Source organism: Salvia hispanica, chromosome 1, assembly GCF_029641045.1.
Source record: "Salvia hispanica isolate PSC_SH4W2 chromosome 1, Shi_PSC_v1, whole genome shotgun sequence".
Classification (NCBI taxonomy): Eukaryota; Viridiplantae; Streptophyta; class Magnoliopsida; order Lamiales; family Lamiaceae; genus Salvia; species Salvia hispanica.
The window spans coordinates 61,169-128,178 of NC_142692.1; the positions used below are offsets into that span (position 1 = coordinate 61,169).

The 67,010-nt window shown below is 35.4% G+C and overlaps 14 protein-coding genes and 1 pseudogene across 26 annotated transcripts; 7 read left to right on the plus strand and 8 right to left on the minus strand.

The window, feature by feature from the left end:
- The first annotated feature begins 4,375 nt into the window (after positions 1–4,375).
- GA2OX6 (gibberellin 2-oxidase 6) lies at positions 4,376–6,686 on the plus strand. The gene is made up of 3 exons (XM_048081819.2): positions 4,376–4,787; positions 5,794–6,139; positions 6,208–6,686. The coding sequence occupies exons 1-3, from the start codon at positions 4,411–4,413 to the stop codon at positions 6,445–6,447; spliced, it is 963 nt and encodes a 320-aa protein (XP_047937776.1). The 5' UTR covers positions 4,376–4,410; the 3' UTR covers positions 6,448–6,686.
- Positions 6,687–11,046: 4,360 nt separating this feature from the next.
- LOC125224318 (putative pectinesterase 53) lies at positions 11,047–12,607 on the minus strand. The gene is made up of 4 exons (XM_048127702.2): positions 12,156–12,607; positions 11,863–12,066; positions 11,559–11,794; positions 11,047–11,353 (listed from the first exon to the last, which is right to left on the minus strand). The coding sequence occupies exons 1-4, from the start codon at positions 12,555–12,557 to the stop codon at positions 11,188–11,190; spliced, it is 1,008 nt and encodes a 335-aa protein (XP_047983659.1). The 5' UTR covers positions 12,558–12,607; the 3' UTR covers positions 11,047–11,187.
- A 944-nt stretch (positions 12,608–13,551) lies between these two features.
- LOC125221522 (transcription factor MYB108 pseudogene) lies at positions 13,552–14,533 on the minus strand (annotated as a pseudogene).
- Positions 14,534–16,790: 2,257 nt separating this feature from the next.
- Positions 16,791–19,457, plus strand: LOC125221776 (ADP-ribosylation factor 1). The gene is made up of 7 exons (XM_048124024.2): positions 16,791–16,917; positions 17,431–17,609; positions 18,046–18,116; positions 18,591–18,710; positions 18,795–18,913; positions 18,985–19,066; positions 19,156–19,457. Exons 2-7 carry the CDS (start codon positions 17,462–17,464, stop codon positions 19,159–19,161), a joined length of 546 nt encoding a protein of 181 aa, XP_047979981.1. The 5' UTR covers positions 16,791–16,917; positions 17,431–17,461; the 3' UTR covers positions 19,162–19,457.
- Positions 19,458–20,373: 916 nt separating this feature from the next.
- LOC125221779 (uncharacterized protein At5g01610-like) lies at positions 20,374–23,638 on the plus strand. The gene is made up of 2 exons (XM_089063163.1): positions 20,374–21,008; positions 23,298–23,638. The coding sequence occupies exon 1, from the start codon at positions 20,548–20,550 to the stop codon at positions 21,001–21,003; it is 456 nt and encodes a 151-aa protein (XP_088919289.1). The 5' UTR covers positions 20,374–20,547; the 3' UTR covers positions 21,004–21,008; positions 23,298–23,638.
- On the plus strand, positions 21,028–23,638 carry LOC148933007 (uncharacterized protein At5g01610-like). The gene is made up of 2 exons (XM_089063162.1): positions 21,028–21,814; positions 23,298–23,638. The coding sequence occupies exon 1, from the start codon at positions 21,329–21,331 to the stop codon at positions 21,806–21,808; it is 480 nt and encodes a 159-aa protein (XP_088919288.1). The 5' UTR covers positions 21,028–21,328; the 3' UTR covers positions 21,809–21,814; positions 23,298–23,638.
- A 168-nt stretch (positions 23,639–23,806) lies between these two features.
- On the minus strand, positions 23,807–24,485 carry LOC125221778 (protein SENESCENCE-ASSOCIATED GENE 21, mitochondrial-like). Its single transcript, XM_048124028.2, has 2 exons — positions 24,296–24,485; positions 23,807–24,229 (listed from the first exon to the last, which is right to left on the minus strand). Exons 1-2 carry the CDS (start codon positions 24,367–24,369, stop codon positions 24,028–24,030), a joined length of 276 nt encoding a protein of 91 aa, XP_047979985.1. The 5' UTR covers positions 24,370–24,485; the 3' UTR covers positions 23,807–24,027.
- A 551-nt stretch (positions 24,486–25,036) lies between these two features.
- Positions 25,037–27,909, plus strand: U1A (spliceosomal protein U1A). Its single transcript, XM_048124023.2, has 5 exons — positions 25,037–25,213; positions 25,315–25,487; positions 26,332–26,425; positions 27,062–27,150; positions 27,423–27,909. Exons 1-5 carry the CDS (start codon positions 25,090–25,092, stop codon positions 27,708–27,710), a joined length of 768 nt encoding a protein of 255 aa, XP_047979980.1. The 5' UTR covers positions 25,037–25,089; the 3' UTR covers positions 27,711–27,909.
- Positions 27,910–28,768: 859 nt separating this feature from the next.
- Positions 28,769–30,912, minus strand: LOC125221777 (large ribosomal subunit protein eL22z-like). 2 transcript variants are annotated; one of them, XM_048124026.2, is made up of 3 exons: positions 30,759–30,912; positions 30,376–30,624; positions 28,769–29,179 (listed from the first exon to the last, which is right to left on the minus strand). In XM_048124026.2, the coding sequence occupies exons 2-3, from the start codon at positions 30,609–30,611 to the stop codon at positions 29,035–29,037; spliced, it is 381 nt and encodes a 126-aa protein (XP_047979983.1). In that variant the 5' UTR covers positions 30,612–30,624; positions 30,759–30,912; the 3' UTR covers positions 28,769–29,034. The 2 variants fall into 2 exon arrangements, with proteins under 2 accessions (XP_047979983.1, XP_047979984.1); XM_048124027.2 differs by having other exon boundaries at positions 30,702–30,815.
- A 53-nt stretch (positions 30,913–30,965) lies between these two features.
- On the plus strand, positions 30,966–32,859 carry ATOEP16-4 (Mitochondrial import inner membrane translocase subunit Tim17/Tim22/Tim23 family protein). The gene is made up of 6 exons (XM_048120353.2): positions 30,966–31,160; positions 31,254–31,305; positions 31,610–31,641; positions 31,727–31,760; positions 31,953–32,020; positions 32,297–32,859. The coding sequence occupies exons 1-6, from the start codon at positions 31,089–31,091 to the stop codon at positions 32,429–32,431; spliced, it is 393 nt and encodes a 130-aa protein (XP_047976310.1). The 5' UTR covers positions 30,966–31,088; the 3' UTR covers positions 32,432–32,859.
- A 467-nt stretch (positions 32,860–33,326) lies between these two features.
- LOC125221521 (pectinesterase inhibitor-like) lies at positions 33,327–33,821 on the minus strand. Its single transcript, XM_048123638.2, has one exon. It carries the CDS (start codon positions 33,819–33,821, stop codon positions 33,327–33,329), a length of 495 nt encoding a protein of 164 aa, XP_047979595.1.
- A 754-nt stretch (positions 33,822–34,575) lies between these two features.
- LOC125223570 (zinc finger (CCCH type) helicase family protein) lies at positions 34,576–42,232 on the minus strand. 6 transcript variants are annotated; one of them, XM_048126772.2, is made up of 16 exons: positions 41,947–42,084; positions 41,265–41,383; positions 41,080–41,174; positions 40,695–40,872; positions 39,261–39,434; positions 38,988–39,135; positions 38,407–38,721; positions 38,105–38,251; positions 37,849–38,029; positions 37,224–37,504; positions 37,007–37,126; positions 36,772–36,907; positions 36,436–36,704; positions 36,162–36,356; positions 35,078–35,605; positions 34,576–34,963 (listed from the first exon to the last, which is right to left on the minus strand). In XM_048126772.2, the coding sequence occupies exons 3-16, from the start codon at positions 41,090–41,092 to the stop codon at positions 34,736–34,738; spliced, it is 2,913 nt and encodes a 970-aa protein (XP_047982729.2). In that variant the 5' UTR covers positions 41,093–41,174; positions 41,265–41,383; positions 41,947–42,084; the 3' UTR covers positions 34,576–34,735. The 6 variants fall into 6 exon arrangements, 5 of the variants coding, with proteins under 5 accessions (XP_047982729.2, XP_088918997.1, XP_047982728.2 ...); XM_089062871.1 differs by having other exon boundaries at positions 40,695–40,867; positions 41,080–41,383; XM_048126771.2 differs by lacking the exons at positions 41,080–41,174; positions 41,265–41,383 and having other exon boundaries at positions 41,947–42,229.
- A 1,082-nt stretch (positions 42,233–43,314) lies between these two features.
- LOC125222307 (serine/arginine-rich splicing factor SR30-like) lies at positions 43,315–47,960 on the plus strand. 7 transcript variants are annotated; one of them, XR_016134460.1, is made up of 15 exons: positions 43,315–43,419; positions 43,762–43,850; positions 44,040–44,105; positions 44,173–44,247; positions 44,334–44,436; positions 44,532–44,578; positions 44,683–44,740; positions 44,903–44,952; positions 45,101–45,175; positions 45,242–45,375; positions 45,466–45,561; positions 46,765–46,852; positions 46,938–47,123; positions 47,336–47,369; positions 47,527–47,628. XR_016134460.1 is itself a non-coding variant. In XM_089062488.1 (14 exons), exons 2-14 carry the CDS (start codon positions 43,767–43,769, stop codon positions 47,721–47,723), a joined length of 927 nt encoding a protein of 308 aa, XP_088918614.1. In that variant the 5' UTR covers positions 43,315–43,419; positions 43,762–43,766; the 3' UTR covers positions 47,724–47,960. The 7 variants fall into 7 exon arrangements, 2 of the variants coding, with proteins under 2 accessions (XP_088918614.1, XP_088918615.1); XR_016134463.1 differs by having other exon boundaries at positions 45,101–45,157; XR_016134462.1 differs by having other exon boundaries at positions 46,938–47,090; positions 47,527–47,616.
- A 731-nt stretch (positions 47,961–48,691) lies between these two features.
- Positions 48,692–50,355, minus strand: LOC148933008 (nucleolar-like protein). The gene is made up of 3 exons (XM_089062490.1): positions 49,966–50,355; positions 49,067–49,188; positions 48,692–48,987 (listed from the first exon to the last, which is right to left on the minus strand). The coding sequence occupies exons 1-3, from the start codon at positions 50,291–50,293 to the stop codon at positions 48,865–48,867; spliced, it is 573 nt and encodes a 190-aa protein (XP_088918616.1). The 5' UTR covers positions 50,294–50,355; the 3' UTR covers positions 48,692–48,864.
- A 671-nt stretch (positions 50,356–51,026) lies between these two features.
- Positions 51,027–56,879, minus strand: LOC125221519 (ABC transporter C family member 4-like). The gene is made up of 12 exons (XM_089062354.1): positions 56,726–56,879; positions 54,435–56,646; positions 54,028–54,348; positions 53,864–53,950; positions 53,177–53,785; positions 52,931–53,095; positions 52,554–52,848; positions 52,274–52,488; positions 51,898–52,203; positions 51,770–51,833; positions 51,462–51,701; positions 51,027–51,393 (listed from the first exon to the last, which is right to left on the minus strand). The coding sequence occupies exons 2-12, from the start codon at positions 56,493–56,495 to the stop codon at positions 51,293–51,295; spliced, it is 4,464 nt and encodes a 1,487-aa protein (XP_088918480.1). The 5' UTR covers positions 56,496–56,646; positions 56,726–56,879; the 3' UTR covers positions 51,027–51,292.
- Between the last annotated feature and the right edge of the window lie 10,131 nt (positions 56,880–67,010).

Sequence of the window (67,010 nt, forward strand, 5' to 3'; positions counted from 1 at the left end):
CTGTATGGATAACTGATTCCAAGTTTAAATTTAAATGGTACCGTGGAATTATGCAAGTAGGTTATTAAATTATTTAAATGTATTAAAATTACACATAATTCGTTCCATGTATGTATCACTTTTTTTAAGTTTGTTTTACGTTATTTTTGCATTTTTGAAAAAAATATCTCTACAGTGTTTATATATAAATTATATTTTCTCTTTTCATTATAAATTATATTTTCTTTCTAACACCCACTTGCAGCCAATAATCTTTCTGAACTCAGCCTTTGTTACCAAGATTCAAGTCTTATTATTAAGCAAAGAGTTAATCTCTTCTTTCATAGCCATAATCCACTGCTCCTTCTCTAGCCCATTCACGGCTTATGTATAAGAACTTGGCTCTGCAAGCTCGATTTGCTCAGCAACACATAGAACATCATCTCATAATCACTGAACCTTGAAGGTGCCTTTACATTGGTTCTTCTGGGCCTATCTCTGCCAATCTGGTAGTCTTGTGGTGGATGTTGATGCTGCTGAGTCTCAACATGCTCTCTCAAGCCAGCATCCACACTCTCAGCGGGCTCTTGACTTTCAATAGGACACGTCTCAGTATCTATTTGAAACTGATCAGTAGATTCATCAAGTTCTGTCACAGCCGCTGGAGTATCCCTCTCATCTGCAGACTTTCTCAGTAGAAGAGGCATTTTGTCTTCTATAAAGACTACATCCCTGCTTATCACAATCCTTTCCTTCCCTGGCTCAATGGACCACAACCTATCCCGAGAATAAAAGATAGTTTATTGATTATTAGGGATTGAAGAAGGGTTTTTCACACACAATTGTTGGATCTAAGGGATGAACTCGATCGAAGACTAAGCTATAAATTATTAGGAATTGAAGAAGGGTTTTTCACACACAAGATACCGAGAGTAAAAGAGAGTTTATTGATTGGTGATGTGTATTCTTGTTACAACTGAACTCACTCTAGAATAGCTACACATTTATACTCCTCTATACAAAGTGAATGATCGTTCACTCTCCTTCAGTTACAACCGTAAAGAACTAGACTACAAACGGCTAGCTCTTCCTAACTAACTCTCTGATACATATTATCTGCTGCATGCTTCCTTACCCTACGTTGCATGGACCTCCGGTGCTAAGTTCAGCCACAAATCACAACAATGTTGAAATAAAAATGCTCCACTTAAAGTTGGATGGAAGGTGTACAATAACTCTATAAGTAATAAAAATTCAAGAGCTCCGTCTTTTTCCATTGTATTTTCAGATAAGTTAACAAAGAAAGAAGACAACTTTCGTTCTTTTAGAATCTTTGTCACCACAATTGAGCAGTTTTTTATTGTCTCGAACCGAACTGATAATTTTCCAATCATTAAAATTAAAATATAAACAGACATCAATTATTGTAAAATTAGTACTACAAAATGCAGGAATTATAAAATAGGAAGTGCACGTTCGACTGTGCAATTAGGTCCCCCAGTTTTATAATAATTTTAATCCAAACCTACGTCACACACTAAAAGCGTAATTAATTTCTTAAAACATTGGATTAGACCCAAAGGCGTTCATCGAGCACTCCACGTGGCAGACAGTTAGTGAGTTCAAAATAATTGTAATAGGAGTAATACATAAAGCTGTTTTAAGAAATAGAGAAAAGATAACTATACATTGTATGTGAATATAATATCATTAAATTTTTAAATTTAATTAAAAATTAGTTTTGTTTTTATTGTATAGTAACAAGAAAGAAGTGGTGCAGAAATTTAATGTCAAATTGTAATATGGTTTTGAGCTTGCTTCGAATTAATTATACAATATTGAATAAGAAAATATTTTTTTCCTTAAATATATAAATATTTTAAATTATTTTCTTTTCAAAGTATTGCTATAAAATAATTAGTATGAAAATTTTTTAAATCAATTAATTGTTATAAATTAATTTTTAATGTAAAATCTTTTACATACAATTTTAAAAATTTATCATTTTAAATTTTTAATCATGATTCGTGGATTCGCCAAACAAACATTGAATTTTATGTTAAAAATCTCTATTTGAAACTAAACAGCCGGCCGTTATTGACTTATTGACGTGTTCTTCCTTAATTTATGGGAATAAATATTTAAGCAAAATGGAAAGAGTAGTGATAATAAATGTACATACATAATTAATTTCTTTCAATATTTTATACTGAGAAACTATTTATAATTATTAATTGATTTAAAATAAACTATATACTAATCAGTTTTCAATAATATAAAAAAATTGTATTTTTAAAAAAAATCATTTTTTAAATGAATACATATTATATCTGTATACTTTTGTAAAAGACAAATTAAATTAGCCATAAATTGTAGGAGTACTCACTACTTAATATATGAATAATACTCCTATTAATTACTTTTATTATATCACGCATAAATGTGCAGTAAATTATTTCCATGCTCATACGATGTATTTTGTAATGTGTAAGAATACATTGGATTAGTTTTATAAAGAAAAATAAGGATTATGGTTAAGGAGAAATACTTATACGAATAGCGGATTTCATTGCAGACGACGAAAGGAACATATAGTTGAGGGAGGACGCGAGAGTTGAAGAAGACCGGTGTGGGGGTAAGGGGAAGATGGTGGGGTGCGGTCAATTTCATTTTATAAAAATACTATACATTTATTCATAATATTTATTTATTTACACAATATAAAATGAATTAATTTAAATATAATTCTATAAAGGTACATGTAGTATAACCTTATACTAGTATTTGCCCTTTTAATCTTTATATTCATACAACTTTTTAGTTTTTGTTTTTAAATCTTAATTACGCTGGAAAATCCCAAGCTAGCTAGCTAGTTGATCATATTATAACTCAATAAGATTGAACATTAAATCACCCGTCGCACGTCAGCACATGCATGCCAGATGCCACGGTAATTATCACAGGATTGAATAGCTTTGCTCACTCACTTAGCTAACAACAATTCATCATACTACACTATAAAAATCTTTATTAGCGAGCACTTTGTAAAAATAAAAATAGTACTAATACAAGCAAACAAACAAATCGATTGACAAGATGATTATCTTTCAATATTTCCACAGTAAAGAAACAATTTTTCCTCAAACTAACACATGATGTGAAGATGTAAAAATATTCAAGCTAGATACCCTTTTTTCTACGTGGATTTCTATGTGCATAACTATATTCAATTAATATAGTAATTAACAATTAAATGCGGGCGTTGAGTTCCTCATGTGAACAAGATAAAACATATGAATTTGGTGTTATCTGTCCGGATCAAGAATTAAAATAGTAGGAAAGAAAAGTCAGAACATTCACAACTACGCGTTTAATGCTTGAATAGATTTACTATACAAATTAAATTATACATAGTAGAACTAAATTAATTAAAATAAAACGGTGACATCTACTATAATAATCTAATGATAGGCGACAGACGGCCGTTACAACTAAAACATCTGTGACACATTTTCACCTAATATTTGCCGCCCTTTTTCTCCCTTCGATCAGACATCATATTCGTTTTAAATTGTTTTTTAATTTTTTTGCTTTCCTCAGAATCATCCAAGAATTTAATTTATATGTGCTGATTATTTATCTCATTCTATCTTGTTGATTTCGTTGATGTCTTGATCTGTCGAGCCGCTTTCCAGTTAGTAGGCTGTCCTGCGTCTCTCATTATAGTAGTAATAAAATAAAAAATCACAAAAATTTATTCCTTCTCAAAGAACAAAGAATAATAACTATAAATCCAAATACTAGTCACAAGAGTCACAACTAATTTTCACCGAATCACAACATGCATCTCAAAATTCATACTGCAGTAGAGTATTTTTTTTGTATGTTAAAAAATTGCAATCCACTGTCGGAACTAAATGGATTTTACTGTTTGTAGCATCCGGACTGTATCCGACTCTCTCTCTATCACACTCAAACGCACAAAAACACATATTATTAGTCTCTAGTAGTACTAGTATTTTATTTCAGCTAAGAGTTTTTTAATGTCTGCAATGTCATTAAATGTCTCATTTTTTTTATACCAATAAATTTTTTATTTCATTTTTACTCTTTTCGGTAAGTGGACCCCACATTCTACGAACTCATTTAACTCGCATTTTATTATAAAATCAATATATAAAAGTAGTATGATCCACCTTCCACTAATTTTTTTCTCCATTTTCTTTTATAAAGTCAAATAATTTCTTATATCTCGCATCGGTCAAAATTGGGACATTTATCGACAGACGTAGGAAGTATAAAAAATATAAGGTTGGAGGTGGTCACCATCTTGCCTCCCTCTATTTAACCGCCAAACCCAACCCTACAAAAATCCCCTTCCAACTGCAATCAAATCTCTCTCTCTCTCTCTCACATCAAAATAAGCACAGTATGGTTCCATCTCCCGCTCCTCTGCGGACGAAGAAAACCAAGGCCGTGGGAGTTCCGGTGATTGATTTCAGCCAGGAAAGATCCAAACTCACCGAACTAATCTTGCGAGCTTGCCAAGACTTGGGATTTTTTCAGGTCGAAAACCATGGAATATCCGAAGAGATCATCTCAAGAGTCGACAGCGAGGGCAGGGATTTTTTCGCAAAAACTGCATGCGAGAAGCAACGGGCCGGGTCACCCTCGCCTTTCGGCTACGGCTGTAAGAACATCGGCTTCAACGGCGATAAAGGAGAGCTCGAATATCTCCTGCTCGAGGCCAATCCTGTGTCCATTTCCCGCAGATCCAATACAATCTCCTCCCGTCCTAACGCCTTCAGGTAAATAATTCTTCTGTTTTACCGGAGTACTATTAAGAAGTACTCCTAGTAGGAGTAGTACGTAAGTATTTTATAAATATACATCCTTTTTTTTTATTGCAATTCTATGAGTTAAAACTAGGTTCGTGTAATAATAGTATGTTGTTGTTACTACTTGTTAAGAAAATCATCACTGAGTTGCTTGCATGCACAAGAACATACTACTCCTATTAATTTATTTACAGTATATAAACTTTAATATATTGAGTAATGTGTAACAACCCTGCTTGTGATTAAAATATAAGTAAATTTTCTTTTTCTTTTTAAAAACTTTGAAAATCAAAGAACAATTTTTCGTACCTATAGTAAAAGCAAAATAGATTAGTTTCTACTTTCTAGAATCCCTTTAGGAAGACGGGAAATTTGGTGTCTTATTTCCTATGACCTATTGGATTTCAATGACGATAATTAATTCGTTGCGTTCAAACACGATGTTGTGACAACGACCACCCTGAAAATCAAGAAACAAGGATTTCCTTAGAATAGTCAGATGTTGGCATAAAGTGGAGTAGGATTTAAGATTTAGGCCGGTACGTAAAAAAAACTTGAAAGAAAACGACTTGTATGGAGAAATTTATAGTATTTGTATAGTTGGCCTCATAATGCATCACATCACATCAACCCAAAAAGTAAGGAATAATTTGCATCTACAAACAATAGACATATATTGGCTTTGCAATCGAATTGACTAGCAATTATATATTATGGTCCCACTTAATTAATTGTGTAAGATAGCATTACTAATAATTAAGTTGTATGGCAGCAGCATTTTGTGATTGAGCGAGCAAAAGGCATCACTTTTGCAGAGTCGTCAAACATCCACTCATGATATATAATTAAATGGAATGGATTCTAAAAGCCACAAACATGCATACTACTACTATAATATAAAGTCAACACATAAATCATATTTGCAGTAAAAAAAATCAAAATAATTATTAAATGGTTAAAATTATTGTTATTGCAGCGGCGCTGTGAATGATTACATAGAAGCAGTGAAAAAGATGTCATCTGAAATTCTAGAAATGGTGGCTGAAGGTCTGTGGGCCCAGGATAAATCTATTTTCAGTAAGCTTATTGAAGATGGAAGCAGCGATTCTTGCTTCAGGATCAATCACTATCCTTCGGTAGACCCGTTTGATGACACGTCTAAGAATCGGATCGGGTTTGGTGAGCATTCGGACCCTCAGATCCTCACCGTCTTGAGATCCAACAACGTAGCCGGCCTCCAAATCTTGTCCGGGGACGGCTTGTGGATTCCCGTCCCGCCCGATTCAGACAAATTATGCATTTTTGTAGGAGACGCATTTCAGGTTGGTTTTCATGAAATTTCAATATAATTACTAAATGATCAATTTATTTATCGTTCATATCAAAACAGGCTTTAACCAACGGAAGATTTACTAGTGTGAGACACAGAGCAGTGGCAAACTCAACGAAACCGAGGATGTCAATGATGTATTTTGCGGCTCCACCCCTTAGCGCGAGTATTTCTCCGATACCTGAACTCGTGTCCATCCAAAACCCGAGTCTCTATAGAGCATTCACATGGGGAGAGTTCAAAAGCACCGCATATTCTTTGAGATTAGCGGATAATCGCCTCCATCTCTTTACAAAATAACGCTCAATCACTAAGTATTTTTTCTATACTACAAATTTTTATTTTCATTGTATTATATATACTCCCTAATCCCTATACAGGTTAGTTATTATAGGTAGCTGGGTTGATGGCCAAAGTTTTGATTCAATTAGTGAGTGAGAATTCAAGTGCTTGTCATCCAAAATAAATAAACTTAAATTCCTCTTTCTATAATGTACTACTTACTAACTTGTTCCATGATTTAAGGAATTTAACTATAACTGTCATCCCTTTTTATTCAGTTCATTGATACTATGTCCCACAGTAATTATCACTTTTTTCCATTCCAGTCCGTCCCACAATAATTGTTACTTTATTTTTTACCATAAATGATAAGTAGGTCTCACATTCCACTAACTCACTTCACTCACATTTTATTATAAAACCAATATAAAAATGTGGGTCTCACATTCCACTGACTTTTCCAACCAATTTTTCTTTACATTTCTTATAACCGGTGCCCACAATAAAAGTGACAATTATTAGTATAAGATTACTCCATATGGACCTAGGTCAACCTCTCTCATATAGTACTCCTAGGAGTAGTAACAAAATATATTTGTGCCCATGGGCTATGGTGCAATTATTAGAGGCAAGAAATTCCTGTACGGTTATTCACATCTAATAATTAAGATTTATTAAAATTCGATTCAAATTTATAAATTTATGATTATAATCTATAATTTCAGCATGTATATATAGGTTTTCTTAAAGCCTTCATATTTGTTTTCTAATTGCTTGTAGAAATTAATTTAATATAATAATTTTTTTAATTTAATATAATAAATTTTAGGGATTAATAATTTAGACACAACTCCATATCTGGGGAAAAGTGTGACTTCACTTAATTAAAAGATTAATTCTAAATCAGGTGTGACAGTGGTGGGTCTTTATGTCTGTCTATATATATACACGTATAACTATACATGATTCAACGTTTACCATTGTTTATTGGAGGGAAATATTGGGCCATAAGTTTAGCCAAATTAACGAAGACATATTATGCATGGATTAGTGGTTAGGCATAAAAGTTGTCAACATGACAGCTACTGCGCGCATCATGCATGGAGTAATATAGTATACCTCCGTTCTACTATAAGTGAAGTGTTTTTATTCGGCCGTTATTTTTTAAAAATAAAATAAATAGTTTGAGTCAAGAAAAAATAAAGTAAGTAAAAGAATAATGTAGATACGATTATCTTCTATGTTATTCTTTTTCTTACTTTCTCTCCACTTTTAAATACTCCCTCCGTCCCACTTAAGATGACACGTTTTCCTTTTTAGTTTGTCCCAACTAAGATGACACATTTCCTTTTTTGGAAACTTTCTCTCTCCAATTAATACACTCAACCACTTTTTCTCACCCTAATTAAAATATTCATCTTTCTTTATCTCTCTACTTTAATACTTACACTCATCTTTTTTCTCTCCAATTAAACACTTTAACCAATAACTCCTAAAACCTCGTGCCGGCTAAGCAATGTGTCATCTTAGCCGGGACGGAGGGAGTACTATTTATTAATTATCATCTTTGCAAAGCAGTGGTAAAAAAAACGTCTCACTTAAAATGGGACATAGGGAGTAATTACTTTGTCATATGGACCCTTTTTTAAGAGGTCGACATGATTGTTCAACTACGATGATTAACATGATATATATAGAGGTAATTATTGCATTCAAAGTTAAAACCTATCAAACTACTTGGTGCGTCTAAATGACAACTTCACTTCATTTCATATTAAATATCTGCCAACTTCTGTTTAATTTCAGTTGTAATTATAAATATGTGTCAATTCTTAATTATATTACCTAGAACCCACATAATCTCTGCCATGTGCTTTGTTCCTATGATGCTGATTGCAATTGTAGACCACACCCCGAAAAGTCTAAAATAATTATGATTATTGGTGATGAATATAACAAGATATTATTTCTAGTTGTTTGTGAAGCAAATAATTCACATTTTATAGGCGTAATATACCTTGAGGGCGGTCTCTTAATTCACATTTTATAGGCGTAATATACCTTGAGGGCGGTCTCTTAAATTTTATTTGCCATGTAATACATATGTGTCAAGATGTGATATATTTGATTATGATGTCTTTGTCATACAACTAAGATATCAATATTATGCATATATAATTGATAAATGTGTTTAAATACCTGCAATATATCATCGATCGTTAAGTAAAAATGTAACAAAATTACATTTTAAATTTCAATTTTAAAAATATCTTTTTAATTTATCTTACTATTTACTTTAACAACTTCAAATTTTGTAAGTGAAGCATTAAGGGATACATGTTGTTCGAGATGGTGCGATTATCAAACGATGTAATTCAACACCACACTCAAAGCCGGAAAAGAAGAATTAACAATTGCGATGATATTCATAACACACAATTTTATTACTTAGATCAGGACGGAAATGACAAATGATGCAACCAAGAGGAAGACATTGTAGTTGGAACATAACAATAACATTGTCAGTATATCTGACCCCACAAGTTTCATTTCCTATATATATATATACTAATAAATGATAAAGCTCTGACCATTGATCAAGGTGAAATACTCTAGCAAATATAGTGAATGATAAATAAAAACATTTGAAACACATGTTTTTAATCTCAATAACATTAAGTGCCAATAAATACGCAAATAAATTAAAATATCAAATGAAAAAAAAATAATTGAAATAACAACAAATTGAAAAATTATAAACCAAAAGTATGATACTCCATGCGTCCTGTACTATTTAATAATAATCCCTTCGCTCTCATTTTTAATTTGAAAATTAATGCATCCACGATAGCAGACGTCCCGACGGACGTCGGCTCGTCTGTCGGTGACGTCCACGATTGCGACGGACATCCCAATTTTCGATTTTTTTTAAAACTCTATATATACGGCTCGTTGTACTTCATTTCATTTGGGATGTTTTATTTAGTGAACTATGTATTTTTTTAAATTTAAATATGCATGTTTTTTTTGAAATAAAATGGTTGCATTTTCTCCATACTCGTGTCGAAATTTTAATTCCATAATTATTAATTTGTGAATTTTTATTATTGTGCTTGTCCACCAGGATGTCCTAGGGGATGTCCGATATTGTGCAGTGGGACGTCCTAGTGATGTGGCAGTGCAATGAGATGTCCTTATGACGTGACATGAGGTGTTTTTGGGATGTCATTGGGCTTGTCCGGCGAGATGTCCGTCCCTATTGTGGATGCTCTCAACCATCGGCTGGTTCATAATTGAACGGACCAAATTTTCCGTCTCATGATGGTCAAAGTGTTCGGTATATACACTATTGGCATGTTTGATAAGGGTGATAGCTGATCGGTCTAATTTTTAAATAACTACATTATATTTATCGTCATACATAGACTAAATGAACTTTTAAGTTCAAAAAAATTAATTTTCTTCACCGAACTAATATGAATGAATGAATATGGGTCGAACCACAAGACAGCTTTCCTAACGTTCATCATACATTAATTAGAGAAATAAAAATAAATGCTAGTTGTCTTGAACAAATCATACCCACAACGAAGAAAAGTGATGACAGCTATTTACAGTATTGGCCAATGATTGTCGCTATAGGGCCTCATGACTTTAAATTGTTAGTTGGCCAATGATTAGCAACATTAATTTATTATAGTAATAATATGATACGGTTACTCCCAGATTATCTACAACTACAACTACCAAATGCTCATAGATTCTCTACAAGTACATTACAATTACTCCCAGATTATCTACAACTACAACTACCGGTTACAAAAAACTGGAGAGGCATATTTAATGTCAAATACAACCTCATGTTAAAATAACTTTCAAAGCATAATTATTACTGTACCAATAAATTGAAACACAAGAAAAACTCATACCCAATCAATACCCACTATAAATTGTTTACTAGCCTTGGCTATCAATATTATAAATATAATAATTTTTATGGCTATAAACTAAAAATATATATACACTGATACACCCCAATAAACACCCCCTATAAATTGTTTGGTAGCCTTGGCTATCAATATTATAAATAGAATTTTTATGGCTATAAACTAAAAATATACACCTATGGCCTGTTTGTTGGTTAAGAAAAGAGATTTATAGGAAAATTGGACTTAATTGGCCTTTTGTATTCAACCAGAAGATAAAGGGTTTATATATAGTTTCAAAAATTTCATTGAGTCTCGTTTCATCTCCAAATATATTCATGCAAATACTCCTAGTAATTTGGTAGCTATACCAAATCTTGAAGTTTTAGCCCATTTGAAAACAGATTACCAATTTCAGCAATTTGCTTTGAAACTAATTTCCAAGATTTCATTTCAATCAACAACAATATAATCAACCAAAAAAAAAAAAAATCTACACTCAAGCCCATGAGCATTTAACTTTGAGCTTAATTAAGTCTATAATTTTGAGAAACTGCCTTAACTTTGAATAATTAATATAATCCCATTCCGAGTTGGAAAATAGTGAAACCAATACCCCAAGTAAGCTACACATGTATATTTAATATACTACTAGTAGACTGTAATTTCATCAAAGCATAATTCGAAGCCGTTAAAGAGATATGCATATTAATTTAATTAGTACTGCACTCCATTGTGAAAAATTACTCAGAGACCATATATATGCAAATAAAACATGTTATAATTCATCAAGATGTTGTCAATAGAATCATGAAGTTTGGGAAGAAAAAAGTCAAATGAGATAGGCAGAAGGATTTATAAGCCAAGAGTCGCCATCAATATAGTAAGTGCCAATAAATGGCATGGCTTCGTCGTCTGTGAGCACTCTCGCCCACGCTACTCGACCCGTCACGTTTGCTCCTTCTCCGGTACATTTGTATTCACCATAATACACTTTCCTATATGGAGTAAAAGTTTAAGTTAGTAAAACATATTCACCATAGTACTTAGGGCACGGAAGAATATGAATAAATAAAACATTGTAAAAAGTCACATTTTAGGTTAGTTTATGTGGATAGATGAATTATGCGCGCACTATATCCTAATTAAAATAGCATACTAACTGAGTAGTGTAGTCAGTAGTGTAGCTATATGACGACTTACTGGTGGCGAGATGTGTTGCCCCAATCGCTCCATCCTTGGGGAAGAACGATTTTATCCAAAAATGTGTAAGAAAACACGACTCTCGAATAATCTCCCCACGCTCTTCCTAAATAGATCGATCCGGTCCCTGTTACCGTACAATTCTTGAACGAAAACCCGCTCGCCATTGATGAATCCGACCGCTTTTGAGCTGTGACCGACGCCACCTTCTTCGTCACCGAGTTCAGATAGCAATTCTGACAAAAAAATAGTATAACCTCATTTTTTTGTTGATTAATATGGAAAGGTAGGTAGTCCAAATTACCTCATAGAGTGATGTGCCGTAGCCGAAGATGAAGTCGACGGAGCCTTGAATGAAGCAGTTGCTGAAGTAGTGAAGGCCTTTGTGATCGTAGAGGGTGTCTTGACTACCGTAGAAGCTGCAGTTGTAGAACGCCGCCTTTGTCCCTGATATCCGCAGCGCCGCCGCCTGCTCGCCTCTCCTCCCCACCATGTGCGTCGCGCTGTTCTGATTTCATAACTGCTAATCAATACAGCTCCAAATATACTAGTATAGATCTAGGAATGAATAATGATTTTGAAAAATATGATGATCACCTCAAACTTGACGTTGATTGCAATAAAATAATCAGCATCAACGGCAACAGTAGCAGTTTGAAATGTCCGCACCGTTGATGCGGTGTCGTTTCCCGTGATCGTCGGAGGGTCGCTCGCATTTCCCACCAAAGTTACGAAACGCATCGTTTTAGGGATGCTCACCTTTTCCCTATAAACACCGGAATTTATGCGTATAACCACCCTACGAGTATTGTGAAGGGGAATGTTGCTGACTGCCTCATTGATGCTCATGAAATCGCCGCTCCCATCCTGGCTCACGGTTACTTGTGTTCTATTCGACTCCGCCAGCCGCAGCTTCCAGTCGGAGGAAAGTGTGTTCGGACATGAGAGGAAGATGGAGAAGAGATTAACGGTGAATAGGACATGAAATCTACGAGGCATGATTGTTTGTGGGATGAATCAAATTGCATGAACAAATAGTGGACAAAATGGCACTACAAATACTAGTGATACCGACACTTTTCACACTAATATAATGCCCCGTCGATTTTAGTACTTATTTGGTGGATTTATGATTTGATGGGATATATTCAGCTAATATTATTAATCTAATTTTAACTCTTTTTTTTGTTTTTTAGCATCAGTTTAACTCGTCTTCAATGGTACGTAGTCGCAAGAAGAGGCCAGTCATTTTAGTGAAAGGGGGGACTTGTGGTGGACATGGCAGTGAGAGGTCCCCAAAATTGTCCCCATTTGAATAGATTAGCCATTAGCAATAGCATATAAGGTTGAAGACAACTGAGATAGCAACAATTAATGAGTGCACCATATAATATACATATATAGCTGTGATCCATCACTCAACATCTTCTAGTGGTGGCTACATTCAAACCACATCTAAAGTCAACTTCTCATTTCTTGCATATGCTTCTAATATCCTTTTAATTTCTTATTTCTCTTCTTATTCATATCTACGCAGTATAGTATATATATACATGAGAACTCATTACATATATTATATATATGCATACATATTACATACCTTCTCTGCTGCATGAAGTGTTTTTGTTAGTAAATTTGATTTTACAAGAAGCCTTAACTAGTACTGTAGTACATATATATTTTCAATTCTAGCTTCTACTTATTTTAGGAGCCTTAAAGTAAATTATATGCATATTGTTGAATACATGCATATACCGGTTAGTTATGAATGATGCGAGAATAGGAGAAGATGAAACACGAGTAGAAACAGAAAAAACGATTTCCCAATTTCTGCCGTCCCTTAAATTTCAAAGCATAAGTATACTGTATATATAGCTCACAATACTTGAATTGGTTAGATACATGCCCAATAATACATCATCTATTTGATAATACACCATTACCGAACTAAGCAGGGAGGGGCTATCAAATTCAAGGCCATAATACAATACTACTACTGCCCAAAATCGAGCATGTAATCATGAAACCCGCAGTCACTATTACTATTACATAAATTATTCGTGACTGCAATTTGATCACATGAAATGCTATTCGACCAATAATCCATTCCAACACTTTCAGCACTGTAATTCATCATCACCCCGCTAACACTTGCAAGTTTATTATTATTATTATTATTATTATTATTATTATTATTATTATTATTATTATTATTGGCATGAATCCTTTCAGACAATTTTGGAAGCCATATGTCACGAACGAACTCCCTCAACTCCATGCTATTTGTGTCGTATTTCAGCTGCTTTGCAGGCTTTAAAACTTGACTTCTCCAGTAGTTCTTGATTTCATTATCAGTTCGACCGGGCAACAACTTAGCTATTTTCGACCACCTGCGATATCTTAATTAATTAAAGCGATTACAAAGGAGTACTATGTAATCTTAGACGCACCGATTTCCATAGAGGGACTGGAGCTTTATAATGCAAAGCTGCTCCTCAACTGTAATATTCCCTCGTCGAACATTTGGTTGCAAGTAGTTTTTCCATCTCAATCTGCAACTCTTGCCATTCCGCCTCAACCCTTTATTAATTATAAAAACCATGATAATATATATGATCGTCTCTCATTCACTTAAATCACAGGGGAAAATCAACAAAAGAATATATATGCAAAAAATAAACATGCAAGTTTCAGCATGCATGTGTGTACCTAGTATAAAAATAAATGTACTAGTAACATTTATCCAAATTAATATTCTACTTGATTGCATTAATTACATCATTTGAGTTTGTAGTTGCACGAATCGTACCTGAGTCTCGAGCAACAACATTCCAACGGCCTTGGCCATGAACTGCGATGTAGTTGATGAGTATGGAATCTTCATGCGAAGACCATGTACCCTTTTTGACGCTTAATATATCTTCTTTATTATTCATACCTGAGTTGCCATTTCTAGCTTCCAAGGTATCGCCCATCTATGTAAACAAAGATGATTTTGATCGAGGTTGCACGGATGTCTCGTCTCATCATGCACCTAGTATGCGTGCCATTTATACTAGTACTCCTACTAAATATTTGGATTTTGTATGATTAAAAATAGAAATGTCGCCATACTATGAAACAAATCGTATCAATACAAGTGAGGAATATTAATTTCTCCATTCAACATATATCACTTCATTTCTGGGGAATAATTTGACTTCTTTAGCTTTTGGTGGCTAACCCACTTATCGATCCATTTAACATAATTAATTCATTAAAATGGGATAGTTTGTTGACTAATATTCGATCACTGCATATATTATTTTTTAATCTACGGTTCTAACTGGATACTCAATACTTAATTATGTAAGAAATAATCATAAACTCCCAGTACGGAACAAGCAGGAATTTGGTCAAGAATACGCCGTGCACAAGTATATAATTATAAATATAACTAGTTTCAAATAATATACTAGTATTATATAATTTGCTTTGAAAAGTATTAGTATGATTTTTTATCGGTCGATCTTTCGATGAAAGGGTGCAAGTCAAAAAAGATTTCAGAGCCTACATCACATATAGTGATGTATTGTCATCCAAAGAGGAATAAGAACAAGTTTTATTGCATTAATATATATGCTTTTTCAACCTTCGGTAAAAAAGCTAGGTAATTTGCTTTTCATGGGATTTAAGAATCAAATTGATCAACTTAGGCTTTACACATAAAGTTCCAGGCATGAAATTTTGCTGGTGCAGTTTATTTATCCGGCCTAGTTTGCAGATCTTGATTATTGGATGCTTATTCAGAAAAAAAGGTGAAAATTATGAATTTGATATTAATACTTTTAACTTTTTTTTCTAGCTTGTGGTTCTTCTATATATATCAATTTTTATGGCGTAAAAATGTTTCCGTGGAAATATTTACCGCATGGGGAGTGGTTGATGTGACGAACACAGTAAGAGCCAATGAGGGACAAGTTATTTTTCTTATTTATATTGTCCATTTTTCGTATTTGGTGTGGAAAATCCTCTACCATTACAATAAGAGCCAATGAAATATTATAAAAATTTCTAATCTCAAAATTTCAAACTCATATATATAGTTCCACTAAAACAAATTTCTTGCATGTCTTAGAGAAATTCCATTTTTTTTAACTGAGTGGGGAGGTGGGCGGCATCATATAAACTACGGAGTAATTATAAGTGAATTGGTAATTACAGTATGAAACAATTTTTAACTGTAGCAGGGGATCGGAAAGGATTAACACAAGTTTTTCAACGGCTTTTTGTTATTCTTTCAAAAGTAAAAGATTTTTTTATTATACTTTGTGTTTTATTAATGTTGTTCACCCCAATCACTAGTCTATATTTCTCTTTTTGACTTATCTTTATCTCGTTTAAAGTCACTGATCTGTAAATATGTAATGAACCAAGGCTGATTCTATGCATTGTACCACTCATTTTTCTAATTACTCTAACTTCTTAATTTTTAAAATAACAATAATCATACGAATTAGAATGTTTCTAGATATGGCTATTTTTTATTTACGGATCTCATAAACGATATATGATCAAGCACGACCTACACTACATGCAAGCACATTAGTCAAGATGAACCCAAACACTCTCTATAAATTTAGAGGTTTAATGTGGTGCCTATATTATTATTGATATATATATGTTATAATATTTGGTGAGCTTTTACTGCAAAGATTGATTAAGTTATATTTGATGTTTGAAATATGTGTTTGATTCATCAAATATAACTTCATGAATCTTTGCAGTAGAAAGAGCTAAAATACAGGCATTAAAATTTAAAGTCAATCTACATATTAAGGTTCTATTCTTAATGTGATGTACATTTGCGGTTTCTACTATATACTTGGCTAGTTTATGTTACTTTTGTATTTTTTAAACACTTTTTCGAACAAAATATTGCCAAATGCGTAAGGGGCATTTTTGTACACTCACTCTCCAACTGCAGCCGCTCGCCTTTTGCCGACATTTGATTTTCCAGGATTTGAAATGATATAAGGGACCTGTGATTTAACTTTTGTTTGGATATGCAAAACCATATTTGTACATTTTTATTTGATATTTCCGGTATATAGTATATATTTTGTGTATAATGTGTATAAATTCTTCAAATTTAATTTTGATATCAAATAATATTAAATATTAAGTACTTCATTTTATTAAACATTGAATTTTAAATTTTTCAATATCAATTACAATTACAATTACAATTACAATTCCATGTATCAAATCATACTAGACTTAAAGAAAAGAAAAAGAAATACGCACCACCATAAAAATAGTCATCGTTCTTTTGGAGAGATCTCTAAACCCCGGTCCATCGTCGCTGCTCCTCTTCAATGTAAGAATTACTTCTCTTCTCTCTATATCCTGTTTATAGCTGAATTATAGCGATTTGTGTTGGTCCTATGAATATGATATGCAGAATCCGGTATGATTTGTGCCAGATTTCATTTTTGAACTTTAAAAAATTGGATTCATTATATTTTTGTAATTTCATCGTCGATCTCATGAGCTGGTGGTTTGAATTCCTTGTTGTGCTTAATTGTCCTCAATTTTCTTGATCCGGTCGCGAACGTGGTAGATCTCGTGTTTTAATTTGCTCCAGATGTAGGATTCGATAGTTTCTGCTTGTATTTTGGAGAATATTAGTGTAGTCTTATTGTCCTGATGATTCCATTTTATTTTGCCTGATCAGCAGATTCAGTTCTGGTGATCTTGTAGCCTGGGTAAGAATGGCTAGAGTGAAGTTAACATGAGTTAATACAATTTCGTTGGTTTTGTCTTATAAGATCACATCATTTATTTCAGATGATAATGAATATGCTTGTTTTCTTCTTTTCTTTTATCCTAGCTTTGTAGGTTGGGTATTTGGCAGCTAAAAGATGGGGCTGTCTTTCACAAAGCTTTTCAGCCGGCTCTTTGCCAAGAAAGAGATGCGTATACTCATGGTAGGTCTCGATGCCGCTGGTAAAACAACCATTCTCTACAAACTTAAGCTTGGAGAAATTGTCACCACAATTCCTACTATAGGTAAGTTTCATCCTTTTCGTTTTGCACATTTTTGTGTCTGCGAAAATGGTACTAAATGTTGGTAACAAATGAGAATCATTTTAACCTTTTTGATCTTTAATATCTGCAGTGGATGCATCTTCTCACTGGATGAATGCTATGCCTATTTTTTTAATTCTGTTATGAGCGAAAATTCATCCATTTCTTGTTCAAAGCTTTTATGTGCTTGTTCACCATTCTTATTTTTTCACAGAGAATTCAATGGAGTATCACTAAAACCCTAGTATATGTGCGCGTGTGCGATGTGCATTCCTTTTTAAAATGTCCCAGTCCATGATTTTACAAGATTAAGTGTATATTCAACTTTGCCCTGCAGGAATATTGAACTATACCTTAAAACTAATCCATTTAAAATTTCCTGACTCTTAATCTCATGAGAATAAGTACTGTTGTTCAGGGTTCAATGTGGAGACTGTGGAATATAAGAACATTAGCTTCACTGTTTGGGATGTTGGTGGTCAGGACAAGGTATGCATTTCACTGCTTTGCTCTTTTTCCTGAGTATTTACATGATCCAATGTTACTAGGTTTTTTTCCTGCATCAGACATGGATTCATTATGAATTACTATAATTTAAGAAAATCCGTGGGTTAAAAAAGTCTCTTGATTGTTAATGTGTCAATTGCTATGTCCTTTCTTTACCTAAAGCATTAGAAAGGTCTTGCTCTTGTTCTGATGGAAATGTTTATGCCCCTGTGGTGTGCATCTAAGTGTCAAATATTTAAGTAGAATGCATATAACTGGGGCTAATATCCGCATGTGCAGGATCTGAACAGTTAAAGAAGCCTAAATTAAGTGCTAAAGTCAATAATTGCTAGTATATTATTGCAAGCATCTCCACTCCATACACCCCTCTCCCCTGAAATTTATGCACTCATGTTAACTTGACCACCTTCAAGTTTGATCTTTTTTTACCAGAATTTGATATACTCTGTTATGTAGATCCGTCCATTGTGGAGGCATTATTTCCAGAACACCCAGGGCCTTATCTTTGTTGTTGACAGCAACGATCGTGATCGTGTAGTTGAAGCAAGGGACGAATTGCACAGGATGCTGAATGAGGTAAATCAATATTCTTTTGACTGTTTCAGATGAGCAAATAGAAAACTGTGCCACAACAGAGCGAAACTTTTTGTTTCTTTTCAGGACGAGTTGAGGGATGCTGTCCTGCTTGTTTTTGCCAACAAGCAGGATCTTCCAAATGCAATGAATGCTGCAGAAATAACTGACAAGTTGGGCCTTCATTCCCTCCGTCAACGCCATTGGTATAGTCTCTTTTGAGTACCTTCCCCTCCAAGTTAGGCATCTTTTAATCTTATGCACTCCGTACGTGCAGGTACATCCAGAGCACATGTGCAACTTCTGGTGAAGGTCTCTACGAGGGATTGGACTGGTTGTCCAACAACATTGCCAACAAGGTAAGAGTTGCAACTCTAGCAAAAACCAATTGAATCTAGTCTCTGTACCACCCGATTACATACTCATATTCTCACTGCAACTTTTTCAGAGTTAAGCTCTTCAGCTCAAGATGACCTTACACTGTGGCCTGTGGGAGCTTTCATTCTTCATCACTCGGGTCGTAGCATTTTATGCTGACTGCCACGGTTCCAGTTGACCACTTCACCATCTTTTGTCTTTCACTGTAGTTAAAAACAATTTTTATAGTTCTTGTCAGCCGTGTGGCTCTTTGTATTGCTGTTATGTGATATGCTAGAATCAAGTTCTATGACAAAAACTGCCTACCAATATCGATTTTCACTTTTGATGTGCCTAACTGCCTATCATGTTAATAAAATTTCATTCTCATGAGATTGCTGGATCTATTTCGCTGAGAATTCTGTAACGTTATGAGCACCATTTTTGAACTTGTTCTACCTACTTTAAAGTTTAATCCATGTTTGCATTATTTGCTTCGTTTACTTATATGGAGTACTTATTTGTGTTTGTAGCTTCCTAATTTTTGTTCAACTATTCGGGAACTTTAATCTTGGAATCTGATCATAAATCTAAGGTTCCAATTTTAAACTTCATATATATGATTTAAATAACTATTAATTTTTTATTTTTATTTTTATTTTTATTAAAGCTCTACGAGTTAAAGCATCATAATATAATGAAATGTGAATTTTAATAATATGCCATCTTCCATATAAGAGTGAAATAATTTTTTATTGTATTATTTAAATTTTAATTGTGAATAAATACGGAAGCTAAAAGTTTACTACTAATAAAATATTAATAAGGCTAATTTTAGGCCCAAAAATGGTGTAAATGGAAGCGAGAAGAAATGACATAAACTGCAACTTCTTTGTATCCAAGTAAGACAATTTTCGGCCTAATCATATGCATGGGCTTATAATATAAAGCCTGCCTTCAACGCGATATTGACGTCCAAACCATCAATAATTGTAGTGGCAATTTAGTTATTTGAATTCATCTCATATAGTACATTTTTTAAACGAGTGTATATCACATATCACATAAATATTACTCCATATATTAGGAGTATATGCCAACGTGACCACTACGTTGCATTTAGTCTAATATAGATGAGTCTCCTACGGCTACACTACACATGATAATAACATGAACCTCGACTACTTATTTTAATGAGATCGGAAGAAGATGTATTAGTGAACTAAAGTAGCACCTAAAATGTGGATATCTATATTCTTAAATTTGGATTCAAAGCAATTGAATTGAGGTATGAATGATGCCAAAAAAACAGAGCATAGTTTTGTTTTGGTTTGGAGTATGGACACTAAAATAGTCTAGGAAGAAAAGTAGAGCGGATTCTTAGAATATGCGCACAACTTGGGTGCTACTGACAGAGTTGTGGTCAAACCATTAGTAAGTAAATCGATCCATCCGTGATCCGTTGCTCCAGTTCAATTCGCAGATGTCTTCCCTCCGGCGACTCCTACTCCTGGTCGTGGTGGTCGTCGGCGCCGTGGCGGAGCGGCCGACGGTGTACGAAGCAATCGAATCGTACGGACTTCCGCAAGGCCTGCTGCCGGAGGGGGTGTCGAACTACAAGCTGGACGTCTCCACCGGCAAATTCTCCGTTTACTTGGACAATACGTGCAGCTTCACCATCCAGGGATACAACCTCAAATACAAGACCACCATTACCGGCACGATCTCGAACAATAAGATTATGAATCTCACCGGAATCCAGGTTAAAATTCTGTTTCTGTGGTTGAATATCGTCGAGGTCACCAAGGACGGTGCCAATCTGGAGCTCTCCGTCGGGATCGCGTCCGCCAGTTTTCCTGCCAACGATTTCGAGGAGAGCCCGCGCTGCGGCTGCGGATTTAAATGCCCCGATTCGAATAAACCTTTTGCGTCTCTTTGATGCAGGTCAGATTGTTTTCGATTTAAATCTGTGTTTCATCACAATTCGTAATTGGCATCTCACTTCAATTCATCATATTAGAACATCCAAACTATATATATTCATATAAAAAATGTTTACGGATTTGTATGCGAATGTTCATATTGGGCCATGGAGTATAGTAGTACTCCATAAGGAAATTGAGCCCAAATAATTGCGCGTGACTCATCAGATTTATGTAGTAGGATTAGTTGTTACTATTCTCTTTTCCCAAAATTAGTAGAAACTCAATTTACAAAAACTCAATAAAATCAAATCGACGATCTGGAATATTCGAATTAGCAGAATGCAATCGAAAGTCAGCGTTGTTCTCTCCTTCCTCCTCTTCCTCTTCCTCTTTGACGCTGCCGCCGGCGTTCCAACAGCGTACGAAGCAATCCAAGCCTACGGTTTCCCAATCGGTATACTCCCAATAGGGGTAACACACTATGATCTGGACGAGACCACCGGCAAATTCAACGCCTATATGAACGCTTCTTGCAGTTTCTCTTTGGAAGGGTCGTATCAGCTCAAGTACAGCTCTGTGATCAGCGGTTACATACGTCAAAATAAGTTGACTGATTTATCTGGTGTTAAAGTCAAAGTGCTGTTTATCTGGTTGAGTATTGTGGAGGTCACCAGAAACGCCGACAACCTCCAATTTTCCGTTGGAATTGCATCTGCTGATTTTGGGATTCATAATTTCTTTATATGCCCGCAATGTGGCTGTGGATTGGATTGCAATGCTTTGGATGGGGAAAACCTTCCTCTTGTTTCTTCGATTTAAACCGAGGTGTGTCTATGTATTGGATGAATTCTTCAATTTGTTCTTTCTTTGTTTGTTTAACTGAATAGCATCAATTTCACTTTGCCTATGAGTTAGGGATATTCAGTAATGTTCCTATATGAAATGGTTCTGTATTATATAGTAGGTGACCAAATTAGTGGGTGGTTTGGTTTGTTCTGGATAGAACATAGAGGTAGAAAAAATGATTTCAAAGGTGGTGTAAATATTGATTTCAAAGCTGTGGAGAGCTAAACCTTAGGCTTTTCTGCCAAGCACAGTTTTGCCGAATTCACTAGGTGTTGTAAAGACTAAAGATGCTCAGTGGGGTTAACCCTTTGCACCACTATTCCGCTAAGATATAGTGAACAATCTTTACTTACATTAGTCTTACTCTCCAAGGGAGCTTCAAAGAGTTGTAGACGAACAAGAGAACGAGCAAAAGGTTGTATTCTAGGCTTTTTGTATGCTTAGGAATGGGGCAGTAATGCCAGTTGAGTGAATTGCAAGAGTGCCATTGTGGTTTGTGTATGAGACGGGAATTTGGGAAAGCCCTTGGTAAAGGCAAACTGGCCTTGCTCAGGTGATAATTTCTTCCAAATTAATAATTAAAACGAGATATAAAAACAGGACAGTTCAGTTCATGGTTTTCTTAGAAAAGTAAGGACAATTGGAAGATTTAACAAATTTCACAGCCTCCACAGTTTTTATGACTTTCATACTTCAACCTTTGTTACCCTCACTTTTAGACAGTTTTAAGTTTTGCATGTGGACTATTTGACAAGTTATGAGCCACTATTACCCAGTTGTGGTGATGCTTTATATATCAAATAGCTGTCCAAACCGAGAGGCAGACAATCCTGTGGTTATGGAAAAAATGAACTATTTGAATATATATTGGATAATTGGTCCTATACCTGTTAGTATTTTGCTACCTCAGTTTATCAATTACTATTATCTTCTGTCCGGCTATATTACGGATCATAATCATGGTTACCTGAACTCCTGAACTGTCTCGTTTTACTATTTATGTTTGTAAAGATTGTTTACTTCGGTGAGCAAAAGAATAGGTTACGTTGTCATTTCTGTTTCGTATCAGAACCTGTCATTGCATTAACCCAGACTTTTACCACTCTTTTGAGTGTTACATCTCAGAACTCTAATGAACTTTAAATCTCCTCTAGGTCACTCTGATTGAGATGGTGATAAATGTTTAAACTCCGTTGTAGTATGAGTTTTTGTTTTAGTATTTCAGAAGAGAGCAATTATTATCTCCTCTTTCTTCTACAGTACTATATTTTTAAGCATTGAAGTTGTCTGAGCTTGATTTTTCAGCACAATCATCATCCTTTTCGGCTACGTAATTTGGTTTCTAATCCTGCATCTTCTGTGATGATTATGATAGCACATGTTTCAGGATTAGCTTTGATTTCTGATATGCTGATACTATATGTAAGTATTAATAGAAATTTATTCCCAACTTTCTTCTCAGGTTTCTATTGGAAAAATATCCTCTGATTCGACGTTGGCATCTCCGTCATGTTTCGGTCCTGTATTTCATTTTGTTTACTAAGTAAATGAAATATGAGATTGGAGCATATAAGTGGATCAAAAATTTAATGCGTTGCCTCTCCGGACACTTTATTTAATGTGATGGTGTTTGGATCAGTCCAATGAAAAATCAGGATTTCTCTTCATTTTATTGCAAAATCATACAAACTCTCACATGGTATGTATCATTTTTATTATTTGCGTGTACCGAACAATTGTAACATTGTGTATTTGATTTCCTCTTTACGTCTATAAAATTGAATTGATGTGTTATAACTGTGATACGCTGACTACTAGCCCAAAATTGCTTTTTATTTCATTTAGTGTTGTGATTTGATTGCAGCAGCAAGTCCCTTTATGAATCAACTTCAAATTTCATGCAACAACTGACTTGTAGGAGTGTTTTTCAACAAGCTTTTGTTTGATTTATGCGGAACAATACTCCAAAAGTTCAAACAAAAATCTACTAGTAGGAGTATACTATTATATTAATAACATTAGCAACAAAAATACTGTGAGCATATATATACATAAAAGCAGAGTAGTAATAATACCAGGAAACGGCAAAAAAAATCTGGTCATATTATATGCATTGTTGATCTATGATCCGTGTCCAGTAACGGGCCGAATGAGATCACATTTTGAAAGGCCGTTTCCACGGCGGGTGCGGTTCACTTAGCGTTGTTCTTGCTCTTCCTCATCATCTCCCTCAGCTCCACTGGGTCAAGCTCCTTGACACTGCATTCAGGCCTGTAGTACCCGGTCACCGGGTCGGGCACCCATGCGCTCTCCCCGACCTTCACCGGTCCTTTCTTCACCACCACGTTCGGAGCCCCGACAACCCGCCCCTGCGACGCAGCAGAGTATCCCCTCCTGTACGTATCAATTTAATTATGGTGTTTATTTATTTATTTATATTTTTAAACTCTGGTAACGAACCTGGTAACAACGGCGGAGATTTGGTTGGCGATGAAGGAAGAGACAGTTTTTATGTTGGAGAAAGAACGAGCCATTTTTTTATTTTTTATTTTTTTCTTTGAATTTCCACAATGGGATTGGATTGTTTAATAAGGGAACCTCTGGTGTGGTTTGTAGAAGGTTTGGAGGCGCCCAAGGGTTGAGAATGGAAGAAGAAGCTGCCATATATATAGAGAGAAGGGGATTAAAGTATAAGGAAAATCCAAAAATGGAGAGTTGTAGTCGGAAATCCACTGGATTTCAAGCATACGCAATTTGGTGGTCAACGTTTACTACGTTTATTGAGGTGTATATTGTTTTGTTTTGTTCCACAAATTCTTTTCTGTTTTATTAATTTAATTAGTTAGTACTCCTAATATTGTATTTTGGGATAACAGTTATTTAAATCAAGAGTTTTGGTTAAATTATGTCAGGCACGTAAAATATGGAAGTGCAATATTAGATCAGAGGTGGATAATTGAGAAATTTTGAATAGTATTATTATTCTATTTTCAAATCATATAAAGCTAAACAGAATTTAATTTTTAAAATAGTAATTAGGCCTTACATTGCCTGTGCAAAATATCCGGGCTTCTACCTGTCAAGTTTGGGCTATAAACTTAGCCCAACAGTATTTGGATAATATTGTGGTGGACACAAAGCCCACTAAAATAGGCCCGAATTACACGAACCTCATTTCAATATTCAAATCTCAGTCTAATCGTAGCCGCGGTGAAATTCTCGATTACCGGAGAAGAAATAGCGAGCCAGTGTCCATGGAAGAGGCACTACCAGCCCCCGCCCCTGCCCCTGCTCCTGCTCCTGCCCCCGCTGGCTCGGAAACTGCTTCGAATCAGACGATTTACATTAATAATCTCAACGAGAAAATTAAGCTCGACGGTATTTTTTCTGATGGCTGTGCTGAGAATTTGGCATTTTGAGGAGTTTATTGTGTTGTTTGGTGGACTCATCATCGGTTATGCTTAATCTTATGTTGATAGAATTGAAGAAATCGCTGCACGCGGTGTTTTCGCAGTTCGGGAAAATACTGGAGGTATTGGCCTTCAAAACCCTAAAGCATAAGGGCCAAGCATGGGTCGTTTTTGAAGAGGTCTCTTCCGCCTCCAATGCGCTTCGTCAAATGCAGGGATTTCCGTTCTACGACAAGCCAATGGTATGAAATTTCTTAATTTCTGAATTTCTTTCTATCATTTTTGATGCTGTAATTTCATTTCATTCTGGTGTCCTACATTATTTGCAGTATGAGGTTTAACTTACGAGAATTTGGTTTCTAGATTGTGCTATCATGACTTTGTTCATGCATTATTTGCAGTATGAAGTTTAACTTACGAAAATCTGGTGTTGGAATTCGGATGCTGTTTTACTTCTGTATCGTTAGTATTCTCGGATTTTGTTATTTAGGACCTTGAGGTCTGAGTATGGGTGTAGATGTGTAAAGGTCCATCCTGTGAGCGAAGATGCAAAAACACTACAACAAGTTTTGTGTTTATAATTGAAGTCCCACATCAGTAAGCGACTAGTTTAACGGTTTCTAGATGATAGATAAGTTGGTATCTGGGACAGTTGAAGCAACTATGTTGAACTATAGAATCACTTCTTTGGTACTAAGAAAGAGGTTTATGACTTTTGGAAGTGAAAGTTGTCAATATATTGAATCTCTATGTTGGTTTTATTTTTTTTATATAGCAATCCGTTATTAATTGCTCTTCCTGTTTGCAATGTCAGCAAAGCATGAATTAATGTTTCCACCCATCCCCTTGTGTGTGTATGAGGTTTATTTATATTTGCTCACATTCTACTGGAGGGCTGGACCTCCTCATGAGGTGTAAAAACTCTAGCAGACACTGAAAGTAACGATTCCAAAATTAGGGTCATGGAACATTCACCTTACCACTCATTATTTACTCGTTAGTGTGTGGTTGTAAAAACATTTAACGTTGTTAACTACTGCAGTCCTCGAGTTCGAGTTGAAATTATTTACCTTTTGCTTATCTCAGCGGATACAATATGCCAAGTCAAAGTCTGATCTCATAGCCAAGGCAGATGGTACTTTTGTACCTCGAGAGAAAAGAAAGAAGCATGATGACAGAGGTATGTAATCTTTTTAGGTTGCATATGACATATAAGGAGGGAACATGAGCTTCTTTTGAAGAATGGCTATTTTGAAATAAGTGTCTGATCACGCCTTCTGTTATAATATGTTTTGATTGAGTAAATTGTTCATTTCCTTCTTTGCTTCATGGCATGATTTTCTTTTTCGCATGACTACTCTGAGGTTAACTTTCAACAGATTATGATCTGCGCATATTAATGACAAGTTTATTGGTTTTGATTTATAGAGGCTTTCTCTTGTACTTGATACACTATGTGAGTGAGATGAGCCAACCACTCCAAACTATGAACCCTCTTTTTCTTACTCTAATGACTCTTTGTACTAGCAAAATTACATTGATGACAGATTAGAATTGATAGAAGTGAATCCAGATCATTAATATTTGCCACTGTAACTGGATAATCTCCAGGAGACATATCATGTATATATATGTATTTGAATGAACCCTATCATGTATATATGTATTTGACTGAAGCAAAATAATTATAATGAAATGTGTATATGGCTGAACACTCTCAAATTTATATGGAACACTTGTTTTTGTATTAGGTATTACGTAATCATAATTACTAGACTCATTACTCTTCTCTGGTCTTTGTATGCTTCGATTATAGGAAGAAAGAAGAAGGATCAGCATGATGCGAACCAAGCAGCCGCGGGCCTAAATTCCGCATATGCTGGTGCTTATGGTGCAGCCCCTCCTGTAAGTGCTCTGTCAAGAGCTACTCATTATTTATATCTAAGATTTCTATCACTATTTATGTCTATTGAAGTTCACATGGGAAAATAATTTCCTCTGCAATCTTTGCCATGGGTGCTCAAACTAACTAAATTTTATTTGTGTGCACCACTTTCTCTCTGTTGAGGTGTTTTTGCCCTTCTCTTCTGGAAAATGTTGTTTCTGCGTTCCCATCATCTTTCCCTATTTGTTTGTTGTGAAGAAGCTCCTAAATCATTCTTCTTTATGTGGTGCAGTTATCCCAGATCCCATATATGGGTGCTAGAGCTGCTCCAGAGGGTCCTGCCCCTCCAAATAACATATTGTTCATTCAAAATCTACCGCACCAAACAACTTCAATGATGCTGCAAATGCTCTTCAGTCAGTGCCCCGGATTTAAGGAAGTTAGGATGGTTGAAGCTAAGCCTGGAATTGCTTTCATAGAATATGAAAATGAGATGCAGTCAACAGTTGCAATGCAGGGGCTTCAGGGATTTAAGATAAGTGAGGACCATCCTATGTTGGTCACCTATGCAAAGAAATAGATCAAGTCGTTGAGGATTAGTTGTTTTTTTCACTCAGATTAAGCCAAGCCCAGGTCCTAGCTGTACGGTGTATTCGTAGTGTAATTACTTGGTAGATTAATACTTTTAGTTTTCTATTTCTGTCTCATACTTGGTGTTTGCTCTCTATGTAGCTTCTTGCAGAGGATTAACCTATTACTATTGTGCACAGTTTGATTAACGTTATGTTGTAGTAATACCATTATAAGGACTGAAATTACTGCGCAAAATATAACTGCGATGTAAGGAAGCCGTTATGATAGATTACAATGTTTGATGCAAACACATCAAACATTGTAATCTATCATCTTCGTCTCAAATTTCTGCATTCCTTGAAAATGGATTCAAGAATGAGCAATGATAGCTCAGAAACGGCGGAGGCAGAGCAGAATGTGCTCTCCGCTCTCCCATCTCCCCTAAGCAAATCATTGCCCGAATCCCCTCTCTTTTCAACCTCTCCCTCACTCACAACCTGCTCTGCCCGGAAGAATTTGCAAGCGCGTGGGTCGGAGGTGATCAAGGATGAGGGCGTGGAGGATTGTTGTATGTTAAAATTTTCTCTCCCCAGCAGTTGCATTCTTTCAATTGAGAAATGGAAAGCCGGCTGTACTTCTTCACATTCGTATCTATATCATGGACTTAAATTAGTATTTTGATGAATATGTTTGCCCAACCTGCGAATAATCTTTTTGTGGGTTATGTTTTTAGTCATTGCATTGTCTCTTGTAGAACGGTAAAACTTTTGCTGTTGAATAAATCTAAGCATGGGGCCAATGATAGCATATATGGTGCAAACTTCTATCGCCGCCCTGGCTAGCCATGGGCTGCCTTTCTCCTCGCTCCATGTTTGAACAGCTCAACAAAATCTGCTTCAAGATCTCTCCCTCTCATGGTAATGCCTGTGAGAGATGTTACAGGGGACGATGGTGTGGCACTGATCACGGCTTTCATTATAAGTTTCGTAGACATAATGTCAAACACATCATAGTATCCTCCATCTCATAATGAAGGCCATATATATATGCAAAACAACCTTGGAATTGAGACGCCTAAAAACCACTCACCGCATCAAGGCAATAAAGCTGTACCACAAATACACTTCTTCAAAAAGGGATCTAGTTTTTTAAAAAACAAAAAGGGATATATTGCTGCTGAATGGAGTATAATATAAAATAAAGTAACATAAAACAAGATAGCTAAATCCAAGCTCAAAATCTAGGGAATTTGAAAGCTTTGGGATGAAAGAACAAACCAACAGCAACAAGAGATTCAAAAAGTGGAGCATCGGAAACCCCAAGCTGCTCGTTTAATCTTCTTCCTCGCCCTCTTGTTCAGCAATGTTGAAGTAGCGCAGTTCATAAACATTGCGATCTTTGTTGGAAGCAATCACCCGAAGCCAATCTCTAACATTATGCTTCTTCAAGTATTTCTTAGTCAAATACTTAATATACCTGCAGATTAAAAGATACTAAGTCCATTGAAAATTACAAAGACTGGCAGAAAATTAGAAACAAAGGGCATGAGAGCAAAAATACAAAATATGCAGCCATACACTGCCAACTGCTATCATTCTTAAATAAAAATACTACTCCGTATATCTATATTTGATAACCTACAGCAATAACAACGATGATAATAACAAAAACAATAACTTTTTCCAATGGCGCCTAGAACATTTTTGGGTTCTTTTACTCTTCTTTAATTTCAGAGAAATACACTTATAATGCCAAAATTGTATGGTCAGAAAAGTTTTACACCTCACTTTTCATTTGAAAGTTTACCAACAAAGATTATAAGTAGAAATTTCATACAGCAAAAGTCAGGCAATGCATTTCTTTAGGTGCAAAACACACAGGTCATTCGATTTACAGTCATATATAACAAAGTAAACAAAGTAGGTTAAGCAAACACCAAATCTAATGTTCTCCTGTTCAAAATTTAAATAGCTTCTACATCTTAATCTCTCTGTTTTATCACAAGACCAGTAGTACTTATTGATCAATAAGTTTTCAAATACTTATTGATCAATAAGTTTTCAAATACTTATTGACCAATAATTTTTTCAAACAATGTGTATAGGCTATATCATAAATGAGTAGCAGATAAGAAAAATCTGTAAGCAAGACGATGGAGTACTACTTTAGTAATATAGTAGGTCATTTCATAAACTTAATCACAATTCCTTTTGAGATGATTTCAACCAGTTGATGCTTGCACAACCCCAACAACATATACTACCCTCTATAACAGTTATACTTAATCAAAATTACCGCTTGCGAATATCTATATTGTAAATTGCATAGTAAAGTCTCTCCAGATTTATAAGTTGTTCCACAACAAACTTAATCATGTTTGAATATGAGCAAGCCAGTAGCAAGCATAAGTAAGAAATAATAAAAAAAATTGTGCAGCATAAATGGGCCAACCAATAAAAACACTAGGCCACAGATATCTGTTAAGAATTCAAACTTTCACTCGCATAATATGCATAGAAAAGCTCTACGCTCTATCACCAAATCCTGCATTCAGAAAAGCAGACATATATCTACAAGCAGTCAACATAAACTCCAACCATTACGAGATCTACTATTATTATTAACAAAACCAGGAATAGGAATAATCAATTTAACTGAAAAAATTAGTTCACCTCTTGGAGAAAGCAGAATCGGCAGTGACGGTGATCTTGCTTTTCTCACGAGTTACGGTGACCGAATCCCCGAGAGCGCCGGCTTTTCCGCCGACCTTGATTCTTTCCTGCAAAAACTTCTCGAGCGAGGCAATCTCCATAATCTTGTCCTCCACCGGCTTCGTGCAATCGATCACGAAGGTCGCTCCCTTCTTCTTCCCACCTTTAGCTCCCGCCGCCGCCGCAGCTTTGCTCATTTTCGCCGATTTCCTGCAACCGAATCAGAGAATTTTCAAATTGAGCTCGTGGAAGCGTAGATACATGTAAGTAGAGGCGAAATTAGTTACTGGAGATGGAGATGGAGATGGAGATGGAGATGGAGATGGAGATGGAGCTGAGCTTACGTCTATTGAGTCGACCGCCAACTGCGTGGTGCGTGTGTACGAGATGAGAGAAAGAATGAGAGAGGGAAAGCTAGGGTTTTTGTATTGTTGGGTTCCCGGGTTGATTAAACCGGGTCGTACAACCAGGGGATAATATCTGATGCCATGGTGGGCTTCCATATACCAAAATCGATATATATATACGATCCAAGCCCATTTATTTATCCAAAAAGAGGAATTATTTTATCAAATAAAAGAAATTAAACTACAAAAGCGGTGGCGCGCCGCTCTTCCCCGGCGGATGCTGATTGAAAATAAGCTGTCGGAGCTAATTAATTAATCCATCAAAATATGGAGGCCGATCCAGTGGTTCACATGCCATGTTCTTCCATCGCAGTCGATTCCGTATTCCGTCTAGGCTCCGTAAGTATTCTAAATCGGCGCCTCGATCGAGTGGTTCGACTCTTTGTTTTTTGTTTTTTGTTTTTTGTGTAAAACGAACAATCTTTATTGCAGGCTGGAGTTATCTGGGGTGCTTGCTATGGCCCTTTTGATGCTAAAAGACTAGGTAAATTTGACTTCTTCTTTTGCAATTGCTCTTTGTTTGTTTTTGTGTAAGGTGTTTGGGGGAGTTAATGAGCGGAAACATGTCTAGTTTCATACTATTTCATTGTTACTTCTCAACGGCGTATATGAATTTTTGTCCGCTTTTTTCAAGTGAATGTAGAAATAGGGCGAGTATGAATTTGCTAGGTGAAGGAAATAACTATTTGAGCTTTGTGTTCATTGTACTGTTTAAATTGGAACTTGATTTCAATTTTTAACATTCTATTATGAATTTTGGGCTTATGTTGATTTGGGAATACTTGTAGGTCTATCTGGAAGCTACCGAGCATCGCACGTTGTAAGCTTCGTTGGCACTTATCTTTATACGGTTATTTGTGATTTCTGTTAATCTAATATATCATGCTCCATGATTCTGTTGGCAGGCCAAGACTGTTGGCAAGTGCGGGTTTTATTGCGGTAAATAATCACCCTGTCTATTTATGTCAACAGATCAGTCTGTTTACTTCAAACAATTGCTTAGTAGACACCTTTGCAGAGTTATGTTCCCAACTTTTGGATATATCATTATTTTATTTGCTAAAATCTCACTAACCATGATATTGAGAATGTTTAATGTTTATGTGATTCTACTGTTTCTCATAATTCTAGGACTATTTGCTGCAATATTTTCTTTTTCTCACTGTGGAATGCAAAGATATCGGCGCCGGAATGACTGGGTTAGTCAATATATACTTGCCTTTTTTCACTTTATGATATGGGATTCCATGTAGAAGAGTATGGCAATGAATGTAGTAGATCAAATAGTATAAGTTTGTAGTTCTCAACCAATTACCATGATGATTGAGAAAAGTCACAGTTGTCAAATTGAGTGTAGAAGGTCCATTTTATCTGGCATCTTGCCATCTCGGTAGGGGTTAGTGGACAACTCATGGCCCGTAGACAATGCTGATGAATGGATTTTTGTAACTATTGTTCTTTTGAAATGATTGTAGATTAATACTTTGTCGGCCGGTGTTATTGCTGGGGCAGCTTTTGGTGCTGGAACCCGGAACTGGAAACAAGTCGCTGGTGTTACTGGGCTGGCTTGTACATTGTTTCAGTTAGTTTTAGACTCAAAATCTGTATGATGCTTAATCTTCAAGAAGTCCATAGAGGCAAGCAAAGCAAGTCAACATGACTCTTATATTACTTTTACATCTTCCATTCCCAGTCCAGTTTTCTTCATTTGATGTTCATTTCTATGAAATTCTCCACTCTACCAACTCCTGTGTATTTGGATGTGTGCTCATTTCTACCAATTGTGTTTCTGGTGGGATTGGTTTGCCACTCAGTTCTATGTAGACATTTGGCACAGGCAGCTACCCTTCTCCACAATGCAGTGGAGCTCATTCAGCTCAAGCTGTCATTGATGATTACCGTGCCTACGCTAGACTGAGACAGTAATGTTTGCAGCTGTGCAGTTTACTGGATTGTAAACGAATGTTAACATTTTTCGTTTTAGCAAAATATGGATATTTATTTGACTGGTATCATAAGGAAGTTTTTCTGAGGTTGACTCGCATTGTGAAACTTGCTGGTTAGATTTGTTAGTTTGATTTTCTCGATTCATTATCTCGTTACATCTCATATTTAACTTGATTCAAGTATATATTCGATGCATGCGTATGGTATTCAAAATGGGTCGACTATGGTTTTTAAAAAACAAGATTAAATTAGTACTGTATTGGTTTTCTAGTATACATTCTTTTCTGAAAGTATAGAATACTTAAAATCTGAAAGTATACGCAAGTGGTTTTGAATGAGGTTCAATAGTCGTAATATTTTGACTTAAGTGAAACACAACAAAATGAGGTTTCTATCATTTATTTGATTTGATATATCAGTAACGGTAAAAAAGAAATATTACTCGACGATACGCATTTGTCATGCCAAATCACTGTTATAATCTCAAAGTGGCAATAAATAAGTGGCCCATACTAAGCAGTAAGCACACAACACAAGCATATTCTTGCAATGAATTGGCTATTGCAAAGTATTAGCAATAATGAGAAGCAGCTGAACAAATGTATAGGCCCTAGCGCTGGCTTGTGTCAGTTGAGGTGGCTCGTTTGCTCCAAATTCATCGCTGCATGTATTAACATCAGTTAGAGCTGCTGATCCTTTGGTTCTTAGTGAACTGATGCTACCCCTATCTTGCTTCGGTATCAACGGCTTGGACTGATTCAATGTGTCCACAGCATCGCCGAAGACCTCAATGCATGTGTCAATTATCCCTTTGATACTGGGATTGGACACCTTCTTGGCCACGTCTATCGAGGCTTGTGTGGCCGACACTGCATTTTCAAGTGCAATCTTAGCCAGTCCTCGAGCATCTGCTCCATTTGACCGAGGGTCAGATCTTAAAACTTGACCGCATAGAGAGGGATTGTTGGATCTGGTGCAAAAATCACCTATCAAATCAGCTTGGCATTGGCTTAATATTGCTAGACAAACAAAGATTATGGTCAAGTAAGACATCTTTTGTGGAGCAGTATTTACTTTTGTGGATTTCAAATTTTTTTTGTTATACTTTGATTTCCAATGGAATCTTTTTATAGAGAGCGTAAACAAGTTTTACGAGTAGAAATTATGTTAATGTTGGTATTATATTTGATTTATTATTGCGTTTTACTTTGAAAAATAGTAACGGTTAACCAAATTAATTTGTTTTGATTGCAAATCAATTGTTTGATTACAGTTACAGATGCACAAATAAAGGGATGTCCTATTTCAAAACAAATCTCTTTCCAATTTAACTACAGTACTAAAATAATAGAGAAAATAAAATATTAAAAAAAATACGAATGAATTAATTTATGGAAAAAGAGAAGGCAACTAAACAGGTTATGAGAGACCGAGGTGTGGTGTGCTATTTTGATGGTGATTTGTCATTTTATTTATTAATTAGAAAAAGTTGAAGCACTAATTATCGTTGAAGAAGTATTGTTCCCATCATTATACTACTATTAATAGTTGTACAGCGAACTCAAAATGATGAGGATGAGCTCAGACTTAATTCTGCCAAACGACTTGAGATATCACATGCCGGAAAATGGTCGTTGTCACAAAATCCTTGAACTCAAAATCGAGATTTGTCGATTGATGTGGGACCAGCCACTCTTTTGGGACCATGATAGTTTTACGACTGCATAGGAATAGGAAATGAAATAAAGCCATTCACAAAAAAGACAATATAAAAGTTAGTTAGTGTCTCTATGCCTCCTGTGTGGAATTAGATATCAAAACCCAGAAATATGTCTCTTCTCCAGCGGAAACCAGGACAAGTTAAACATTGCCAGTAATGCGGTATGAGTATATACAAATTTTTTTATAAAAGTATCTATCACCGGATAACCTCGGAAACAATCTGCCATAATTAAAAAACAAACTACTTACAGTTTATCAGCTACGGCACCATGTAGCTGCTGGCTGAGAAAAGCTTTAAAGTCACCAAACTGTATGTCCGAGGGTGGGTACAGTTCAAAAACGTAAGAGATGGGCTTTGATACCAACATCGACTTTTTCGTGGTAACCTCATCAAACAACTCCCCGAAGCTTGATTCATCAAACCCAACTGATGCTTTAAGAAAGAAAAAGCTTTCCCTTGCCAGTTTTTCCACCTGATACAGCATTGAAACACTCAATACATACACATCATATAAAACCCAAATGTAAGGAGTGATAGTGCCTGACTTCCATATGTAAGGACTCAACCAAATGCTCATTTCAATTACCTCTAAGTTTGAAAATCTCATATTGTTCATGGTCAGGATAACACGCACTTCCTTCAGGTCATCTGCCAAAATCCGGATGGCTAGATAACTGAAAAAAGTTTGTACCAGTTTCTTCAGGTGTCCTTCCCCATATTCAGGACCAAATCTAGGAAACCAGAGCACACATTTGACTTTACTCCACGGAATCAGATTGTTTGCTTCTGTAGATATGATCGTTTCGGACGGGTGGCTAAGTCCCCACAGAACCTTTATGCTTTTCATCGGTGAATCGATAGGGAAGGGATCAGTCTCAGAAGTGGTGGATATTATAGAGGAACGATTGTATAGTTGAGCAAAGTATGAAGAAAAATGAAGTTTAATGTCATCTAATAGTAGCACACATTCATCAGAAGATGAAGGGAAGAATTGCAGAAGGAACTCTTTACTGACATCTTCATCTTCTGGGAGACACAAACTCGATTGACTAGCAGAAATAGTTATGGAATCAGCATCGTGAGAATAGTAACATGAATCCGCATAACGGCACCCCTGCAAAGATGTCCAACTGATCAAATGCAATAGCAGGAATGATAGAGTTCCGAAGTAGGAAATCTTATGGAAAAGCAAACTATTAAGTGAAACAAAATTTATTTTCAACTTAGAATACCATGAAAATCCTGAAATAGTTTACTACTGTATAGACTAATGGTTGCTTCTCTTAGGTTTGGTGCTATACTACATCATAGTATTACATATACACACACATATTTCTATGTATTACCAATCTCACTAGATAGATGCATCAAAAGGAAGAGATGTCATCACTTTCCATAAAAAACTCCCTTTTACCTTGCCCAAGTTCACCCGCTAGACATCTTACAGAACTTAGAATGATAGAAGAGAGTAGCAAAATGCCTTGCTCTTTCAAAACCAAAGATCATTAAATGCTCTGCATCAGACCACTTGTCAGAAAGTTATATTCACAGCAGTTATTAGAGATTGGTGCCAATCATATGTGGAGAGTTCATTAATTCATTAAAGGCTAAAGACAACAAATTTAAGGTAAATGCATTTGCAGCAAAGACTGGAGGCCTGGAGCATATACCTGCAATGAGAAAACGAATTTGCATATGGGCTTTTTCGCTTGAAGTGAATGAGAAAATGGGCATTGGATACCCCTGTTGCACAAGCCATTGACAAAATATCTACACAGTGCTGCACCCCCAGCAGTGTATTGTCCATTATCGTAGGTCAACGTATTCTGTTCTCTTGATACATCTTCAGTAAGCTTGATTCTCATCTATATTTAGCATGGAAATTTAAGAAGGGGTCATCTTTATGTCGCAAAAAGCTACATGTGGAAAACCAAATTGTATTACCTCTTTGACTATAGATTCAAACTTTCTCGCCACCTCTTCTGCATGAAAGTCATAAGGTCCGACAAAGGGAACAGCACCACATTTCATTGTAACATTATCATGCCCAAGCTCTTCATCCTTCACTATCAAAGCATTGGCTTCCTTGCTCTCAACGAATTTGAGATTACAGGAATGATGAAAGTCATACGGGTCAAAATGAATTGGTATACTGTTAGACATCGCCAGAAACTTGGGTCGAAAACGGTGCACCAAATTCAGGATATCGTGATCTGCAAACAACATTATCGGGATAAAGCAAATGAAAACCAGGTGTCATGGAGCTTTGAAGAATCTTACATGTCTCATTAACAAGATTGAGAGCAGGTAGGACAAGGTTGTGAAATGAACACCACTCTTCTTCACTCTGAAGTTCCACATCTACTGCTTCATCTGACTTAACGATGCTCATGAGGTATTTAACCCGGAACTTGTCCTATACGAAAGACATTGAACTAACATGGTTAAAATGAAATAATTTGAAAATATTAGTATGATTCAAATCCAACAAAGCACATAAATGAGTAATAATTACCTTCAACATACGTTCCCAAAACTGAAATGCACAGAAGTTGCCCATGTATGACACCTCCTTCCTACCAAGGCTAGTAATCTTACTATTTCCACTATAATAATTATTGGCATATTCCGCAAACTAAAGAAATAAAGCATCACAATCAGTATATAAGAGATAGCTATGAGGTCAGAAACCAAAAGCTAAGCTCTACCAGTAACCACTAAGCAGCTGATACCTGATTGTCCAGACCAAAAGGACGCAGAATGGGCAGAGGCTGTTGATCCAGCAATATACCAAATAGAATGCCTTCACGTACCATTCCAATATCAGCAAATTTTAGAACAAGGACAGAAGCATCAAATGACAAAGCAAAGCTGGCTAGCAGGCGTCCATAATAGGTAGGCTCATAACGTCCCCTAGAAGATGACTTCTCCAATGCACCCATGTGAACCAACAATTCTAGTGCGTCCTCAACAATAAAAGACTCTGGAGGATCCATGGCCTTCTGTAACAACACTGATAAAACAATACATATATCTGTCATCTTTGGCAAGCATGACTGGGATATAAGATAAAAGCATTCTTCCCATTCAATCAATGTGAGACATTGAATTGACAATGGACACAAAACTTTAAGGTAATATAAGATGGTAAAACACATGAGGAATACAAGCGTGGCACAACATTGTGTAAAAGGTGATCCATTATTAGCAAATTTTATCATCTATCACTCAAAACCCATATCTGCAAGTTGCCTCACACTTTGACTCTGTTTCATGACATTGGAAGTCAATGAGAAAGGGTGTAAAACAATTATCATCTTCTCGGAGATAAAGAAGTTCAATCTAAAAGGTAATCACCTTTAGGTTCGTTAATAGCTTTAGATTCAGCACAGCACAAGAGAAGTACTTGCATTCGTAATGATAAGTTCAGAATTGCTGGAGATTCATAGTCATCCAGTTGGCCATAGAAGGAACCAGTCACGATCCGATACACAATGCCATCACAAGTCCGACCAGTTCTCCCTCTGCGTTGTTCAGCCTATGGCATGCAAAAATAAGTGTCAACAAATACCACCAAGCAAACATGAGATGAACCATACATAGGTCACTATACCTGAGATTTTGAAACCCAAACAAGCCCTGCTGAATCAGTTTTCCTACTATCATCCCAGAATACTTGCAAAGAACGACAGGAGTCTATGACATATCCTACTTTGGGAATTGTGACTGAAGACTCTGCAATGTTTGTGGCTAGGATAACCTGCATCAACAGTGATGTTTCAGCTAAAATTAGTACAGTTAAATTTATAAATTTCTGAGATAATATTGCAGAGACGTCTTGGCTTTGAACAATGTGTATTTGTTTATCATCATCCACAAACATTACCTTGCAATGGGACATAGAACAGATATTACCTTGCGATGGGACTTCCAGATTCTCATGGCTTTGAGCGCTTGGTCAGTATCAATACTACGATGCAAAATGTGAACTTTAAAGGACTCTGCAAAGGGTTTCAGGAGAAACCACTGCTGCTCCAGTGCATAGTATGTTGGAAGAAAAACCAAAATACTCTTCCCTATATCTGGTTCATTTTTGTGAATGTGAAGCACCAAATCATGGATAAGCTTGTGCACTTCTGGATTCAAATCAGCTTGGGCCATTTTTGGGCTTGGCGCAGAACAGTATTTCAAAGAAAGATTCTCACTTTCCATTCCAAGAAGCTCACTTATCTATCAACACAGAGAGACTTTTAATAGCATAATAGCTGCTTCTGATCACAAAATCAGCACATTATTGAAATATAGAAAGTAATATATAGAAAAGATTTTGTCCACTGTTTGGGGAGTAAAACAGACAAAAAACAGAAAGTAACAATATTTGGCAAGAAGGGGAAGTATGAAAATCTATTATAATTATGAACCTACGATGCCAGGAAATTTCAACTGAAAATGACCAGCATGTTGACAGAAAACCCAATAAACTCTAGCAGTGATACCTGTTCAAGGTACAATACTTCTCTTTGGAATATGGTGGTCATCTCAGTGCTTGGGATTGCCAAAACTTCTAATCTTTCATCCCTACCAAGATCCCCAAAGTATCTGCGATATCTTGAAATGTCTGCAGTGGCAGACATCAAAACCACCCTACAAACGACATGAAGGAATCAATCATATAATCATATCAAGGTTCACTATCATGTGGGCTTTTGTATAGAGCTGTATATATTAGGATAACAATGAGTGATAGTTAAATGAAAAAAGCTGCTAACCTTAAGTCTTTGTTTCTAAGTAAAAACTGCTTTATGCAAACAAGAACAAGATCAGACTCCACTGATCTTTCATGCACTTCATCAAGAACAATAACTTTGTATCTAAGGGCTTTGAATCCCTTCTCTCGCATCTCGTCCAACAAAACCCCAGCTGTTTTAAAAACAATTTTGGAGCTGAAAGAGAAAATATATCTAGTCAGAAAACAATAACAGCGGCTGAATAAAGCAGCATAGACGGTGATTAATAATTACAAAGTGTGAGAGTAGAGACAAATAAGAAATGACACAAGGACTTTAAGTTCAATAATAGTAAGCAGAACAGGGAAAGACCCTGATTGATGATAAATTATTAGACCGACATTCAGAACCAAGAAGATGGGTTACAGGATAAGCTGTTGCAATATAATAAAAAGGGTAACAATACCCTACATCCTAAGGCAGGCACAAAGAGGAAAGAGACATTTAAACATGAGGTGTTCAGCACCCTGGTTTAGTGTTTCATTGGTTTAAGTATCATCACTAAGCCTTGATATCAACCATACAAGTGTGATATGCAGAGCAGGAAAAGCCAAAAATCAACTTGAACCACCATTATGAGATATTTGCGGCACCACATATGAGATAATGCGGACAGTTAAAATTAAAAACCAAAAAATTGTTGTATCATTTCTACTTTAAAGTTAATTGCTATTCAAAGTTAATTTATAGCTCGAGTAACAATGCAAAACTAATATTCATTAATCAACTCTCAGCCAAAATTCGCAGTATACTTTTCAGAATCATTCTCCCAATGACTTGTCAATTCCACCCTAAGCCGCCTCATGATATGACGCGTAATATGAGACCCAATTAAGAAGGAAATGACATTAAAAGATCAAACTAAGTCATATAATCTAATACTCCCTCCGTCCGTGAAATGTTGTCCACTTTTGCCATTTCGGTTCATCCGCTAAATGTTGTCCACTTTGCTTTTTTCCATTTTTGGTAAATGGAGTCCCCTTTCCACTAACGCATTACACTCACATTCTATTATAAAACTAATATATAAATGTGGAACTCACATTCCACTCACTTTTTTTCACATTTCTTAAAACCCGTGTCGAGTCAAATGTGGACAAGATTTTGCTGACGGAGGGAGCATTCGTCTCTCCTTACTAAAGCTTACTAATCCAATGCCTATACATGGAAATTAAAGAAAATCATTTAATAAATAAATTTGAAGTCCTACAATCATGAACTTGAAACAGATCATGAAGATCACCAAGTATCCACTGTCCAAGCATAGAGCTTTGGGCATCGCGTATGCAGAAACACTTTCCTTGTGATCGAGGGAAGTTGACTCCCAAGAGGCCCCAAATTAATGAAATATGATCACATAATAGCCTTTGGAGGACTTACAAATTATCGCTGCAGAAACATTAACAACAAAAGTACCTAGCTGAGAAGACCCGTGAGTGACCAATGTGGTACCCGACCTCTCCACCTATTTCACAATTGCGGGCCTTTGCTACCATCCTAGCAACAGCTACAACAGCAAATCTCCTCGGTTGTGTGCAAAGTATGGGCTCTATATTTTCGTCTAGTAGGAATTGTGGGATCTGGGAGCTCTTTCCTTGAAATTGAGGGAAAAAAATATCATAATATAAGCAGTTGATTTTAAGTAGACAACAAGAGGAATCAATATCCATGTGTAAGACCATTCTGGAATCAATAATGCAAGTAGACAAAACTTCTAAGAAAACCACACAGCTCATAAAAGTCTACTAATAAAACAATCTATACATATATACATAGAAAATAATTGCCAAAACACATTTACCAATCTTGCTCATGTACCGAAAAGTGGTACTCCCTCCATCCACAAAGAGTGTGGTCTTATGACATTTTCATCTATACACCATGAGTGTAGTACTTCTATTTTAAGACAAAATAGTCCTTATATCAGCATTTACAAAATAAACCTGCACGTTCTTTAATTTTTCGTGGGCTCAACAAACCACTAACCAATACTTATCCAACATTCAATACTGCTTGAGACTCATCTCCACTTAAAATGCATCTCCCAATATTTAAACTTGTGCCATCCACTCCGCACCACACTACAGTTCATCCAGGTGAAGGGCCTGACCAAGTCAAATCAAATCAATGGTACAATACCATTATTCAAGCAATGAAATGCTGCCATCATGTTTTATGCAGTTTTGCACAACAACATTTCCGTAGCAGAAAAACTGCTGCCTAAGGTGTAAGAATTTAGTGAACAGCTTGATAGGCAGTGACTTTGCCAAGTAAAGGATGATTTTAAAACAAATTGCAGAACTGAACGGAAGGAGAATGAATTATCAAATCCAAAATTGGCAGAGCTAATCGGGAAATGAATGCAAATAAAATCGTTTTAAAACAAATCACATATATAGAACAGTTTAAAATGCATAATATCAAATGAAACCAAATGCGGTTGAAGAGAGAAATCAATTGCCGTAACTAGTTTTGCTGATCATGAATACAAACCATGGAACCGGTTTCAAATGAAATCATCACGCAATAAACTAAAACCAGCAGTTGGAAACAGTAGGAGAATCAAAATCGGAAGTACTGTAGTTCGGAAATATCATATTGAAAAGCATCTACAAGTTACAAATGCAAGTAATGAAGAACGCAAGTAGAAAACAGTCAAATCAATTACCACAGCCGGTTTCGCCGACGATGAAAGTTACGCGATTCTCCAAAATCTTCTCAACAATCTTATTTCGCATCGCCGCAACCGGAAGTTGAGAGAAACTCGACTGAGGCGAGGACGGCGTCGGAGGTGACGCCATTTCTTCGACAAAATTCAGCAATCAAACTTGCAACCAGCAAAAACCTTTGCCTAGTGAGTTGTGGACTTGGAGAGGTTTTTCTGCTGTCTGAGTAAACGACGAGTCTATTCTCGTGCACCAGGGTGCTTTTGCTTCGAGCTTATTGTACAGATTCCGACGCGCGTAATTTATAAGTTTAACCCAATTCGATTGAAGAAGCCTGATAAATCAATGGTCTTGCCCCTGGGCCGTGAAGCCCACTCGCTCCATTGTAAGTGGGCTTCTATTTCGACCATTTCAAATATTTTAAAAAGAATAAAAAAATTATTATTTAATTCAAATTAGATTTGTTTCCCAACAAATATATTCACTTTTATTTCATTTTTTATCCTCCAAAACTTTTAAAATACATCTATAAATTTCACACTAAAAACTAATATTTTTTTTTACCACAAGTGTATTGAATCCGCCTTTAGCATAATCCAATTAAACCTGCTCGATCGAGTTTACGGATTAAGACCAAAAGCCTTTCAACGGGTGGCCGGTGGCGGGGTTTAAAAACTACTCTCTTACTCATCGCAAATAATTTTTTAAAATGATCTTAATACAAGTATGGTCTCTAACGACGACCATGTGGAGCGTCATAGTAAAGAATATTATAACAACCCTTCCACCCCTCCTCCTGCACCAAGAACCTGCTGCCACTATTCCGCGAGTACTTACAGTGGCGGAGTCGTCTCGCGATTCCAATGTCACGGCTGACTCTAAGAAGATCTAGTCGAAATTTGGTGACCATTATTGGTGTTTCGATTTTAAATTATGTATTTTACTTCCTATGTTCCCTCATAGTTGAATCATCTTTCAATTTTTGGAAGTTCGCTTATAGTTGAGTCATTTCCATATATAACATTTTTTTCTCGATTACTTTACTCTTTCTAACTTTATTAATGTTGTACTCTATTTTTTATAGGTATTTTTCTCTCTCTTACATTTTTATCTATCTACCTAACAAACTAAACATCAATTTCTTAAACTCTGCGAAAAGTTTCGTCTCAATTATGAGGGAACGAAAGGAGCATCACTCACAATAAATTACTACATCCGTCCATAAAAAATATACTAGTACTAAATTTATCAATTTATTAAAACCCACGCTAAATCAAAATGGACAATTATTAGGGGCCGGAAGAAGTAAGAGTAGTATTAATGAATTATGGATAATAACTATAATGATATGTATTTCTTGCGTCACCTTCCCGAATTGCCCTTTTGCTTGCAGCCAGCATTTTAAAACCCTAAATTTCGCAACTACTGTATTATTCTCTATCTGAATCGTCTGAACTCCGCGCTCCGGTCCATCGGTAAAACCCCCATTTTGAGCCTCTCCATAATTATTACTCCAGTGAAGTACTTAATCCTGCTGAATGTCTTTTATTTTTGACATTTATTTCATGATATTTACGCTTTTTTTTTGTGATGCATAAATTTAAGCTTTGAGGCCATCTTTTTATGCTTGTCGTAATACAGACTACAGAGCACTGACGATTATTTTCGCTAAGATACTACTAGTATTTATATAATTGTTTTTAGCAAATTTCGTTTTCACAATTTCTTTTTTTCTGGGAAAGTTACATGGTTTATGTGTATAATTTTATCAGGATTAAAATTCTTGTAACTTATTCGCGTTTTGTTGATAACTTTAGCAAGAATGAGTCGCTCTAGCAGAACTCTCTATGTTGGCAACCTTCCTGGGGACGTTCGTGAGCGCGAGGTGGAGGATCTTTTTTACAAGGTTTTTTTTTTTTCCTCTCTCTCTTTTTAACGTTAATGTTGAGTGATTTACTCTTTATCAATCTTGACTGAAGCAGCTGTGTTGAAATCTAGCTTTAATACTCGGGAACTTGAACCACCACTTAAAAGATTTCAGAGTTGCATCTTAATATCTGCAATCTTGACATTTTTCAATTTCATTTACTTGCAGTATGGACCAATTGTGCATATTGATCTTAAAATCCCCCCAAGGCCTCCAGGCTATGCTTTTGTTGAGGTATGGTTTGATTTATATCTGAGTTTTTAATTCCTTGAAGATTCTAATCCCTACCTTTTCACCACAGTTTGAAGAGTCAAGGGATGCTGAAGATGCCATACGAGGGCGTGATGGCTATGATTTTGATGGGCATCGCCTACGGGTGGGCATTTGTTTGTGGTTGTCATTTGTCACCTTTTTGCATGCATCTGTTGGTATGTTAATAATAATTTTGATATTTGGTTACAGGTTGAGCTAGCACATGGTGGGCGTGGTAACTCATCATCGGCAGATCGTCATACTGGAAGTCGTGGTCCCCGAGGAGGAGTTTCTAGGCGCTCAGAATATAGAGGTGGATACATAAATTCATATGTAAAGTGTAAATGTCATCCAATGTTTAAGATTTTGACACTACTGCATTTTTTCTCCTGTGGCCTCATATTCCAGTTTTAATCACCGGCTTGCCTCAGTCAGCTTCATGGCAAGATCTTAAGGTAAGAGTGCATTTTCTTGGTTCTCAATATTGGCCATTTTCTTGTCATACTGATACACACCACTTAGCTGGTCATTGGTCTTAAGTCTTATTGTTTATATTCAGGATCATATGCGTCGAGCTGGAGACGTTTGCTTCTCACAAGTTTTCCACGAGGGGAGTGGTATGTTTTATATCAATGTGCATATCTTCTTTTGACAAATCAACAAATGCATATTGCTAATAATATCATATTCTGGGTACATATGTTATCCAGGAAATTGGTTTTGGGATTCTTAGTTTGGACATGTTTTTCTTATTGTGATTTCAACTTTCCTTCCCTCAGGAAAGACAGGGATAGTAGACTACACAAATTTTGATGACATGAAATATGCTGTGAGCCATCTTGCTTCTCTTCCATTTCTTGAAACTGAAATATATTTAAATGACTACTTTTTCTCTGTTTGTTTCCCTGTTCGAGTAATTTTAACCATTCATTTGTTCCTCCTACATTCAATAGTGATTTTTCTTTTGCCCAATGCAGATCAAGAAGCTCGATGGTTCTGAGTTTCGGAATGCTTTCTCACGGGGAAGAGTGCATGTATGCTTCAGTGTTCAAGTTTGTACATAGTTTTCTTTTTGGATAGTTTCCATTACAATATCATCCCAAAAATCTTTTTATCAGGTGAAAGAATATGATTCCAGTCGCTCTAGAAGCCGCAGCCGCAGTCGTAGTCGCAGTCCGGCCTACTCAAAAGGAAGGAGCAATGGTCGAAGCAAGAGCAAAAGCCCAAGTGTTAGCCGTAGCAGGAGCAGAAGGTTCAATGCTGTTTCAATACAATTTATGTTCTTTTTACTGTTTTATAAATATAATACTGAGGCTATACACTTTTATGAATCTACTTGCAGCAAGTCGCCTAAAGGGAAATCATCACGCCATTCAAGGTCTCGATCAAAATCTGTATCTCGTTCTCGTTCTGGATCAAAAGCACGGTCTTTGTCAAGGTAGAATATACTAATCTTATTTTTTTGTTTTTGCATAAGAGTGTGCTTTCACTTCTACTATTTGTTGGTTGACATCATTACTCGATTCAATATACCGTGGATAATCCCATATAATACATTTCTTGTCGTGCAATAGAACTCCTTACATATTGCTGTTGCTTTTCTTAAAATGCATCCAAAAAACAAAAACTTTTATGTTCTTACAACACAAATCTAGGCTAAACAAGTATCATTGCTGACCCTTTATACTCACTCTATCCCACTCTAAGGGGCACATTTTCCTTTTGTGGATGTCTCACTCTAGTAGACACATTTCCTAAAATTGAAACACCATTACCCCTACTGTATTCTCTCTCCACTCAACTCACAAAACAAAACTGCATAAAATCCCGTGTTGTATAGGAAATACTCCACTTAGAGTGGCACGGAGGGAGTATAACAAACTGAAAAAAGTTTAAGTTTGAGCTTGGATATGTACACTAGAAAATTAGCACAAAATAATAAATTTGAAGTTTGTATTGATGTTTAATACTCCCCCGTCTGCGAATTGGAGTCCCATTTTTCCATTTTAGTCCTCTGCAAATAGGAGTCCCGCTTCATTTTTACTATAAATGGTGATAAGGTCCCACATTCCACTAACTCATTTTACTCACATTTCATTTAAAACTAATGTATACAAGTGGGACCCATATTCCACTAACTTTTTTCCACCCTCTTTACTTAATATGTCTTAAAACCCGTGCCACGGAGAAATGGGACTCCTAATGGCGGCCAGAGGTAGTATTAATTAGCATGAAATATCTAACCCGGTATTTTTCCTAATAGTAATACTCACAAGCCTGATTGATGCAAAATATATTTCTCTGAATATTCTCGTGCTTTGTTTTGTTCCGCAATAGAACCCAATTGTCAATATTTTGTTACTACAGCTGATAGTGCCAAATACCTATAACTATATTTTGTTACTACAGCCAGCAGCTGATGGCAGAAAAATATTTGTTTGAACTATTTGAATAAGCAAAACTTGATATATTTGGTTTCAGCCCTTACTGGAGTATGCTTTTGCTTGCGCCTCCATTCCCTTTTCGCCCTTGCCATTCCACTTTTGCATCTTACTTGTAGTTATGGAAAACCGTGTCAGCTGTCAAAGGATCACTTTTTTTATCCTCTGCAAACTTGGAATTACCTCTTTCTTGTTTATAGATACGGATATATGCGCGATCTGGGGATTGCAAATAGGATTTTGTTGGGTAAAATTTTTTCAGTTGGCTACAACTCTTTGGGGTTGGAGGTATGATGTTTTCCAGATGGTAACTTTGGAATCCTTCTTGATGTCTCTGTTCTAATGAGCATAGCAAATGTCCAATCGATGCTAGATTGGGAACATGAAGATCATGGATTACTTTGGTGAAGCTGGATATTGGACTAATTGAATAAGAGAACAACTTTTTGCTGTGGAAATGTTTAAAATATCTCCAATGGTGCTAAGCTATCAACTCATCCCATCCGAGCATTTATTGATTCTTTTGGTATCTTTGCTAATCACATATTCCAGTATCAAGGTTATGTTTCTTCTTTGATAGGTTACTAGGGTGAAATGAATATTTTTCATTCTTGTTTTTCTTCTCATGGGTATTCTAAATGTCTGTGAGTTTCATCTTGCCCAATATGGTGATGGTCACTATGATGTGGAAGTGGAAACAAGGCTACTGGATCAAAGTTTTATAGAGGGACTAGTGGATATTAAATTGGGTTGTTTCTGGACCTTTTGCAGATCTCCTTCAAGATCCAGATCCCCGAAACCAGCTGTAAGTTTAGTCATGCTTTGATCAATTGGTGTTCTCTTATTTTTCATCCTTCTGGATGTGTATAAAATGCGATCTTTTTTTATTCAAAATCTTGTCATTTGATGTAATACTGTCCCCATTATGTTTATATCTTCGTTTCAACAATCATAACACCCAGAAACGTACAAGTGCGAGTCCAAAAAAACGTAGTTTAAGCAGAAGCCGCAGCCGTAGCCGTAGCAAGAGCCCAAGCCAGAGCCGAAGCAGGAGCCGTTCCAGGTTTATTTCTTTCAGCTTTGTATGTTATGGTTATGGCCACAGGATCTACTACTTTGTTGATGTTAATTAGCATTTCTCATATTTTCCATCAGGTGAATGAGTAATTTGATGGAGAATTAATGCTGCAGTGCTTGGCTAGTAAATGGGGAGAATCTACAATGTGTTATTGACTGATTGTCGAGTTTCTAAGTTTCTCTCATGTTATCTAAAGAAGATAGTTTTCTATTTCTGCAAGACCTATGAATCCAGTATTTCTAAGATTGCAAAATGTAGCCATATCGTCTATACTATTGATGGGACTTAAATTAAAAATTATCGAGCCCTTGGATCTCCTCTGCCTTGTGCTTGCAGTGTATGGTTTAACACACCTTGCTTGATTTGATTACAAAATCATTATGATAATGCGATTCTCATACATTTATACGGAGAAATAAATTTGACATTTTATCGACAAAATCAGAAGAAAAAAGTGTGTTGATAGTTCTTAGAACAACAGAGGCATATCAATGCTACGTTGCAACTACTATTTCCCTTTCAAAAAAAGATACTGCTTCACTATTCTAAATAGGAATTACTATAATTTAGAGACTATACTAGTACATCACAAAATACCACTCACCCTTTGTAGGCATCGTTTGCGTGAAGTTAAATTGACTTTTTTCAGTGATTTTATCCTTTAATACACGCCATTAAGCCACACTTGGCTCATCATATCATATGCGAAGCTACTAAATATAGATAATATGGATTACTCGTATTGCATTCACATCATTTTCTTCTCTGTGAGAGAGGTAATTTTCGACTGTCTCAAGAGATGCCTGCGTTATTCAATCATATACTTACGTGTTTTGACCCTTCTGTGCTTGAGCAGTACCACAAAATGTTGGGCAGAACGACTTAAAGCCGATCAAAGAGAGTCAAGCAGAGGAAGGAACTTTGGTAATCCCTGTGCCGCCTTTTCACAGGCATCTAAGCTGAGTCACTAGAGTTTCGTAGAAAAGTTCTCTTTTTGCATCCATTTTTGGTTGTTTTGTGATCTTGCCAAAAAAATAAACACATGCACGTATATAAAAAATGTTTCTATTGAAAATCTTCAGTAGTTGGATTGTTAGGTCAAACTAAAGCATTTCCTGAAGTAAATAACACATGAGACAACATTTGAACACCTCGGACAAACAAACTAAGAGAGAGAGAGAGAGCACAGGTTTGAAGCCAGCAACGAGCTATCTTGTTTGGATCACTTTGATGTGCCGACAAGCAACGGGTTTTTATCTTTGTACATGTGATACCTTTTACATAGCTTCTCGATGGTTGCTACAGAGTGTTGCAGCTTGTTTAGTTTGATATCCATGAACATGCTCTGCAGAACAAGAAATGCATCAGATACATTAATCATACTACAGAAATCAATTAACAGGCTCACTTGTTTTCTCTCTCACCTGATAGTCATCACCATACTTCTCTACCAGGCGACTGACATGTAGCCGTTGTATGGCCGTAAGTGGTTGGAGGGAATTGTGATTGCCATCAGACCGCTTCTTTCCCAATGCCGACTTCAAATCTGAATTGTTCCAAATGAATCAATAACACATTTCAGAAGCATGCCAACTGAGTTTTATTGATCAATACTTCAAGAATACAGTTTGTCAATATATAACAGAACCTTAGAGCTTTCAAACAAAAACACATAAACTGATGTGCCAATAATACGCATAACTCGAGAGACAAAAAAAACCCAGCCCCAGAACAGCAAGATACAAGGAGCAAATCTTCAAAAGAACTATAGATATTTACTCTTCACAAGGAGCATCAGAGGATTGAATATGTTATCCTCATTACAAGAATTTCTACTATCCCACATTTTCAACGGGATATGAATCAGACAAAATAAGCTCAAAATCATACGAGTTATCAAGGGTCATTGGATATATCAAAACTAAAAGAAAACATCTTTTGAAAGTTGATAGACAATAACTGAACTCTAACCATGCAACTACGTAAATGAAACTACTATCACGTTCCACAATGACCAACTTGATCTCCTAATTTGGGGGCTGCAATGTTCCACTAGAGTGTCTTGATGATGAGCTGACGAGGAAAGTGGGAGCAAACCATTGTACATTGCAGCCCCAAAAAGAGCCAATCAGATTTTGTACTAAGTAATTAGCCTCGCAATGATCAAACTTTACTTGCTCTAAACATCATATTGATTGCCAGACGCATTACCTATGGCTTTTACTCAAACTAAAACCTACTCCTACATCGAAGACCTATGGCTAATTTAGCAATCAACACCAAATATATAAATAAAGGAATAAAAGGTAGCGAAAGCACTGACCATCTTCTTCAAGATCGCTGCCGCTATCAATCGGGTCGGACTCTGACACGACCAGGTCGCCCGCGGGAGGCATCTGGAGAGCATCACTCTCGACTATGTGGTCCGTCCGCGAGCGCACGCCGAGGTAATTGGGATTCGAAACGACGCCGAAGGTCTTGTAATTCTCGATGACGCTGCCCTTCTCATCCCATTTCGAGAGAGGGTCGATCAGAGATTTCAATTTCGGGGGGAGATTGAACGCCGGCTTGAATATGTGAGGGTTTTTCCTAGGCAGTCCCACTTGCACTTTCGTCCTTGATCGCTTGTACTTACGCCGTGAACCGCCCATTGCTGTGATTTCGCCTCTGGTTTGCGGAAATTAGGGTTTTTGCAAAAGGGGCTAGGGTTTAACAATTGCAAATCTTATTAGCTATTTCACCTCATATTCCTTTATGGGCCTTTTTAGTTATTTGGTCCATCTAAGTATTTGGGCCTTCCAAGTAAGAGTAGGCCATTCAAAATTTACTTCTAATGAAAGTAATTATACTAATTAGTAGTAGCAGTACTACCTCCATCCATGAAAATTCGTCTCGGTTTGACCGGGCACAGGTTTTAAGAAATGTAATGGAAAGTGAGTTGAAAAAGTTAGTGGATTGTGGATCCTACTTTTATATATTAGTTTTATAATAAAATGTGAGTAGGAATGAGTTAGTGGAATATGAGGTCCACTACTAAAAATGGTAAAAGTGAAATGAGACAAATTTTGAGAGATGGACGAAAATGGAAAAATGGGACAAATTTGCGTGGACGGAGGTAGTATTTTGTTATGAAAAAACTTTTTCAGTTTTAGTATGGACTAATTTTATTGGACAGAGTAAAACGGACTATTAATTTATGAACAGAGTAATATTAAAAGTGGCAAAGATATTAAAACACTACAACTCTACTACTTCAAACACAAAATAGGAGTATAATTCTCTTAATTGAATATAATTTGTGAAGTTCTATGATCCTAAATAAATATATTAGATGTCATAGCAAAAGTTAAATTCCAAAAAAGAAAATGTCAGCGGGACCACATATAACAAATGAATAACAGCACATGGATTAATATTTCATAAAGCAACATACAATTTTCCGTTCATCTTGAGTTATGATAAGGCCCAATGCTCCTAGAAGGAATTAAATCTAGCTAACACTTATTGCGATGGAGTACATAAATATTTATTACAATAAACAGCCTTCTGCCCTTACTTCCGTCCATATTTAGCTTTAATAAGGTTGATCTTGCAAACCCCTCCTCCCTAAACCAAAAATGGCATCTTGATAGAAAATGTGTCTCGACTCATCACAGTTGTGTGGACCGGTTGGCGTACTCCTGCACCAGTGCCCCGAACAAAGATGGCCTCTCGAGTAAGTGAACCGGTCTGTCAAACTCCTTGGCCAGCCCTATTCCGAGACAAAATACAAAGATGTGAGTGAGGGACATAGGTAATAATAGAAGATGTAACACGAACCTGCATCTATGACCAGCACACGATCACAGTCCATGACCGTTGGTATCCTGTGCGCAATGCTTATGATGGTGCATGAGGCGAAGTCCTCCCGGATAATCTTCTGGATCACTCCGTCCGTGTGAGAATCAACGGACGCAGTTGCTTCGTCCATGAATAGAAGTCTGCTCTTCTTCAGCATCACTCTTCCTAGGCAGAGGAGCTGCCTCTGTCCAACGCTCCAGTTGTCTCCATTGTCAGTCACTGAAATAAAAACTTTGTCACAACTCATTACCCTCCCTGCCTACTACAAGCGCACGAGAGATGATTACCTGCTGAGTCCAGCTTCCCCGGTTTCAAAGACACAACGTCCTTGAGCTGGCAGCGCTCGAGACTCTGCATAACAACATTAAATTTTCAGCAAGAGAAGGCCTATTGTCGGTACCAATGATATAAATACCTTCCAAATTTCGTCGTCTGAATAGAGGCCTGTCGGGTCGATGTTGCTCCTTACAGTTCCTTCAAAAAGAACCGGATCTTGAGGGATGATTCCGAAGCGGGACCTCAGATCATGAAGCCCCAGTGCCGAGATATCAATGCCATCAATCATGATCTTCCCACCGGATGGCTCAACCAATCTGAACAAAACCTGGACCAATGTCGATTTCCCGCCTCCTGTTCGACCAACAACTCCGATCTTCTCGCCCCCGGATATGCTCAGACTGATCCCCTTGAGAACCAGAGGCGTATCAGGGCGATACCTGACCTGTTCCATCCAAGATTCCACCATTTAAGAGACTATTGTTTTGCATTCACAAAGAAAGATTACGGCGTACCTGAACGTTGTTGAGCTCAACATCTCCACGAGATGGCCAGTTAGGCGGAGGGGAGGAGTCCTCGTTCTTCCATTCGGCCTCAGATGGTATGACGCTGAACTGTTTTAACCTCTCAACTGAGACCATCTTATTCTCCAAAAAGCAACTCATGTATATGGTCCAAAACAGCGTCGTGTTTAGCGACAAACCATACGAGAGAGCCATGCCCACATTCTCTGCAAGATTTGGAATCACATTCAACTACTGAACGCTAATGCAGTAAACCTATCCAGATACCAACCTGGCGCGATAATGCTGCTAGGTAAAATTGTCATGAACAATGCAGACACGCAGAGGATGAAGCTTCCCATTAGCTCCAGACGAAATCCGAGCCACTCATTGCACCCGTTGTTGTGGAAATCCATGCGCAGATTACCGTTCACACGATTCACATTCTCGTGGCAGAAGCTCTCCTGCTTCCTGAAGCAGCGGATGGTCATGACACCGGTGATGCTCTCCGAAAAATGATGAATGACTGGTGCTTTGGTGATGGAATCAAGTCGAGTCAATTCACGAGATGTAGAGAGGTAATACCCCTAGAAAACCACAGGAAACGCTCATTTTTGCTATTTTTAATAAGAGAAAACCAACGTAACATAACATACGAGGAAGGCCTACCCGGTACCAGAAATTCAGCCAGCCAAGAGGAATCACGAGGATAATGGTCGGCCAAGCGTACTGGCACGTGATGATTAAGATGCTGAGCAGAGTTATATACATGGCGAGGGTGAGGCTCATGAAGAACGGAATCAGGAAATCTAAGTTGGTTTGATCAGTCGAAGTCTGCGTAAGTGAAAGTACAAAGATTAGTGTCTCAATGTAATAATCTTTTAAACTTTCCAAACTTAAACATCTTTTATTTACCCGAGTCAAGATTCTTCCCGAGGGCGTTGTGTCAAAGAACGACATAGGCGCATGCAGGATGCTATGAAGAACCTGGCCGAAGAATTTCTGGGTAGTCCTCAATCCCATTGCCGCACCCAAGATGCTCCTTACAAGGACCAAAACGAAGGAAACTACTGCAAAGATGGCGTATACTGAAATGAAGAGGGAAGGGTTGAACGAATCCGCATTTGCATCTGAGGTTTCGTAGGCCAGCCAGTAATCACTTGTCATCAAACTCCCCTGCCACGCTACAGAGAAAAACACCAAGGCCGCAACACCCCACCATCCAAATGACTCCGTGCAATACATCTTATAAATGGCTAAGCTCACTTTCCCGGTGGCTCTCTCTTCCTCCTTGATGAGCTTGGAATCTCCCTTTTTCTCGGATTTCTCTTGAGAGTTACTCTCTCCTTGTTTGAAAGATCTTTGAGTTTTCACCTTTGGGGAGGCGATGTCCTCATTTTTAGTCTCCACATCAACGAGCTCCATAGAGGCTTCATGGGCGGAGACTAAAGCCGCAAAGTCCAATCCAGACTCCACTAGAGTGTCGTACTTGCCAGATTGAACGATGGAGCCTTCTTTCATAACCTGGCTCAACTCAACAAGAGTTCAAATTCTGTTTCACAGCATTACAAAAAGTCAATTGTGAATGAAAAGGCTACATACTAGGATCTGATCAACGTTATGCAAGAAGTCGACTTGGTGTGTAACGAGTATAACAGTCTTGTCTCCAAGAATTCCTCTAACACATTCCTGCAAAACAAACATTACTCTTACTGCAACTAAAATAAAGAATAGCGAGCCTCAGCCTCAGCACGAAGATTGAGTACCTTGAAAATATCTGATCCCGTGTGAGCATCAACGGCGCTAAACACGTCATCAAGAAGATAAATGTCACAATCCTGATAAACAGCTCGTGCAAGCTGAACCCGTTGCTTCTGGCCGCCACTCAGATTGATACCGCGTTCTCCAATCTCAGTTTGATCTCCAAACTCCATCATCTCCAAGTCCTTCTCCATGCAACACACTCGGATAGCTTCCTTGTATTTCTCCACATTCATCGGCAAACCAAACAATATGTTTTCTTGTATCGTCCCATTTTGGATCCACGCAGTCTGGGCAACGTAGGCAGTGCTACCGCACACTCTAACCTATATATACAAGAAAACACACTCATAAACATCAAAACATTAGATGCACCAACCAATAAAATTACAAAAGATTATTACAACTGTACCTTCCCAGATAATTTGTACATCTCACCCAGAACTGCTGCAAGAACGGAAGACTTCCCTGATCCGACCGTCCCAACAATGGCCGAAAGTTCCCCTTTCCTGATCTTGAAATTCAAATTCTTGACAACCTCCTCCCTGCTCTCGTCGTCCCAGCTAAAAGTCCCATCTCTAACCTCCACAGCAATGTCGCTGTCGCACCCTTCAACACGCTCCACCGTGCCATCCACCAGCTCTGTGCTCGTCATGAACTTATCCAGCCTTTCCAGAGATATAATGGCCTGCGACAGCGAGATCATGGACTGAGGGAACGTCCTGATGGGCTCCTGCAGCATCTTCAGCAGTGAGGTTGTTGTGAAGACGGTCCCAACACTTAGAGGGAGGCCAAACAGGAGAGCACTCCCAAACGTAATTGTGGAAATCAAAGCCGGCGTGCTCCACAACACGATGATGTTAGACGAGAGGGAGTACATAAACTTGGAAAGCCATTTATACTCAGTCTCTCGAAATGACCGAATCCTCTTGTTGAAGTGTTCCTCCCAAGCCTGGAACTTGATCACACGCATGTAGCTCAACATCTCGTTCGTGGCCTTCATTCTGTAGTCACGGTTCCTCATGATCTGAAACTGGAACTTGTTATGCATCTTGGTACAAATCAGCACGAAGAGCATGACCAAGCAAAGCCCTGCCAGCGCTGTCAAAGTCGCAGTGCCAAGATACTGGTAAAGGATGACCAACGCCACCGATATCTGCAGGGGCACAAGCCACAAGGCATGGAGCTGCAACATCATGTCTGAGAGCTGCTGAGCATCGACAGCCATGTAGTTCACAATCTGCCCAACCCCATGAGCTTGTCTAGCTGACCCTGACAGCCTCAGCCCCTTCTCATACAAGGATGTGATAAGTGTGGAACGAATAAGCATACCAAGCTTCTGAGTGTGGAAGTTGAACTGGTGAGTGCTCAAAACCTCAACAAATTTGGCAACTAACAGAATAGACACCAGGTAGTATCCCTCATATGGGGAACTGCGCTTCCCTGCTGTGAAATCGACGAACCCTTGGATCAAGGTGGGGCCAACGTACATGACGCAGAGCCTCAGAATTGCGAGGCAGGCAGTGAAGGCGAGGTGCTTCCAGAAGCAACGGACCAGCGTCTTCACAACAGGGTGGTTTGATTTCTCCTCGGGTTTAGGCCAGTTCTTTTGGAAGAGGCGCCACAACCGCTCTGCCTTGTGCTCCGGTGAGAGGGTAGGCACGTCCTCGAGCTTGAGGGGCGCTGTGTAGCCTTTCGTCAAAAGGGGATTCAACCAAATCCAAAACGTTTTGGAGATAACGGAAGCTGAAGCATAGCCAGTCACATTGGACTTATCCGAAACTGCTTCATACAAGTCTGTTTGCGAATCAGAGTGATGATCAGTGACCACCTCAACACCCGTCGCCCCTCTGATTCCGGCTGCAAGAAGCACGATGGATAAAGAGAAGACGAAAATTGAGGCAATGTCGTCTACTCTCAACTCAGCACCACTTTGTTGAAAGGATATCAAACGTGTGAGTCCAGAAGCAAAGAACAACGCCAAGACAGCAAACCGGACGATCCAAAAGGCTCGGAGAGTGGAAGGGTGTTTCGATGCTCGAAATCTCTTCTCATGAACAACAAGAAGAGCAATAACCAGATAAGTAATCGCTTGGAACAACCAATACAAGCCATCCACAATCTTCCATGACAACTCATGATCAGTTCTGCTAATAGCAAGAATGCAGAAAACAGACGAAGAGACAGCAACTAACAACGACACGAGCAAGACGAGCTTGAACCATATATTGGTTCTAACAAGTTCTTGCTTGCTGTTGATCAAAGGAGTAGTGATCGAATGGCGAGTACCCGGGGAGAATCTTGAGTAGAGCTTATGAGCAGCGAAGCAGAGCAAGAATAGGATGTCTAGAGCAGATATGAGTGCTCTTTGAGGGCATGGAGAGAGAAAGATGAATCTTAGCCATTGCAAAGGTGAGCTGCCTGCCACGGAGCTGGAGCAAGAAAGTGTGGTGATCCAAGAAGATGCCGACATTTTTTTAAATGGAGAATCCGGTACTCTCAAACCACCATCATCTTTGTAGCTATGAGATCACAAATTTTATGCAAAATTTGAATCAAGTAAAAAACTAGGTCTGGACCACATGACTATCACCTCTCCTTGCTACTTAAGAATGGCAGTCAGACTGTCAGAGCAAGAGTAATGAGGCTTATCAGATTGGAGAAAGGATTCATCAAAATAAAACTACATATAATCAGTCATACCTCTTAATATGAGTAGCTTTTTCCCGGTATCTAGAAACACCAAGTGCAAAAATGAGTTTAGGATTGATTTCTTTCTATTTTAAAGCTGCAACTCTGTGAATTCCTGTAGCTGAGGATCTCACTATTAACAAGGAGATGAGAACAGTGCGTATATGACTTTAATACTCCTACTTCTATATTATTAAAAAACAATTAAGTTAAAATATTACCCGTCTTCTACTGACGCCCAAGTATATGGAGTATTCTATTAATCCTTAGATTGAACAATAATGATTTTAATATTATATTAAGATTCTCTTAAATAAAAAATAATTACAATAATATACTATTATTGTAATTATTATAATGATAATTTAAATAATTGGATTAAGATTTTCTTAAGTTATTAGTTTATATTATTGTAATCATAAGTAAATATATTTATAATTATAATTATTTATTGATATTACAATTGAATAAAATTTATAATTTCAAAATTCTATTAGGCTTTGTTGATTAATTATTAATAATAGTAATAATATTTTATTATTACTAATATATTATTTATTATATGATACATAATTTAAGTAATTATATTATAATTATTTAATAATATATAAATTATAACAACAATAGTATACGTTTTATTATTAGTTATAATTGTAATTATAGTTATTTATTATAATGAAATGAAGTAGAGTATGATTCTTAATTTTAAATTCTTTTCTTTTAAATATTTATTTAATAATAATAGTTGTATAAGATTATATTTCACTACGCTAAATATATAAATATTATAATAATCCAAAAACATTGAAAAAGAATATTTAAGAAAATTTAATATTCATAATCCGGAAAGTTGTACTATTATTTTCTATATTTTCAAAATTTTGATTACTTTCTCAAATTAGTTAAAACTTTAAATAAACACAAAAATTTAAAAATAAAAATTAGATTACTTTTCTATAAAAATTAAAAAAACCTGGCAACCATTGGACAAATAGTTATTAAACTCTAGCCGTCTAACATAGGATTTGTCATGCCTCTTTTACTTTGGCGAATGAATTCACGTTGTTAGATTAGATAAGATTAGATAGTGACGTGTAGCGTGTGTGTAGTTAGGCGTTATACATTAATTTATAATACGTGGGGTAGTTACCTTAAAAATGAGAATTTGATCCATTAAGTCCAAACATCCATTTCATGACCTATATAATAATGGAGTTTTTTCCTGCAACATTATATATAATACTCCATCCGTCTCATTTTAGGAGTCTCATTTAAATTCGGTACGAGTTTTAAGAAATATAAAGGAACATTGAGAAAAATGATAGTGAATATGAGTCCTACTTTTATATATATTTGAGTAGTGATTTGAAGACATAATGTCTCTATGCCATAATATCCTTACATCATTTTGCCATAATCATACTTTATATTGTGACTACTTTGCCCTATTGTTGTTTTAGAAAGACAAATCTTAAATTATGAAATTTAATTAACACATACTTGTATTAATGTATTCATAACTTTAATTAGATTATTTAAAATCTTAATTAGAGTATTATTAAAAGTACGTTGGATAATTTTATGGGAAATGCTAATAAAATTTTTATAATATAAAACTATAAATGATCTTCTTATAAATAAAAATTATTAATTTTATAAATAACAATTATAATTTTTATGAGTAAAAGATATTAATATTATTTTAATAATAATATTTATTCTATTCATTAATAAAATTTATTGTCGTAATAAATAAAATATATTGTTATTTTCTAGAAAAAAATTATTTTATGAATAAAAAATATTATTGCAAATAATAAATTTAATTATTTTTAAAGCATCAATAGTCGTTTTTCATCATCGAACCCTTTGATTTAGCAGATAGATGAGAAGCTTATTATCAATTGAACTAAACTTCATCAGATAGATGATGACTGAAACCCTTTGATTTATCGGATAGTGGAGGAACTTATTACCAATTGAGTCATCATCGAATAAAAATTTTTATTTTTCAAATAAAAGTTATACTCTATTTATTACGAAAAATCATAACTTTTTTAACGTATAAAATTTATTACTCTATTATATAGAATTATTATTCTTTTGAATAAAATTTATTACTTTAATTTTTTTAAATATATGTTATTATTCATGAGAATAAAAGTTGGTACTAAATTATTGTTTATGCAAAACTAAAGTACAGTTTAAAACAAAAAAGTTATTATTGTTTTGAATAATAATAAACATAATTTGTTTCAATGAATAGAATTTACTACTACTATTTTTTATTGAGAACAAAAGTGTTTGTTTATTGTGGACAAAAGTTATTTAATTTTTCGATTGTACAAGAGTTAGTATAATTGTGAAAAAAATAATCATTTGATGAATAAAATGTATTGTACTATAGTTGTCAATAAAGAATTGTTGTAATAAAAAAGTTTTTTTTACTTTAAATTGAATGTTATAACTCTAAGAAATAAAAATTATTACTCCAATAAATAAAAGTTTTTATGCTTATGAATAAACTCTATTATTCTAGAAAATAAAATTACTACTTTTTGCGATTAAAATACTGTTATTGTAAATAAAATTTAGTAATGTTATTTTCTAACAAAAGTTACTATAAGTTAAATAGATAAAAGTTAGTATTATTTTAATTAATAAATAATTTTGTTCTATTGGATGGTGTTATTTTTTTGAATAAAAGTTGTGAATGAAAGTTAACTTTTTTGTGAATGAATAAAAAGTTATTCCACAATTCTAGTGAATACAAGTTTGCGTGAATAAAAATTACAGTACTATTTGTGAATAGAAAAATTTATTTTTATGCATAAAAGTTTTAATAATTAAAAGCCATTGCTTTTGCGAATAAAAAAATTGTGATTTTTGTGAAAAACGTTTATGTTGTTATAGATATAAATTTTGATCATAATGGAGTATATAAAAGTTATTGTTCTTATAGACAAATAAAATGTGATAACTAATCTTGATTAAATAGCTTAATATAAATTTAAATTACCCTAATTAATCAATTAGTATAAAAAAGTAACAGTTTTTATAGTAATATTGGAGAGAAAAATCAATTTTTTTTAAATAGTTAATAAAATCAAATTGGAGTGAAAAAAAATAGAGCACAATGAAAACTATTTAAAAAAAAATATATTTTCACTAAAATTTGCAAAGACCAATTTAATTAGAAACTCATGTATGTTAATATATAAAGACAACAAATTTATACTAATATTTTATATTTAAATATATACCCATAAATAAATGCAATAAAAGTAGAGAAACAAAATGAAGATTGTCCATCATAAATATATGGGCCCCATGTTAACAAATACACTCCTTAATTAGATCTAATTAATATAGTAGTAGGAGTACAATTTAATGTAAAGGATAGTAAAGTAAATATACAAAATATTAATTTGACTAAAAAAAATCTGGTATATAATTACTATAAAGTCCCCAGTGTGGCATTGCCATTATATCTCTAAAACATTTTTCATACGGAGTATTATTTTTATAATAAAATGTAAATATTTTTTTAGTAAATGTGAATAGAAAAAGGTTAGTACAATGTGAGGTCTATTATTATTTATGAAATATTTCAACCGGAACTGCTAAAGTGGGACATCAAAAAATAGTAAACCGGGATTGCTAGAGTGAGATGCATGAAGTATGAAGCTTATTTTAAAACAAAGCTCTTTATAATCCAACTCCTACGTACGTCTACAATAGCAGTAGTAGTAATTTATTAATGAACTAACTTATCATAATTCCACCCTCCAATAATAAATTAATTAAATTACCAAATTTTATTATCTTATTGTTATTTATTGTTATAGCAAATAATTTAATATCTATAAGACTATAACCAAATACTAATATATTAATATCAATACCTTACACGATAAAATACATGTCACTCAAACATACCTTGCTTTATTTCACTGTATCTAATTTATATTGCATCTTTACATTTAAAATTTAGCGGCCAGTCTAACGTAGGGTCCATATTAAAAACTTATATTTCCATGATTATACGTGTTTAAAGTAGTGGATGCATCATGCATGGCCCTAACTCTTAATGGACTTTTGTGGTAAGTTAACAATTTTGACAAAACAAAACACGATAAGTTTTCTGCTTTTAGTAAAACCCTAAACCGACAAGTATTATATGAAACGTTTTAGAGTAAAAGTCCGAGATCTAATTTCTATTATTAGCAATATATCTTCTACAATCAGAAAACTTGTGTGGAGCATTTATTTCCATTTTACTTTTCTTTGATTAGTTTTGTCTATTCCAGACAGCTGCGTATCTGTTTGTTTATGGTTCTGTCACAAGTTGGGAGTTTTCGTTGATATTTTTGTCAAATATATAGGAAAACAGATGCATTATTTAGTAGTGCGTCCAATTTTGCTGGATGCTTATAGGGTAATTCGTATAACATCTCTAAAGATGTAGCGTGATTTCCGGAATCAGATTTACTATTCTTTAAGTCTACTATATTTGGCACTACATAGTAATCGTGAACATTTTACATTGTTACTTAAAGATTATCAGCAACAAAATTTCATTAGCCAAGAAAAATAATTAATTTATAGTAGCGGCTAATATATTGGTGAAAAAAATAGTGGAATCATTTCTAAAATTTGGCTGAAGTTAAAGCATTCAATCGCTAACATGGAATTATATAGCTAGTCAACATAAATCAAGTACTATATAGAATAAAGATAAAAGTTATTATGGAAGTGCAAAACATAGACCAAGATGCTTATAATGAGAAGATTCATGGAACTTTGAAATTGAATATTTGTAATGTGACAAACAAAATTATTTCCAAAGAATATTTTTTCCAAAACATCGAAAGTTTTTACTTTTTCTCAATAATAAAATACTCCTCTTTTATAGTAAGATATTTGTGTTATCCATTACTATCACAATATGACCAACGCTCGCATTATTATTTTATTAGTGTGCTCTATTATATTGGCTCGGGGCGTGTGCATTAAATTGTACTACTTCAGAATTGAGTATATTAATAACCATCTCCATATTTAAATATATACTCCCTCCATCCCGCTATAAAAATTCCAGTTGAGTCAGACACATATTTTAAGAAAGTGTTTGAGTGTAACAAATAAATATTGTAGTATATGTTGGAACAAACTTTTAATTGAGTGTGTAATAAATAAATATTGTAGTGAATGTTGTGACTCACTTTTAACACTTTTTTATTTTTTATTAGTTTATTCCAACCAGAACTCCTAAAGCGGGACAGATGGATAAAAATTATAACTAAAGTAATTAGAAACTAAATGCATGTTGAAATAAATTATAGTACTACTACATAAAATAAAATTGTTGTTTCATTTATGATTTGAATTTGTGTGTGCATACATCTACCAGTAGAGACATAATAGCTACAATATACAACCATGTTTAGTATTGTTCCGTATGAAAATGCAAATATAAGTTTGAGTTTTGCATTATAATTGGAGAAATTTCCTACACAAAAAATGAGATTTTGTATATGATTGACCATCTCCAATGGTTCAAAAGCCTAAAATGGAATAGTTAGTTAGCTCTAATGGTACTACACAATTCATTTCATTTTTTATTTTTGAGTAAAATATATATCTATTTTGAGTTTATACTAAAATAAACCCAAATCATTTTTTAATTTTTGGGATATAAAATTAATGGATAGAAAATATTATTTTAAATTTATAAATTTAGTAAAAATAATTGGAAAAAATTACTACTAGTATTTCTTGTGATATCCATACCAAAATAAATTTAAATTTAATATGAAAGGTAATGCTCTTAGTAGTTAAGATGAAGCTCTCACAATCAAAATAGTTACATAGATAAATCATCAAAACTGGTAAAGTAAAATTTCTATTGCGTATTCAGTCATCTAATTTAACTCCAAAATAGAGGTAGATCGCATAGAATCAAGCTCCTGCAATATTTATCTAGGATCGGCATATTCTTTCATAAACATGTACTCCTTTAATAATAAGTTTCCAACTATTTTTAACATGGTAAGCTTCATTGAAACGTGGCCAACTTCAAAAAATTGTGCAACTTTATTAGGTGCACGAAGCTGTCGTATCTAATGATTCTAATCTGAACTTTGTTCAATTGTGTTGAATATTTCAAATGTCGTTTAATTATTTATTTCTAATTAATCTCCTAATATTTTGTCATATCGATGCGATTTAGATGATCTATAAATATGTGGTTCGAAGTGTTACAAATTTTGATTTCTAATAATATTTGTTTAAAAATTTCAATGAAGCTAAAATGGCTCAAATCGTTTAAACAAACATCATATCCAACTAAATATAACTAGCATCTTTAATTATACTATAAGAAATAAAAAAAAGAACAATAAACAAATCGACCGCCTAAATAAACCTAAGTTACTGAACAAGAAATAAATATGCTCGAAAAATATAATATCTATATAATTAATAAGATATGAGAAATATTACTGAAGATATTCCCGTATCAACCTACACCACCCAACAGTAGGCAAAGACATGCCTCAAACCTTTAAAAGCAACACAAGAGCTGTAATTAACCATGACCACACATAATGAATTGGTTTTTCTATTCTCTCTAGTCTATTTTATCACTTTAATCAACATGTTCAGGAGAGAAAAAATTATGAACTCCAACATTTAATCCACAATTTCAGTCATTAAAAAAGTGGGATTTTACAATATCAAAATTTCCGTCATCTGAAAAATAATTTTGTTTTTAAGCTATCATACAATCACGAGATAATATAGAAGAGGCAACTCCTAGTTTTATTATCAAATTTCTGAGCCACCGAATCACTGATGTTTATAAATGTTTCCAAACCAAGTTCTTATATTTTCTCTATGTATAATTTTGGGATATTCTCTGATCTCCAGATATATAATTTGCATGTTTTATATGGAATAATAATGAATAACCAGAAAATTTTAGAGATGAAACATCCACGTTTTTGATGTCCATGTCAATAAAAGAATTCGTCATTGCTGACATCGCCGAATAATAGGGTTAGATGCAAGAAACTGACCATTATTATTATGGGATAAATACTTTTGAAAGAAATACTCAAGCATTGGAATTGAGTAGGAGACTCTTTCAAAGACCATTCAACATTTGGTGGTAAATTATGGAGTAGACAAATGAGAGGAAGACAAACCAACAAGACAACCTCTATCTGAATTATACTAGTAGTAGTAGATTAACAAATTGAGTTGGGCATGATTTGTTTGAATGCAATTTTACTTATTTAAAGAACTCAGAAACAAACAGTATAAGCTCATTAAATTCATGAATGATGATAAATAGTACTCCTTCTGTCCCATTTTAGAAGTCACGATTCACCATTTGTGGGTATCCTATTTTAGGGCCATAAATGATAATAGATGGGACCCCATCCACTAATTTTTTTCCACCCACATTTTATTACTCCATAAATTAATATATAAAAATAGTATTAATACAGACATTTCACTTTTTTTTTCCACTAACTTATCCTTTATGCTAGTATTTGTTAAAATTTATGTCAAACTTAAATAATGAAACTCCTCCTAAAATGCGACAAAAGGAGCAGAAGTCTTAAATTAAATGATTGCTACTTGTTGGACCAATATTTAAGATCCATGGGCCATGTACTCATCCGACTTAATTTACAGTAAAAACTTTTTTTTATCCATACGAAATTTAAGAAAATTTATATCATCCATCAATCTTCATTTTTTTGGATTATTTTACTATAGCCTTGTCTTTTTTTTTATTTTTATTTTTTTATTTTTTTTTATTTTGATAAAAATAATAATACATATTTAGTTATTTTCTAAAAAAAAATTGTCTCTTTTATTTTTTCGTTTATTTTATTCTCTTTTCTTAACTTAATACTCCTCCGTCCAACTCCCAGTTAAGTTGAGTCGTATTTCTTTTTAGAACGTTTCAACTAAGTTGAATTATTTCTTTTTTTTAACAAAAAACAATTACTCTGATTTTATTCCATCATCTAGTTTACTCTCTCTTTATTTATTTTTTATTTATTCTTCTCTCCAACTTTTTAATACAACTTCTTAATTTCGGTATCTAAAAATTTTACCTCAACTTAACTAGGACGGAGGGAATATAACTTTCTTAAATTTTATGCTTAAAAAAATACTCCACTACAGAAGATAAAGGGCGAAGATAACGAGGATCTGGCTCAAGAGGAATCAAGGAAGTACACCCTCTGTCCTAGTCTCATTTTGACATTCAGGGATCAATAAAAAAAGTCTCTTTTTTTAAAATGAAAATTTTATCTCTTGCACTTTTTCCATCTTTTCTACTCTCTCATATTTTTTTTATTTTTTCTCTATATTTCTTTATTTTATCTATTTTTTCTCCTCATCTCACTTACTTCAGTAATTTTTCATTAAAAATCATACCGTCTACTATTAATACTATACTATCAAATCAAATAAAATCAAAAAAGTTTTTCATTTTTATTCTAATTTATTTTCTGATATAAAGGGAAACATGATTATGGCATGCAGCAAGCCACGCAAAGTGATAGATGGCCCTACTTGTCATGATAATTATTGTAGTAGAAGATTCTGAATTTGAATACGCCTTAGTCACGTCCCATAGAAATAGGTGTTAGGCGCACATTTTAATAAGTAAATTACAGTAATTTATAAAGTACTCCCTCCGTCCCGGAGTATTAGACTCACTTCTTTTGGGCACATGATTTAAGGAATTGATATTTAAATAGTTAAAGTGGAGAGAGTAAAGTATGAGAGAGGGAAAAAGTAGGGGAGAGAAGAGAGAAAAAAGTAGATGGGGAATAAAATAAGATAGATGCTTTTTGCTAAAAAAGAAAATGAGTCTAATATGTTGGGACATCCCAAAAAGGAAAGTTGGTCTAATACCTTGGGACGGAGGGAGTAAGAAAAAATGAAAAAAAATTAGTTAAAATTGTATAGTGAACTGCGGGATTCATAAAGAAAAAAAAAGAAATTTTTTTTCTATAAATAGATATGAACTATTTCTATGGAACGGAAGAAAAAAAAAATACTTAAATACAATTATGCACCAATCAAATCGTTCATTTCGTAACTTTCAAAACCTCATTATTACATTTCACAATATGTCCATATTCAAGCACAAGATAAGAGCATTATTAGCAATAAGAACAACTCAACCCCAGTCCAGCCTAAAATTCTTTCCGCATATCACCACAGTCCAGCCAATGTCCTAGCTTTCTAACAGTTCTCCCTTTAATTTATTTTATCATATTACATGATACGAAATTAATTAGATAAAAACTGAGAAAGTTTGAACATACTTCATCAATAACATAAAAGAAAAACTTCTAGTACTACAATTTTTTTTTAAAAAAGTCCTTCTTCAAGCTTCAACACACGGCCCGACTCACTTGTCGGAGTCCTCTCCACATACTTGAATCTATATTGTCTATCGCTAGCCAAACTGAGGTCAAGGTTGGTTAACCGATCATGTGTCTCTTTACGTTTTCCGTTTATTTCGATTACTCAATCACTCTATTCTGTCACAACATATTTGAAATAATAATAATAATTTTACGGCTTGACAGTCGCTTAGTGCGCAACAGGTGTCAAGAGACCGCCGAGCGCCTCTCGACCATGCCCGACCTCTCGGGCGTTTCTCTCTCCCCCTCTCAGCTCGCCTGGCGCAATAGGCGCCTAGCCAACCGCATCGTAAAGTCATAACTTGAATTTTAGGAGTCAATTGAAATTATAAACAAAAAACATGTTTCATTTTTACATATCGAAAACTAAAACACAATTACACTAATAGCTCGAAGACCTAACATGTAATATTGCATTTTATCAATAACCCACCTAATTATAACTATACTACTAGTCCTAGATCAATACCTACTAGTTCTACATCAATACCAATTTCTATTTGGTTAATAAAGTAACAAAGAACGTTGTACCAATCCGTATTGCATGAGCCATGGAAATGTAGAAATTGGTTGTGCGGTCACAATTTTCATTTAAGGCACTTCAATTATATATTGTGGTTTAGGTATACCAAAATTCTAAAAAGAAAAAATAATTCACGTGCCAGACTATAACAAGTTGTTTGGTGTGACGATTGGTATACAATAACTTCCAGACTGCAACCATAATAAATTGTCGATGAAGTATATGAAAACTTTATATTTTCAATTAATTTAATTCTCGGGGGCTTTTGCACGAGAGTTCATAATACTTGATTATGATATTTTAATGGAGATTTTAA

Bases quoted from the DNA above. Each gene is read 5' to 3' on its own strand.
- LOC125221519 (XM_089062354.1), bottom strand. From the start codon at position 56,495: ATGTCGGCATCTTCTTGGATCACCACACTTTCTTGCTCCAGCTCCGTG. The intron at 54,349-54,434 runs GTACAGTTGTAA...TTGTATATATAG, and splicing joins TGTACAAATTATCTGGGAAG to GTTAGAGTGTGCGGTAGCAC. The intron at 51,702-51,769 runs GTAATCATCTCT...TTTTTATTTCAG, and splicing joins GGGGAAGCTGGACTCAGCAG to TGACTGACAATGGAGACAAC.
- LOC125221778 (XM_048124028.2), bottom strand. From the start codon at position 24,369: ATGGCTCGTTCTTTCTCCAACATAAAAACTGTCTCTTCCTTCATCGCC. The intron at 24,230-24,295 runs GTTCGTTACCAG...TGATACGTACAG, and splicing joins ATCTCCGCCGTTGTTACCAG to GAGGGGATACTCTGCTGCGT.
- ATOEP16-4 (XM_048120353.2), top strand. From the start codon at position 31,089: ATGGAGGCCGATCCAGTGGTTCACATGCCATGTTCTTCCATCGCAGTC. The intron at 31,306-31,609 runs GTAAATTTGACT...GAATACTTGTAG, and splicing joins TTTTGATGCTAAAAGACTAG to GTCTATCTGGAAGCTACCGA. The intron at 31,761-31,952 runs GTAAATAATCAC...TCATAATTCTAG, and splicing joins CAAGTGCGGGTTTTATTGCG to GACTATTTGCTGCAATATTT.
- LOC125221776 (XM_048124024.2), top strand. From the start codon at position 17,462: ATGGGGCTGTCTTTCACAAAGCTTTTCAGCCGGCTCTTTGCCAAGAAA. The intron at 17,610-18,045 runs GTAAGTTTCATC...ACTGTTGTTCAG, and splicing joins CACCACAATTCCTACTATAG to GGTTCAATGTGGAGACTGTG. The intron at 18,711-18,794 runs GTAAATCAATAT...GTTTCTTTTCAG, and splicing joins TGCACAGGATGCTGAATGAG to GACGAGTTGAGGGATGCTGT.
- LOC125221777 (XM_048124026.2), bottom strand. From the start codon at position 30,611: ATGAGCAAAGCTGCGGCGGCGGCGGGAGCTAAAGGTGGGAAGAAGAAG. The intron at 29,180-30,375 runs GTGAACTAATTT...TTTAATCTGCAG, and splicing joins GATTCTGCTTTCTCCAAGAG to GTATATTAAGTATTTGACTA.
- LOC125223570 (XM_048126771.2), bottom strand. From the start codon at position 42,079: ATGGCGTCACCTCCGACGCCGTCCTCGCCTCAGTCGAGTTTCTCTCAA. The intron at 37,505-37,848 runs GTGATTACCTTT...TTGTTTTATCAG, and splicing joins AGCTATTAACGAACCTAAAG to TGTTGTTACAGAAGGCCATG. The intron at 34,964-35,077 runs GTAATTGAAATG...ATGCTGTATCAG, and splicing joins TGAGATTTTCAAACTTAGAG to GTGGAAAAACTGGCAAGGGA.
- U1A (XM_048124023.2), top strand. From the start codon at position 25,090: ATGGAAGAGGCACTACCAGCCCCCGCCCCTGCCCCTGCTCCTGCTCCT. The intron at 25,214-25,314 runs GTATTTTTTCTG...TTATGTTGATAG, and splicing joins CGAGAAAATTAAGCTCGACG to AATTGAAGAAATCGCTGCAC. The intron at 25,488-26,331 runs GTATGAAATTTC...TGCTTATCTCAG, and splicing joins CGTTCTACGACAAGCCAATG to CGGATACAATATGCCAAGTC.
- GA2OX6 (XM_048081819.2), top strand. From the start codon at position 4,411: ATGGTTCCATCTCCCGCTCCTCTGCGGACGAAGAAAACCAAGGCCGTG. The intron at 4,788-5,793 runs GTAAATAATTCT...TTGTTATTGCAG, and splicing joins TCCCGTCCTAACGCCTTCAG to CGGCGCTGTGAATGATTACA. The intron at 6,140-6,207 runs GTTGGTTTTCAT...ATATCAAAACAG, and splicing joins TTGTAGGAGACGCATTTCAG to GCTTTAACCAACGGAAGATT.
- LOC125221779 (XM_089063163.1), top strand. From the start codon at position 20,548: ATGTCTTCCCTCCGGCGACTCCTACTCCTGGTCGTGGTGGTCGTCGGC.
- LOC125224318 (XM_048127702.2), bottom strand. From the start codon at position 12,557: ATGCCTCGTAGATTTCATGTCCTATTCACCGTTAATCTCTTCTCCATC. The intron at 11,795-11,862 runs GTAATTTGGACT...TTTTTTTGTCAG, and splicing joins ACGGCACATCACTCTATGAG to AATTGCTATCTGAACTCGGT. The intron at 11,354-11,558 runs GTAAGTCGTCAT...TACTCCATATAG, and splicing joins GGCAACACATCTCGCCACCA to GAAAGTGTATTATGGTGAAT.
- LOC148933008 (XM_089062490.1), bottom strand. From the start codon at position 50,293: ATGGGCGGTTCACGGCGTAAGTACAAGCGATCAAGGACGAAAGTGCAA. The intron at 49,189-49,965 runs GTCAGTGCTTTC...GGAACAATTCAG, and splicing joins CAGCGATCTTGAAGAAGATG to ATTTGAAGTCGGCATTGGGA. The intron at 48,988-49,066 runs GTGAGAGAGAAA...CTTGTTCTGCAG, and splicing joins AGTATGGTGATGACTATCAG to AGCATGTTCATGGATATCAA.
- LOC148933007 (XM_089063162.1), top strand. From the start codon at position 21,329: ATGCAATCGAAAGTCAGCGTTGTTCTCTCCTTCCTCCTCTTCCTCTTC.
- LOC125222307 (XM_089062488.1), top strand. From the start codon at position 43,767: ATGAGTCGCTCTAGCAGAACTCTCTATGTTGGCAACCTTCCTGGGGAC. The intron at 44,106-44,172 runs GTATGGTTTGAT...TTTTCACCACAG, and splicing joins CAGGCTATGCTTTTGTTGAG to TTTGAAGAGTCAAGGGATGC. The intron at 44,953-45,100 runs GTGAGCCATCTT...TGCCCAATGCAG, and splicing joins TTGATGACATGAAATATGCT to ATCAAGAAGCTCGATGGTTC.
- LOC125221521 (XM_048123638.2), bottom strand. From the start codon at position 33,821: ATGTCTTACTTGACCATAATCTTTGTTTGTCTAGCAATATTAAGCCAA.